The sequence below is a fragment of the Meriones unguiculatus genome, chromosome 4 (genome assembly GCF_030254825.1).
Source record: "Meriones unguiculatus strain TT.TT164.6M chromosome 4, Bangor_MerUng_6.1, whole genome shotgun sequence".
NCBI lineage: Eukaryota > Metazoa > Chordata > Mammalia > Rodentia > Muridae > Meriones > Meriones unguiculatus.
In genome coordinates, this window is record NC_083352.1 from 107,354,818 (window position 1) to 107,424,841 (window position 70,024).

Here is a 70,024-nt window from a genome sequence, read left to right on the forward strand (position 1 = left end):
ACCGTAAACCCAGTCATCTCCAGTGGTGAGGCTGGGATAGAATTGTTACGCCAAAGTTCTCACAACACAGCTACGACTTTCTATGGCCCAGTCACTACTTTTATCAGTGAGCTTGCAGGGTTTTCAGGTACTTCTGCCCAGGTACCCAGAGTTTTCCTCAGAACTAGAAAGCAGACTTAAGAAAAAAATATCCTAGAGCACTGCTGTGGCCAGCCAAGAGTGCAGTGCCCTGTGCACTCTGGCGGGGAGCAATGGCGGCCTCTTGTGGCTTAGACTGAATATCTCAAGTCATTATCATCCATTTTTATTTTTTAGACAAGGTCTCACTAAGTAGCCCTGGCTACCCTGGAACTCACTATTTAGATCAGGCTAGGATATCACAGAAATCTACTTGTCTCTGACTCCTGAGAGCTGGGATTAAAGGCGCATGCCATTATGCCCATGTTTGGTTAGACTTGAGACAGGTGCTCATGTAAACTTAGTATTTAGCCCAAGGCAGACCTTGGGTTTCTGATCCTGCTTCCTTGGGCTTACAGGCCAGTCACCATTCCTAACAGTAAATACTGCTGGTACCAAGAGGGTGCTGCAGGGATGGCAGAGGGGGAGCCTAGAAACCCTTTGTTTTATTGAAGTGAAGAAGGAGGAACAGTGAGGTTGTAGATCTGAGCTTTATTACCAGGATGATGTCACCTCAGGATGGGACTGAGAGCCCTGAAAGGTTGTTCCACATGGCACAAAACCCTTGGACCTCAGAGCTGCAGACCTCATGTGCCAAAATGCATCTGGAAAGAAAATACAGAGGGGCAGGACAGGTGCAAGAGGTGACAAAGGAACCTGACAGCAGTCTGTGTGAGATTCCTGAGGCCCAGGAAGTACTTCAGTATTCTGTGCTTCTTCCGAAATGAGACAGAAGCCATGCCAAGCCCTGCACTTACTAAGCTGGTGGGAAGCACACCGAAATCTCCGTGACAGGACTGCACAGGTCTGTTTCAAACTCTTCCCACCACGATTCTACAGCAAGGTAAAAAAGAGCTTCCACACACATATCCAAGGCAGGAGCCAGGTGGCCACACAATGCCACAGATGGTGCGAACTGCTCACTACTGCAGCCAGTGGCACGACCCAGGGAGGAGGGCAGAGTCCTGAGACAAGAACCCTAGAGTGAGGCCAGCTCAGTCAGTGGTGGACCTCCGGTACCAGAACCGAGCTCGGAAGTCGTCACTGCACGTCATAAAGCCAGGGTTGGTGGGAGAGTGCACAATGCAGCGCACAATGTTGTTGTGGCCCAGGGACAGCAGGTTCCTGCGTTCAGCTGTCCTAGAGTCCCAGCAGCAGAGGCTGATGGTTCTTTCATCCGGCAGCAAAATATAGTCCTCAGTGTGGTTGAACACAGCCTGCGTCCGGTGCACCTGCCGTCCACTCAGACCCGCACCTGCCACACAAACCAACATGTTAGGCTGTGGACCTAGGGGTGACCTCCAACCCTCACAATGGTCTAGCACTATGGCAACGCTGTCACCTCCAGGCCCACCACCCAAGGCAACTTAACCTTGGTGTACCTATGGGCAAACACCAACCTGGTGCCACATCTCCTATGACCTGGTGATAACCTGGTGCTTATCTCCCAAAGCAGTTTGAACTCACAGTGCTGGGCCCTGTCTAGAGTCACTAACGATGTTCTTGCTGCTAGGCATTCAGCTTGTATCCACTGAACAATGCTGTGTAAAAGTCTTTGCCACACCTTTATCTCCTCAGACACACTGGAACAAAACATGTGAGCACTTACCTTTCAAAAGGAAGCTTTACATTTCATGACCATAAATAGAAGACATGTTTTATATTTGCAGTAATGCATAGAAGATTAGAACAGCCAGGGCATTTCACTAATTAATGAGGCTGCATTTTGGTGGACAGCCTCCTAAATACCCATGTGCTTTTAACTGCAGAAACCAGCGGTCACATGTTACTCTCTTTCAGAGTATGCAGTGCAGATCTGTAAGAACACGACTACGGAGGAAAAACACACCCATCATAGTTAGCAGGGTGTGCATTCCTTAGGAGCTGTGACCGTGGGTAGACGGCTTCCTAATAAAAGCCTTCCCTTTCTCACCAGTCCCTATCCACGAGGGTGCCGAGAACTAAAACAAGTGAAACAGAAGCCTCACCACGCAAGCACACGAGATGCTACGAGTGTTTATCTGCAAAGGTGCATGTGGTAACAGGTGCACAGCAGAGCTACTCAATGCTTTGCAGTAGACTCTGGCTTCTAACTTGCACTGACTCCCAGGATTGTTTATAGACATCATTCTGTGTGCATGCACATGGACTTATGTTTCTAAGAGTATGACCAAAAGCACATATTTAAACGTTTGACTTCACAATTACCCTTCTGAAATATTTACCAAATGAAACATCAGTAAAATGGGCTGACTTTTTTTTTTTAAACTTCGATCAATGAAATAAAATAGTCCCGTAAGTTGTAGATGGTTTGATGAGCCAAGAAAGACATGCCCAATTCCATTTCTGGGGTTTACATTAAGGCCGTTCATTTTATAAACAACCATCCACTTTAATTTCTCTTACAAAATACTGAAAATTTGACTTTTTTCCTACAAATTTGTGCTCATCTTTTTCTTGTGTATAGCCTATCTATAGATTAAGATCACTGAGCTACATACTATGTAAAAAAACCTCACGGACTCAACACATCTAATGTCCTCTTCAGCTTTTCCCTTTCTATCATTATTTCAAGAAAACTTTGCTTTCTAAGTGCATCTTACCACCCAGAAAAGAAACCCTGACATGCTGTCTGTCAGGGTGCTGACTTAGGAACTAGGAAATCAGGAATGTGTCTAGGCATTCCTAGGAAAAATAACATTGCAACTCTCTACTGAAATAAGCCATATAAGCTCTTGGTAGCAGTCTGGTGCATGTCTGTGCATCATCCCCTGGGAAGCAAGGGCTGTCACTTGTAAAAGGAGCATTTTCATGTCCACTTGGAATGCTTCTACAAGTAAGAAGGTCCCGGTTTTAAGAGATATTTTCCAAAATGACATATATAAAGTATCACAAAGTTACCAAGGATTATAACAGACATGGTTCTTTAGGCAACTAGCTTGTGCCACACAGAGAGGAACTGTGCTGCACCCTAGTGGCCTGAATCATCAGTTCTTCCATGTCCCTCTCCAAGATGCTAACTCAGCCCCTTACAATACTGGTTCCCTGTAAGCTACAACCTCTGTGAACCACCTGGAAGGTTTCCTACCAAACACCACTCTCAGCTGCTGTGGAATAGAACTGAGCACAGCAGAACACAGGCCTCACAATGCCCAGACCTGAACTGAGTACTGCACCGGGCAAATTCAAACAAACTCACCATAACAGGAGCCCGTAGGCACACCACCAGGAACTAGAGACTAACAGCAAGCACTGGGGAACTGAGCTGGCTTTCTTTCCTCCCATCTGCTGGGTCTATTTATCTACAGACACTGGTGATCTCTTCCAGGGCGATCTGTATTGCCCTAGGGGAGGGGCAAAGCCTTCTCTGAACCCCTTTCCTCCAGTTTCTCACTCTTCAGCAGTCTGACCCCCAAGAAAAACCAGCATCACCTTCTCACGCACCTGTGTACCTCACCAGTGTCCGCCCTGTGGATATTTCCCAGAGTTTAGCTACAGAGTCTTTTCCACTTGAGAGGATGTACTTGGAATTCTTGGAGAAAATGGCAGAGCAGACTTCTGCCCCATCATGAGCTTTCTCAAAGGTTGTGATACAGCGATTGGAGACACCATCCCATAGCTTGATGCAGCCGTCCTTGCTGCCAGTGACATACATGTTGGCACTAGGATTGTAGTTAACAGAGCAGATAGCATCGGTATGCTGGTCTTGAGGATTGCAAGAGACAAAACACTGGAAGGTGTTGATGTCATAAAGGCGAAGCGTAGGATGCTGAGTTCCAACGAGAATAAAGTCTCCAGAAGGATGGAAAGAGATAGAGCGCAACATTTCAGCTTCCTGTGAGGACAGAGGCACAATGTCAGTCCCTGAGCTGTAGGACGCAGAACACTGGTTCTAATACTATTTTCAGGTCAGATATTCCTAAAACCAGACAGGAGCTTCACTCGCAAACATGGGATGAAACCAGATGGACTATTAAAAATGGATCAAAGGAGTTACACTCACACAACCATGAAAGATGAAAATAAGCTTCTGTAATCTGTTCTAGGGCAGCAAATACTAAGGAAATTCCAGCCAATGAATGGCAGAAGATGCAACATGGACTCAACAGTGGACCACAAGTTTCTTTTTACGAAACATTTGACACTTTCAACTGAGCACTTTGGTGGCTATAAGCCAAACTTTTAGGGAAGGTAGGTTTTTTGCTTGTTTTGTTCCTAGTCGTGAGGCTTGAACCTACAGTGTCTTAAAAATGATCCATCCCCAACTCCCTTTTTGAGGGTCTCACTTTATCACTCAAGCTGCCCGGAATGGATTATGCAGCAGGTTGGCCTGCCTTGTACTTGTGTCAGTCCTCCTGCTCAGCCTCCTGAGTGATGAGATTACAGTGTGGTCCACCATGCCCAGCTCATTTGCAGTCCTGCTTGGGCAAAGGACAGCCAGTAACCCCTACACCAATGGCATCTGCTCCAAATGCCACAGAAGGCATGTCCGTCATAGTGTGATCACTTGGAATAGTCATGAAATAAGTGAATCTAAGAGCCATAAAATACTGCATATAAACAGTCAAGTGCTCCCCTGATGTATCTAACCTGAATGTATTTGAAGGCTCTTTTTGCAGAGGGTTTGGAATAATCAAACAATTTTAGAGTATAATCCCTTGAGCCTGAGGCCAGGATCTGTTCTGTTGGGTGAAAAGCAAGACACGTGACTTCATCCACATGGTCGTAAAGAGTTCGAATGACTGGGTGGTTCTCCATGTTCTGTTGCGCGGTCTCATTCATCATGACCTGGACCAACAAGAAAAGGAGAGATAGATGCTCAAGGTACAGAGGCACCTGGTCCAAGCCCACAGTCCCACGGGGAAAACCAGAGCTGATGTTAACACAGCCGTGCTGTGTGGAGCAATGGTAGGCGGGAATGGTACCTCAATTGGCATGGCACTTTTGGCCAACATTCTTTCTGTGTCCAGTATCTTTATGGAAGCGTCAGCAGATCCTGTGGCTATTAATTGCCCGTCTCTGCTGTAGGTGGCCACACGGCATGGGCCTTTGTGGGAAGTGACATAACAGGTTTCATATTCAGAAGCCTCAGGCGACATTGTTTGAACATCTGCATCAAACTCCAGGTCAATGCCTGTGCCAGGGGCAACTGTATCAGAGCGACCAATTGCATACTGAACCGCACTGTCGTCATTTTCCATCCCTAAAGGGGTCAGAATCAAGAACACGAGAAAAGCTGTTAAATGCAAAGACAGGTTCTAGATCTGAACTGAAAATGATGTTGACCAACACCACCCAGTGCTAGACAAATCCAGAACCTGTCCATGCTATGAAAGGTGCATACTGCTGCAGGCACAATGGCTTGTGGAAGGGTATATTTCCACAGCCAAACTCACTCTTTAACAATACCTATAAAATGCAATGAAAACAGCAGCACTGCTGCTTCCCCTATTTTTTAATGGGAGTTCAATTCATTTTTTTCCATTTAGAACGGAGAAATAGCACTTTGCTTATTTTGTGGTGTTGGAGACAAACCAGGGCCTCACACCTGCTGGCAAATAACCCTTCCCTGAGCTATACCTCCAGCCCTGAATCCTAATTTTTAGAGATGTGATCAGTTAGTAGCAGCCTTGATGGGTTTTGCTATACTGCTAACATTAATGAGATTTAATGAAAGAATGCCATGCTTAAGCATACTAAAGTTTACAGACAATATGTCTGTTGGGTGTTATGCGACTCCTGTGATCCCAAAAGTTAGGAGGCTGAGGCAGGAGGTTAGTGAGTGTGAGACTCACATTACGTACACAGAGTTCAAGGTAGTCCTGACAAGGGAGACATCAAGTAAGAAAAAAAAAAGTTGAGCATAATGGTGTGCCACCTTCAATCCCAATACTTGTGGGAGGCGGAGACAGAGGCAGAGGCAGGTGAGCCGAGGCCAGCCTGGTCTATTACATAGTAAGTTCCAGACCAGCCAGTGCCACACAGTGAAACCTCGTTTTTAAAATAAAACAGAGGCTGGAAAGGTGGCTCAATGGTTAATGTCCTTGGGTTCAGTTTCCATCATCCACACAGTGACTCACAACCCTCTGTGATTCCAGTTCTAGGAGACTGGATGATCTTTTCTGGCTTCTGTGGGCACCACGCACTCATGTGCACATATACATACTGGCAGGCAAAACACTCATAATAAAACAAAACAGGCTTGGAGCGACGGCTCGGCAGTTAAGAGCAATGGTTGCTCCTCTAAAGGAGCTGGTTCAATTCTCAGCTTACAAACCATCTAACTCTTGTCCCAGGGAATGTGACAACTTCTTCTGGCCTCCAGGGACACTGCATCCATACAGCACTCATGCAGGCAAAACATTCAAATCCACAAAATAATAGAGTAGTAATAATAAAAATCATCCCTCATAAAGACCCTTAATTTAGAAATAACCACACATACCACATAAACAACAGTAATTGGTACAGGAGGAATCAAAACATGTGAAAAACTTGTGTCCTCTTCCCTCACATACAACTCTTGTTTTTCAAAACAAAAACAGGCCTGAACCATCACTTGGGACTTGCTCAGTCGTTTAAACATTTAAAATAATACTCAAAAGAACAAGTCTTTCAACATTATAAATTCTTAATGATAGCTAGAGCTAAAGCCACAAAGTAAATCTAAACATATGTAAAATTCTTCATTATAGAACAGTTTAATTTATTGATTTCCCCACTCAGGACAGTTTCACAAGTAGCATTATCAAGTCAAGGGAATAAATGTGTTCTGTGTACTGGTATCTTTTTTTTCTGAAAACATCTTCTGTTATGTGCACTTCCATATACTGACCCAGAATAACGTGTGCGTGTGTGTGTGTGAGAGTGTGAGAGAGAGAGAAAGAGAGAAAGAGAGAGAGAGAGAGAGAGAGAGAGTGTGTTGTGATCACTGGCTGAAAGTATGCGTGGAACTCATTCAAATAACAAAGCAAGCTTCAGATAGTATCTGTTAATGAAGCAAATCACTGTGGTAGAGCATGAGGAAGACAGAAGAACTATCTTTAAAGGGGTGAGAGATGACACTTGAGCTGAGACTTTAGGGGAATGCCCAGATGATAGGTACAACTACATCAGAACCAGCTTTATCATCTGGACTTAGCTACCCTTACTGTATTCTGCATACATCGACTTTGAAACTACATGGAAATAATTTTAGTAACTGCCCCCGGCGAGCACCTAAAATGCCATTTGGGATGCATGAATCCACACCCACAGCTTACCTAGTTTGATGAGATGCAGGAGCTGCTCTGAGGGCGCACATACCGACTGGGGCTTGATCTCATTGATGAGGCCGTTGGCGATGCTAATGTAACCGTCATATAGCAGCTGGCTAATGATCAGCTTGTAGAGCTGTTGGCGGTCCTTCAAACCCACTTTGGTTCTATACATTCTGCAGAAGATGATGACAGTTTCCCTGACTGCTGGAAGAGAAAACAGGTGCTGAGTAAAAGGTAGAGGCACTCCCCAGTTACTAGAAGCACAGATCTCTCAGGCCAGGCATAATCATATTCATCAATCTCAGCCTGACTAGCTGCATTATCTTTGGATGGTGCCTTTGTTTTTCTTGGTTCCAGTTCCTCAGCTGTTACCTAAGCCACTGGAGGTTAGTCAAAATGGTGCAAAGAGAGTACATATAGAAACTAATGTCACTGATGGTTAGAGCAGGGCTCCTCATGATTTCTTCTTCTCTGCTAAACTATCCACCTGCGTCTTTTGTTGCTATCCCTTCCATTTCTTCTGTTCACACTGGTGTCTGCAATTGGCAGATGGCGAACGTTTTGTCAGATGCCTGGACCACTTTACACCAGCTGGAATGTAAACCTACTAATGACTGGTGTGTTTATTTTTAAAACCTGTTTTCAGGCAACTTAGCTTATTACTGTTAATTATACAACTTGATGAGGTAGTAAGTGAACACACAAATACATCATAAAAAATGAGGATCAAAAAATGAAAAATAAGCCAAGTTCATTAATAAAAATGTGTCAAAAGCTGAGCATGGTGGCACATGTCTTTAGTCCCTGCACTTGAAGGCAGAGGCAGGCAGATCCCTGTGAATTTGAGACCAGCTTAGTCTATACTGGGCAGCCACCCTGTCACCATCAAAACAAGTAAGAAATGTAAAAATCTGAACACACGGTGTTCTCAGTTTTATTTGGAGGGATCTAATCTCTTCAGTCCGTGAAAATGAAACAAAGCCAAAGATGATGGTTTCTGAATCAACCTGGGTAGATAATTTGATTAAGTTAATCAGTAGGTGTGTGGTTAGATGTTTGGCTGTAGGAATCTGGGGACATCAAGCATGAAGGCAGGGGTGGAGATACAGCCTGGGATTACACTGCTTGCTGCCCGATGACCCAGGCTCAGTTAAAAAAAAAAAAAAAAAAAGACCCGCAAAGCCGCACACAGCACCGCACTGATCACGCTTACCAGGCACTTCCTACTGCCAGATACGAGGTCAAGCATTCGATCACTAAACGAAGCTGTTCGATATGTTCGTGTAAATTAGAAACAAGTGTATACAAATATACCCTTGCATAAGACATTGGGACACAACAGAGGATAAAATGAATTCCAAGAACCTAGGGCACCCACTCAAGCTAAAGTCAGCCCCCAAGCCTGCCAGGGAACAACCGGGGCTGTAGCACGACCTTTAAAGAAAAGAGAGAGAGAGAGAGAGAGAGAGAGGTGGGGGTGAAGTTGAGCCTTCACTTTACTCATTCACAGATTTCTATCATCTCCAGTTCTTCGGAGGGGAGACCGAGGCACGAGGAGCCCGACTTAGGGCTGCTAACACCGGGGGATGCAGGAGGTCCACGGCGAAGCCGCGCGACCCCTTCTGCTCAGGGAGGATGGTAGGGACCCGCTGGGACCGAGGCCCTTTGAGAGCAGGGGTGCAGGCCAGGCCGGCCAACTCTGGGACACGGACTTGGGGCGAACCGCCTCTCGCCATCACCTCCGCTAGCCCCAGTCCTTCACGTGATCCACTATAGACCCCAGCCAAGCACAGCAGCCCATTTCCTTACGACCCTCGAGTCCGTACCCGCTGGTTAGGGTCTTGGTCTCCCGCTCTCTCCAAGAAAAATGGAGGCGCGAATCGTGCCCGATCGATCGCTCTGGGTGCACACTCACTGCGCACGCGCAAAGGTCAGGCAGCCGAGCGCCGAGCAACCTCCCGCTCACTTGCAAGCCTGCCCTTCTCGCCATCTTACTCACTGGCACGTTCAAGACGCTCATTCACCTCCTCCGAGCTGATCACCTCCGCGGTAGCCTTGAACCCAAAGTGCTGTTGTGTGACCGGCAAACGCCCGATGCTGCGGAGCACAGCGGGCGATAGAACGGCCTCAGAGCGGACGGGCGGTTGGTGCACCACTTCCGGGCTCTGACGGCTCAGTGCGCCTGCGCCCAGCTACGGCACGGCGTGAGCGTCTAGTAATTGCGTTCACAGTGAGCCAATCACAGAACGGCGTCTCTCCGACTCTAGCCAATCAGCTTTCGGAGGAGAGGGTTTAACTCCTATTTTAAAAGGAGAAACTTTGAATCGTAACGGCCGAGCTACCGGGATCGCTTGGAGGCTTCGGTCAGAAGCAGGAACCTGCCCGTGGGTAGGAAGGGGACCGGGCGGGTGAGGACGAGCTGGGTGCCGCAGACCGAAGGGGAACGTTGAGTGGCCCTGGGGTAATGGGCTGTCTCGGTGGGTTTGCATTCTGTGTAGACCTGGCTGGCCTGGATCTCACAGAGATCCTACCTCTGCCTCCCAAGTGCTGGGGTTAAAGGAATGCGGGACCATACCTAACCTTATGTTTGTTGAGACATAGTGAGTTCCAGACCAGCCTGGGCTACACTGGGAGACACTGTCTCAAAAAACCCAAACCTAACAAACAAAGCCCTGGCTCCACTGCAAACGTGGGAAATAGAAATCTCCCTGGTGTAGCTAACCATGGGAAAGTTAAAATGCAGGGTCGTTTACTAAAGCTGGCCTCTGGGCTCCGGAGCTCTATTTCCTCACAGGCACCCTTCACTTAATGTTGCTGTCTCCTGCCTAGCCTTCCTGATCTTTGCATTATGGGCCCTTCAGTAACACACTCAGCTGTTTGTCCCTCTGAAAACGGGAACCCGAGCCTGCTGTGGCATGAGCAGTTTTCCTACTTGTAGTAAATCTTTGTGCTGGGTGAGAACAGTGAAAGGCATTTGGTGTAGAGGGGAAGGTGAAGGACTCTGATTGGGGAGGTGCGGGCGGGGGAGAAAAGAGGCCTAGTCAGGAGGGTAGGAAATGAGAGCTAGCGAGGTAATAGATAAACCCGGAAAAGGGGTCAAAAGGGATGATGGTCCAAACCTGCTCCCCAGGAATGCAAGTAATCGTGTTGGGTTCCCACAGTGGGGGAAGCTGGGAGACAGTGGAATTTAAAAGGCCCAATGAGAGGAAGAGAAGAGCAGGTAGTACTGGAGCTTTGTTGTTTCAAGGGAGGTGAGAGATCATGGCTGAGGCAGCTGTGGCACTGGTGGGGCTTTGTAAGGTAGGAGGTATTTCAAGCAGACTGAACGGTGAACATTGTGTACTAAAGCAAAAAGAACCACCGTGTCCAAGAGGGAAGGGACATGATGAAAGAGGATGTGACATGATAAAGGGACCTCAGGTGTGCAGGGTGTGTATCTAGTAAAAGCACCCATCCCCTGTCAGCTTGCTTCATTCACTTGTACCAAGAAAAAGTGTGAAGGGTGCATGCCTGGAAGGCTGTCCAACAGGGAGCAGTGACAGCTGAGCATGACATAGTAGCACTTACAAGCAGGCGGCTCCCTTTAAATGAAAGGTTCTTGTTTCTCTCTTCAGGTGACATGGACAGATGTAAAGAAAACTGCGCTTCCAGGCCCCTTAAGGTAAACAGAATTACCTATAGTCACATTCATGTTTTGTTTGTGTTCACCTGTGCATATGCTACTATGTAGGTAAGAGGGCAACTTGCTGGAGTGAGTTCTCTTTATTGTGTGGGTCCAGGGACTCTAGCCCAGGTCCTCGGGCTTGGCTGCAAGAGCCTGTATTCACTGAGCAAATCTGGACAGCTCACATGGAAATTGTTCTCTTATTGGAATTCTTTCCCCTTGGCTTTGGGTGGAATCTCAAGGTCCCTTCCTGACCTTGCCTGAGGGTGTCGTAGGACGTGGGCCTCTTATTTCTACAGGAGATGGTTTTGCACTTAAAACCTCATACTCTCTGAGCACTTGGTGGATCCTGAGCCTCTCACTTAAGCAGGAGAAAGTCCATCTTCTCTGAGTATGATTAGCATAGGTCTTAAGAGTTGTTTAAGATTGGCACTTACTTATAAGTAATTCAGTGTTAATTCAGTGCAGTAATAATTACTTTTCAAGGCACCTATACTTGTTTCTTTGTCAAAGAACCTCCTTTTTTTTATCTATTGAAAACTCAATTTGTTAATTTCTATGTATTTTAATTTTGGAGATTACATTTTTAAAAAATATTTCAGTTGGTTGGGGCTTGGTAGGCACGCCTTTAATCCCAATATTTAGGAGGCAGCAGTAGGCAGATTGAGATGGAGGTCAGTTTCTTTTATATAGTGAGTCCCAGGCTAGCCACAATTACATAAGTACTCTGAAAAAGTGAAACCCAGGGAAATGAACTGTGTTAATAATAATATGCTTATGGAAACCGTGTAACCTTATATGTTTGTTTGAATGTTTGCCTGCATGGATATCTTTGCACTATGTGTGTGCCTGGCACTTGAGGATGCCAAAGAGGATATCAAATCCCCTGGATCTGGAGTTACAAATGGTTATGAGCCACTATGTGATGCTGGGAACCGAACCCAGATCCTCTTAAAGGGCAGTCAGTGTTCTTGACTGTTCAGTCATCTCTCCAGCTCCTAGTTCCATTTATTACCCACAATAGTTATGAGTTTTATTACAAAGGAAACTTGGTTGAGTTCTCAAGGTACCATCAGTCTTTCCTAAAGGCCATAACGCCTGCCTTGTCTCTATTCCAGACCACAGTTCCCTTCGGCCCAAAACGAGTCTTGGTGACTGAGCAGATACCATCTCAGAACCTGGGATCGGCTAGCAGTGGCCAGGCCCAGCGAGTCCTATGTCCTTCCAACTCTGCCCAGCGTGTCCCTCCACAAGCACAGAAACTTGTCTCGGGTCAGAAGCCAGTGCTGAAGCAGGTGCCTGCTGCCAGCGTTCCTCGACCTGGGCCCCGGCTTGGGAATCCCCAGAAGAGTGAGCAGCCACAGCCCGCAGCATCTGGTAAGCTTTCACTGCATTGGACAGTCATTCTTCTTAGTTGTCACTCAAAGAGCAAATGTGTAGATTGGCATTTGTTCTTGAAGCCTCGGCACCATGTCTGAAGAGAATATGGCATGTCCATGCACAAGTATAGTGGTGTGGCTGGGCTCCCCTAGTGCTGGGAATACAGGTGTCAGTGCTGGCCAGGCCAAGGGGAAAGCTACAGGAGGTTCTTTGGAACAGAAGGAAATGTTGGATATAATGGAGAAGACACTGCTGGGTCCAGGGTACCTGTGAGGGAGTCTGAATTCATATGGTGGCGACTGGAACAGGGTTAGTGTTGATGGTTAGTTAGTAGCTAGTGGGTGCTTACAGAGCTTCTGAGAGAGCCTGACCTGCATCCTCCCAACACTTATATAGAAGGGGCTGAGGCTTAGCAGTTAACTTACCCTAGAACATCTCCAGAAAGAAAGGTATGGACGAATCTGCCACTTTGTTTAGGAAGCAGATGCAAGACAACTAGGTGATAAGACCTGAAAGATGAGTGAGGAAGAGATAGCTGTAATGGTGTAGGAAGGGAGGAAACATAGGCTGGGCCCTCATAAGGAATCAGAATAGTCTGTAAAGTGGCAGACAGACAGTCTGGAGGAAACCCGCTTATATTATCTGCAGACCTGGACACTGGGAGAGACGGATGGCTGAAGCTTCCGTAGTGCCCTGAGCTTCAGCAGAGGGAGAGGGGCGGCCACAAGCTGCTGTGGAGGGCTGAGGAGTGGCTGGAGGGGAAGGAAGCCTATGCTGCCCTCTCAGCAGGCCCACCTTACCCCTCCACCATCTGTTGTGATTTCCGTCCTTTAGAAAGGCACCCAGCTCTTCTGAGCTCCCCGGGACTGTAGTCTCAAGTCAGCAGGATAGAAGAGGCTGAAGTGTATTGGGTGGCTTCTTCTGGACTCCGGTCACATTTTGGGGTCATGGTCCTAGCAGTGTTGGTATTGTAGACGTAAGATAACACATGAATCACGAAGGAGAAACCAGTTTGGACCAGTATTCCCATAACTTGAGTGGAGCTGCTGTGCTCTTTGAGTCTCAGGTGATAAGAACATGTCCCACACTTGTGTAGCTCTTGAACTAGCACCCGTGGTCCCTGTGGTGTGCTGCTGTGGTTTGTCTTCTGAGCTAGCAGCTTCTGCTTTCTTACGTGCCTTTGGCAAGAGTTGCTGGCCTGTGTTTTGTTTCTGCGTTGATAGTTTGTACAGTGCATATGAATGCCTGCACAACCGGTGGAGACAAACGCTTATGGGCGGAGTTGCTGCTGCATTCCTCTGGAAGCTCTTTCTGGGGAAAGGCTCCAGGGAGAGGATGGGCATCCTCAGTCTTGTTGGAGAGAGGGCCTGCTCATACTTATTCTAGAAATGATGAGACTGTGTGGCAGGAGTTGGCTTATGGCTCGTGGTTCAATAGTCTCTCCCAGGAGGAAAATTGAAAAGCCCAGGTTTATCTGTGTGATGTACCTCTAGTATTTTGATGATGGATTGGTTTTTGTTTGTTTGGTTGGGGGGTTAGTTTTGATTTTTTTTGGAGATAGGGTCTTACTGTGTAGCCCTAGTTGTCTTAAAGTTCACTATGTAGACCAAACGGGCCTCGAACTCATAGAGATATGCCTACCTCTGCCTCCCAAGTGCTGAGATTGAAGGTGTATGCCACCATGCCGGGTTATAGGACCATTCTTTGATTCATCTTAATTGATAGATTTTCTTTTTTAAAAGGAAGTTTATATAGTTGCTCTAAAAACAGTGTTTTAACTTATTTCACATAGGAAATAATTCTGAAAAGGAACCGGCATCAAAACAGAAAAATGAAGACTCAAAAAAGTAAGCTTTCTTTCTCTTCTACCAGAATACCCATTTGGTTGCAGGCCACTAACCTTAATGTCATCCCCATTAAAATCAGATTTACCAGGCCCTCAAAAGTAGGTTGTTTTTTTTTTTTTTTTAATTTTCTTAGCAATTTTTTGCCTAGAAAAATCTTTATTAAAACTTTATTATTTAAAAAAAGTAGTAAGTAAAAAAAAAAACAAAAAACCTCACACGCCAAAAGACTGTAACTCTGCACTTCTACACAATTTGAATAGCCATTGAATAGCCTGTTGAATCTATCCTGCTTCCATTAGTGACAGTGGCTATGTGTTTCCCACCAGAATCACTCTCCGCCTCACAGCCCCTTAGCTTCTCTGGGGATGCAGAGAGGAGGTCCTTATGGTCCTGAGAGGGTGTCCTGTCCAGTACTGTTGCTAGCCTGTGGTGGTGAGAGCTCTGAGTCAGTCTGTCTGGAGCGTAGCGCTGCTTTAGGCGGGGAAAGTTGGTCTTTAAAGCCTGGGGCTCATTCTGGTGACTTGGGGTTGGTGCTTGTGGAGGGTACGTCCTGAGTGTAGTCTGAGCGTGGACAGTTTGACCGCTCACTGGCCTGGCAATGGCCGTGGTCAGTGGTTTCTTCATGTTGTAATTGTTCACATTACTTTTTAGGAGGCAGTGGACTTTGGAAGATTTTGACATTGGTCGCCCACTAGGTAAAGGAAAGTTTGGAAATGTCTATTTGGCAAGGGAGAAGCAAAGCAAGTTCATCCTGGCCCTGAAGGTGCTGTTTAAAACGCAGCTGGAGAAAGCAGGGGTGGAGCACCAGCTGCGAAGAGAAGTGGAGATACAGTCCCACCTGCGGTGAGTGGCCCTCCTTCCTGTCAGAGCTGGGGAGCCGGACACTGTGCTCCTGATTAGAGCTGCCTTTTCCCATAGATCCCGGTGGTATGGCCCTCAGAAGCATCATTCCAGGACTTAAAGCAAGTAGTATACTTGGGCTTTTTTTCATCTGGAGGAGAATTAGGGCAAGATACTGGTTGAGTCAGTCAGTTGTTTTGTTTTCCCTTTTTGCTTTCAGTGTTTTCCAAGTTTGACAGAGACGTTAGTCTTGAACTCTGCCTTGTCTGGCTTACCGTCACCTGGCAGGGTAGGGGCTGGGGGCAGTGAGTGGTGCTGGCACCTCCAGCAAGCTCTGTGCAGTGGCTTGGCACCCATCCACTTCCACCCTGTCTGCCTTGGTTGTGTCTCCTGTTTGCACATCTCTCTCCTATATTGAAGCATTTTCCTCAACAGGCAGATTGTTGTTCACCTGACAGTTTTCCACTAAGAAAAAGAAGTCTGAAAGGGGCAGTGTGAACTAAACCCAAGATCTGTTTATACTTTGAAATCCACATGTGGATATGTATACAGTGTCTTTTTCGTGGCTGGGCTCAGCATTCAGATCTTAGGTGACACCCACTGGCTTTATTTCATGAGGGGTCAGCAGTCAGTACATGCTGAGCCGGCTCTCAAGCCAGGCTTCACAATCTTCATTTTTGTTTCAGGCACCCGAACATCCTCAGGCTCTACGGATATTTCCATGATGCCACCAGAGTTTATCTGATTCTAGAGTACGCACCCCTTGGGACAGTCTACAGAGAGCTTCAAAAACAATCCAAGTTTGATGAGCAGAGAACGGCTACTGTAAGTGCTCATTCTTCCCTCTCATCTTCCTAATTTATCTTTCTCTATGGTGGAGTTGGCTTTCCTTCATAGAAACAGAAGAAAACCAAGGCAGCTTATTGCCCCAGGTATATATTGAGTGGTTGGCTTGTGGCTGTTTTTTTGTTGTTTTGTTTTTGTGGAAATGTGTATAATCTAGTTCCCTTGTCCTTTGCCATCCTTTCTCTCTCTCTCTCTCTCTGTATGTATATATATATGTTTATTTTAGTATAGGTCTAGACACAAAAATAACAATGCAGAGCTTCTGTTTGCCTACACTGTATTTCTCTATTACCAACAAGAACTTCAGTTAATATTATACTTTCATCATAACTAAACCAATACTGGTGCATCGAAGTCCACACTTTTCTTCGGAGTGCTTTTGTTTTTCTTGTGACTAGAAAGGTGTTAAATAACTTTTATTCAGCTGAGTTAATTGTTGTCTCCTAGACTTACTACCTCCCTCTGCTAACCTAGGCCTAGTCCTGGAAGCTTCTGGTCTCTGTACAATCTAATCTAGGCCTAGGATGCTTTCAGCCTCTGAGACTAACTGCTGAATAAGCTCACCCTTTCTAGTTCTTTCTGGAATCTGGTTGGCTGGTTCAACTCTGGCTCAAAACTACTCTCCAAGCTGACTGACTCTAACTGGCTTTTCTCAGCTTCTCACTGAATTGGCCTCAAATTAACTTTAGCAATCTGTTCTAATATTCTGGCTCCTTCTCATTCTCCCATTCATTCCGTCTTCACCTGTGTCTAGTTTGTTTTCTCTGTGACCTATCTCTGTAAACTCTCCCAGTAAAAGCTGCCTCTGAATTCCAGAAACTGAACTGCTACAAACTCAATTCCACTGACACTACCTCTCAACTCACTCCGCTGAACTGCCTCAACAGCACTGACTAGAACTCAGAGATCTGCATGTCTCTGTCTCCTGAGTGCTGCAGTTAAAGGCATGTACCACCACACCTGGACCTAAGCATTTCTTTACCTGAAACCTGTTCTATAGCCTTGCACTCAAGAGATCTGCTTGCCTCGGAGGGTCCCCTGCGATTAAAGGCTTGCCTGAATTCCAGCCTAATCACACAGATCTAAGAAGGTCTTTGGATGTGATGTCTTGCCAGAGCAGGCCTGTTCTGAATTAAAATTCCTCTACAAAAGGGGTGTGAGTGCCGAGAAGATCTTGAAGAGCATTTTTTTTGTCACATGTCAACATTGTGCATTTGTAACATGACCGCTTGCTAGGTGGTATAGTGTCCTGTGCCTGGGGTGGTCTTGGTCCTTCTGTTTCCCCCTTCCCATGCTGTACTCTCAGAGCCACTAAGCATGCTCGCCCTGAGGAGAGAGTGGAGAATGGCTTATTTAGAGTTGTGTGCTAGGAGGTTGCTTGCTCCTTCTGTCTTTGGTGATTTTAGATTTATTTTGCCAATATGGATATTTTGCTTGCATGTTTCTCTCTGCACCAGATGCACAGAGGCCAGAAGAGGGAGTCAGATACCCTGGAACTGGAATTTCAGATGGTTGTGAACACCCATGTAGGTGCTGGGCACTGAACCTGGGTCCCCTGGAAGAGCAGCCAGTCTCTCCTGTCTTTAACTTGGAACGCAGAGGACTTGTTTTATGATTAACCAGCACTGCTTTATTTTGTTGTTCCGGCATCAGCTGCTGGGACCTCATCCTGGCTCCCGTGTAAACCACCATTGTGGGGCTTCTGGCTGTCTGTGCTTTCTGGTGCAGAGTACCTGGCTTCATCTTTACTTCTGGGCCTGGTCCTAGAAGCAGCCTTTCTTCATCAAGGATCTTGGCTCCTTCGTTGGAGAATGATACTGGAAACTGAGGTCTTGGCTGTAGGGAGCACTTGTGCTGGCTGCTGCGTCTAGGTCCTCAGCTGCAGAGAACAAGGGAGTGTTGTTTGTTTAGTGGTGTGTATTCATCTGTCCTGATGTAATGAGCGTGTACTGATGCTTGAGCTCATCCGTTACATGTGGGTCACTGAGGACACCCCGTCCCTGGGCTTCACTAAGTACGCTGCACCCCAGCAGTGAGAGAGCTGCATCCATGGCCTCCTTGTTAGTTATGTATTCCAGCATGCGCACGCAGCACGTGCATATGTGTGCGCATGCATGCACGCACACACTAAATTATGCCATGTGCCTGGGTCAGTGAGTGGCAGATGAGCATTCCTCATCTGGCATTTCTTGTTTGGAGGTTCTAGCAGGGGAGCGCAGCTACTCGTATACCCTTGACCGAAGTCCTCTGCGACCAAGCGCGCAGCTTCGGGAGGGAGGGGACATCTGCCTAGCCAGCCAGATCAGCCGAATCAACCCTGGTGATCAATGGGGTGACAGATGTCGCAGCCAGATCGCCCTCACATCCCTCATCTGGCATTTCTGTCAGGGTTTTGGACATCAGTGGTTCAGAAGGGCTGTAGTCGTCTGTCCCTGCTTTGGTTCGTCACTTCCTAGTGGCATGTGATACAGGCTGTTGGCCATTTATATATGCCATTAGATATACGTATCTCTCTTGCTTAGATACTTTTTCCCCCACTGCTGCATGTTAGTTACTTTAGCTCCTTTATTGTGTGAGTCCTGTGGATGTTTCCTCCCAGGCTGAGCCTTTCTCTTCTTTCCCACTCCTTTCTCTAGGCAGTTTGTGGTTTTTTGTTCCTTAAAGCACAGTCTTGCTTCCTTCCTTCCTAAAGATTTATTTATTTATACACGAGTGTTCTCTTTGCATGCATGCCTGTATGACAGAAGAGGGCACTAGATCTTATTCTAAATGGTCATGAGTCACTGTGTGGTTGCTGGGAATTGAACTCAGGAAGAGCAGCCAGTGCTCTTAACCTCTGAGCTATCTCTCCAGCCCCCCTATCATTTTCTTTAATTGGCCATTAATAAGAAATCATCTATTTGACCAACTTTCTTCTCAAAGGTAACTAAGGAAATTGTCTGTCAGTTTCTGAAGTTTCTACTTCAGACCCTATACTCAGACATAAATGTCTTCTACACATTTACACCTCTCTACTTGAGGTTTCAATCCAGGTGTGTGTGTGTATTTAAGCCAAGATTATTTCTTTCTAGATTCCTTATTACTTAGACTAGTACCCTCACTTGTTTTACTTTTCATGTAACTTAAATAACTGTAGAGTGATATAAGGGGTCTGTCTAGCCCCAGTCCCACAGCCTGGGGGTTGAGGGGACGTGGTGCCGGGGAGCGCTGGTCAGCCTCTGCCTCTGGCTCCGATGGCTCTGGCAGTGAGGTCCACTGCCTCTGCCCATTCGTGTCAGTGTCAGCTCAGCTGCTGTGGGAAGAGCAGCTTACTGCATAGTCACCATCAGTTCACTACGGTGCAAAGTCTGGTCTCGACTGTGGGCTACAAAAGAATGAAAAATGTCCTGTTCAATAAATAATGACTATTTTCTGTCTCGTTTTCCTTTTGGGAAAACAAAGCTTCTTGCCAATTACATACGCACTTGGCACACTTTGACACACTATGCCACCCTCAACTCTGTCCTGCGCTGGCTAGAGCTGAGGTGGCTCATCCATGGTAAGCAGTACGTGCCTAGCCCAGGACTGGGCAGGATTAACAGGAGCGAAAAGGGCTGATTTGTTGGAGAGCATCACCTCTTTTTTTCCTTCTTTGCTTATATACTTTTCATGTAGATTAAAACCATGCTTCTCTTGAGTATCCTGTTACGGGATGCAAAACAGACTGCAGGACTGGTACTGAGCAGATTCTGCAGATCCGGAGGCCTTGGGAGCCCAAGGTCTGTGCACCTGGTCAGGGCCCTTTAAATGTTTAAAGATTGCTTTACCTGTGGATCGCTCACTGTCCAGTTCTGTGCAGTTCTTTCATGGTTGCCTGGTAGGACTGTAATTCCAATTGCCCGTGCCTCCCCTGCCTCTCAAGATCACATTATTAGCATCGGGCTAACTGAGCCCCGAGTGAGCCTGTCAGTCTGCAGTTGTTATTTATAGACTTAGCCTTTTTCCATGGTGTTTGTTTCAAAACCTGAAAAACGGCTTAGTCTATGTTGGATTAACTTTCAGTTGCCTAACTCCCTTACATAAACCTACACCCTGGTCCTCCAATGCTTTTTGTCAACAGTACATCACCGAATTGGCAAATGCTCTGTCCTACTGTCATTCAAAGAGAGTCATCCACAGAGACATTAAGCCGGAGAACCTGCTTCTTGGGCCAAACGGAGAGTTGAAGATTGCAGACTTCGGATGGTCTGTACACGCTCCATCTTCCAGGTATGGGAGTTTGGGTTATTACAGCCCTGGGGAGGTGTGTCCGCCTGCATTCCTGCGTGCGTACGTGCGTGCTGCCCTGTTAAGTAACTGTTAGTCTAAGAGGCCCTGGCTGACCTAGGAATTCTTTGGAGCAGTTTAGACCTGATAAAGTTCTTCCTGTGATCCCCGGCCACACTGGGCCTTAGTTTATGGATGTTGAATGTCCCTAGAGGCTAGTGGAAGAGGGTGAATTTAGAGATCTGGCTGATGTATGGACTGATAAACACAGGTGCGCGCTGGAGGAGCTTGGACCCTATGGGGATGGGGAGCAGAGCCAAGCACCAGTTGTTTCTTAACTTTGAAACCACAGTGGTGTGAGTGCAGCTCTGGGGATGCCGGACTCCTGCTACTTGGTCAACGGCAGGAATAGAACTGTCCCTTTCCCTTTACAGCTGAAACAGATATCATCTAATGCAACAATTGAAAGTAGTCAAACTTTCAAACTTCGAAAATTGAATTTGCGTTTGAATGTCTCAGTGTGCATCTGTTGTCAAGATGTTGCCAGCTTTGGGGACGGCTTTTTTTTTTTTTTTTACTTCTTTTGAGACAGGTTTTTTTGTTTTGTTTTTGGTGTGTATGTGTAGCCCTGGTTGTCCTGGAACTTGCTCTGTACACCAGGCTGGCCTCAAATTCAGAGACCTGCCTGCCTCTGTCTCCCGAGTGCAGGGATTAAAGATGTATGCCACCATCGCCTGGCTTGGGGACTACTTTTAAAATATTACCAGTGTTTTTAAAAAGCCTGTTTGAGGCCAGAGGAGAAAGCTGGGCAGGTAAACGTGCTTACAGCTGAGTCTGATGATCAGAATTCCAGACCTGGCACCCGTTTGGTGGAAGGAGAGACTGACTCCAAATTATCCTCTAACCTTGCCCCATGGTGTGCTCTTTCTCACGAGGGCATATGTGTACAAACACACAAATAAACGTAGTTTTAGAAAATTTAAACCCATTTTTTTTTTTTTAAGTAGTGTAGTCTAAGGTCACCTATTTGTCTCCAGGAGCACTGTGGCAGGCTGTTTAACTGACATCAGTGGTAGTGTCAGTCACCTAGACTTGTAGGTGTTGTCATGATTAAGCAGGACTGTTAACCTGTGCAGTCACCACTGGACGCTGGTCACGTTAGGATATGACATCAGGATAGAGGCACAACTTGCAAAGTTCAGGAGAGATCACAGCTGTGAATCCTGACAGCTACTCCAGCAGCCTCAAGTTCAGGCCCCACCACAGCTGACCAGTTATGGGGACCATCCTTTGAGAATCCCACAGAGTGTGTGTGTGGGCACCAGACACGGCTGAGTATGTCCTTGCACCATCTCAGCAATGGTAGCCTCCGTTGTCTGCTCCTGGTTTATTCCAGCTTTGGTTTTCAGAACCCAGATGAACAGAAAATGCCGAGTTGGTGATGGCAGCACAGTGGTCCACAGCTTCATTGTAGAGCCCTGGACACTGGTATTGTTGCTTTGTGGACATTGAAAGTCAGTTGTATGCTCACATTGTGTATCCTCAGTGTGCATCCCCTGTGATAGAGGTGCTCTGCAGAGGCAGCGCCACTGTCACCTCCAAGGTTAGTGCAGTTCTTAATAGCTAACATTTAGCCCACACTCAGATGTTTCTCCAGCTGCCCACAAAACCTTAAAGCTGTTTTAAAATCAGAACTCAAAGTAAAAGCAGCATAAACACACACACACACACACCCTGTGGAAGGTAAGGGAAAGAAATCTAACCAAGCCCTGTGTGCTGGTGCATATTTGAATCCCAGCACTTGAGAGGCTGAGCCAGGAAGACATCAAGTTCAAGGCCAGTCTGGTAAGACTGTCTTAAAAACAGAAGAACTCAGCCAGGTATAGTAGCAAATACCTGTAATCCCAGCAGCAGCAGGAGGAGGAGGCCATGGCCATAGCTGCTTGGAGGCTAGTCTGGGCTCCATAGCAAGACAGCTGGGCTGGAGAGATGGCTCAGCTGTTGAACGTGCTCTGGCAGCTTTTGCAGAGTACCTGGGTTTGGTTCCCAGCACACTCATGGTAGCTGTCTGTGGTTCCAGTTCACAGACACTCTTTTCTGGTCTCCTTGGACACAAAGGATTCATTCGCACAGACAGACAGGCAAAATACCCATACATATAAAATGAAAGTAAAATCTTTAAAACACCCTAAACCAAAAACAGTCAAAGTACTAAAGAACCCAGAGAGGTTCAGTGAAGTATGTGGCTGTCTGTTACATTTTGTAGACTCTTACATTTCTAAGACTTTCCTTTTCTATCCTCTACTTCACTGAAAAAAAAAAAAAAAATCACATTGTAGCCCAGGTTGGCTTTGAATCTCTGTCAGCCCTTTTGCCTCAGTCTACCAGACGTTGTCATTACTTGCGTGAGTCAGTACTCTAAACCTAAAATGGTGGTGTCCCTTTACTACAAGCTCATGTGGAATGCCAGATTGTATTTATGGAAGAACCTTGTATAGAAACTTTGTCATTGTTTTCTGAGATGGAGTCTTGCTTCAAAGCCCAGACTGGCCTCCAAAATTCACTTTAACTTTCCCATCTCAGCCTCGGTGTTACTGGGATGAGAAGTACATTGTTTTCCCTAGATTTTCTAAGTTCTGGAGTTGGACGGTCTGGGGGAAGCGTGGTGGCTAGTGTGTGACCTTCCAAACCTCCCTTCATCCATATCCTAGCTAGCAGTGGGGATTTAGGTGGGCATCAGCCTGGGGAGTGTCCACACCGCATTACCATGTTAGTCAGAGCGTACCAACCCCAGCCTCTGTCGCTTTCAGGAGAACCACGCTGTGTGGTACCCTGGACTACCTGCCCCCGGAGATGATTGAAGGCCGAATGCACGATGAGAAGGTGGACCTCTGGAGCCTGGGCGTCCTCTGCTATGAGTTCCTGGTTGGGATGCCTCCTTTTGAGGCACACACTCACCAGGAGACCTACAGGAGGATCTCACGGGTAAGATGCTTCTCCTGGCTTCCTGCCGAGGGCTGGTGGTTATTCTCGTACCCCTCTGACCCATGCTTGTGCCATTTTGTCATTGATTCTGCAGGTTGAGTTCACATTCCCTGACTTTGTGACGGAGGGAGCCAGGGACCTCATCTCAAGACTGTTAAAACACAACGCAAGCCAGAGGCTAACACTAGCAGAAGTCCTTGAGCACCCCTGGATCACGGCTAATTCCTCCAAATCTCCAAATGGCCAGAAAAGCAAAGAGCCAGCCAGCAAATCATCTTAGGGAATCCGGAGCCGTGTGCACTGTGCAACTGTGAGAAACGCCCCACGGAGACCTCCCAGACCCTCACCACTGCCCTCAGTGCACCTCGCCGAGAGGGTAGTCCGCTGCCCTGCATCCAGGAAGCCACACCTGAGCACATGTGGCGCTGCCCAAGCCCCAAGGACCGTGCTGCTGTTTCCTGATTTAGTAGTCTGGAGAAAAGGTTCTACTGCAGTTGTCCCTGTGGCCTGTGCCCCCAATGTGTCCTCGCTGGGGTCTCATTGTACAAAAGTTACCGCCTTGCCAGACTCCCCAGCCATCACCTGTGTGGTAGCCTTCAAGTGCCTGAGTGTGTGTGTAATTTATTGGGTCACCAGGCCTGGGAAAGTTGTTGGAATGGATATGTACTTTTCTTTTAAATGTTGAAATAAAGATTCGTATAGACTTCCTTTTTCTTAGGTGGCATCCCTTCGGAGCCCTTGTTTTCAGCCTCCTTAGGGCCCTTGTGGGGTTCGGACTGTCAACCACTATAATGTGCTCTACCTGTGTGCCCTTGACTCAGGTGTTTCTGGATGTTTCTTACGTTGAAGTTCTGTCATGTGTACAAACTTGTTAAATATATAAATTCATGTCGTGGGACTTGTTTCTGGATGTTAACAGCTGTTTCTTATGTTGGAATTCTGTCATGTGTGCAAACTTGTTAAATATATAAATATATGTATAGCATCTACCTGAAGTACATGGGTAATCATTTGGTCACCTGTTCAGTGTTGGCTAGAAGTGAGCAGATGTGGTACTTTTCTGGTCTGCTGGATATTTTCTTGTAGAGTTTACAGATGCCAGTGCCATCTGTCAGTCAACCAGAGGGGGATGCTGGATTAGAGAAACAGGTTTTCACTACCAGCTCAGGACACATGACTGGAGATGCAAGTGGCCGGGGTAAAATATGTCAACTGGGCCACCACCACCACCACACTTGAGAACTGAGTTGTACTGCAGAGGCCCTCCTCTTGGAACAAAAAACCACTTCTGGTCCCCAGTCCTGTGCTAAACTGTTGATGTAGCAACATTCCCAGTACTGTCTACCTGAGCTGCAGTCAACTGTGATTTGACTACAGGGATCCAAGCAGAGTATGGGACACTGCCTCCTATAGCTCAGGCTACTAGCACATTACTGCCACGTTTACATGGTGCTCTTCCTGAATGGCAGCAGTGATGGCTTACCAGAAGGTGACAGGCAACACATAATTTTACAGAGATGTTTATTTGTTTCACAGAATCTCACTCAGTCTGTTTAAAAAAACTAGAGGCAAACAATGGCTTACATCTTAAAACAGCTTCCTTGATCCAGTTCCGCTAAAGAGAATTCGTAGGAGCAGATCTGCATGTTGCTGCTAGGTCTATCTATATGGTGCTTCAGTCTCTCGACTCATCCCCCATGTTCTGGCTGCTGGCTACAGGCGTGACAGCGGAGTGGGTTTGGAAGATACATGGCTGTGGGTACAAAGTTTTATTGCTGCTTTCAATGTGATTCTTTGCATGGGCGTTACTTAGGAACCTGAATGGGTGAGTAGTAGGGTTGGGGATCCAGAGCTAGAAGCTAACATGGCTGTTTAGACACAGGCAAGATGGAGAGGCCCCATCCAGTCAACTGTCACTGGCCCAGGGCATCTTGCTCAGCTATGAAAATGTCCTTGGAATTAGTTTCTGTAATACCATCCTGATTTAAAATCAGTAAAGGCTTTCGGCAGTAGGTTGCATTATGAGGAAAATAAGAATGTAATCGCACTTTAAAGATCTCACGAACAGAGAATTTGTCTCAAAAAAACCCTCTTAAATGTTAACAAATGACGTGGGTAACTGTGGGCTAAGAAACTGTCAGCCAGATCTCTGTAAACGGTTCTTTCTTCTGTTTTCTGATTGTCAAAGTAATTTAAAAGGAATTGTGAGCAAGAAAAATGATTGCAATCCTTCCCACCATGCAGCTGAGCAGACTTCACAGTTCAAACACTCGCTCCCAGGGGAGAACTGTATAAACTGACATGGTATGCTGAAGGGAAGGCTTTTACTGTAGATAGGAGAGAACAGCTAGAGGCATCTGTTAAGCCTCCAGAGCAGAGGGAGAGAAAGAAGTAGGCTGAACATGGCCAGGGCTCCCTGTCGCAGAGGGGAGAACAGGATGGGACAGAAGAGAGAAAGCACAGTGAGAGTAGCAAGAGCCAAGAATAGTAATAGCTGGGTTATAAAGATGGTAGCTGAGGGAAGGGAAGCCTGTGAGCCAGGGCCAGTTTAGGGTAGAGATGAGAAGGGTTAGGAATACTCTGTAGTGCATATCAGGTACTTGTGATACCAGAATGCCCTTCAATAGGCTGCCAGGCGCCACGAGTATATGTTAACAGGACATATATTCCCTTCTGCCAGAGGTAAGGGAAATGACTCCTTTTGGTAGAGGGCAACCCGTTTCACAAGTCTCTGAGGAATTCTGGGACTAGAATTATAGTCCAGGTGAACCTATTTCTGGATACTTGGACAGCATTGGGGAATGGAGTTTCCTTTGGATCTGATAGAACAAGTGTTCTCTGCCAGCCTGCCCAGAGGGGAGGCTTGAGTGATAGAGCAGGCCAATTCCTGCCCAAACTGCTCCTGGCTTCCTGGAAGAGGAAGCCTGAGTCTGGCTCTCTACTTGACTTTCTATTCTAACCTCCCTCTACCCTAGTGGTTCTCAACCTTCCTAATGCTGTGACCTTTTAGTACAGTTCTTCGTGTTGTAGTGACACTAACCATAAAATTATTTTTATTTGCTACTGTTTTGAATCATAATGTACATTATTTTTCGAGATAGAGGTTTGTCAAAGGGGTTGAAACCACTGCCACTGAGACCACTACCACCTCTGGGCTGGTGATCCTGGGTTTCTATAATAAAGCAGGATGAGCAAGCCATGGGGAGCAAGCCAGCAAGCCGAACCCCCTCCATGGCCTTAGGCATCAGCTCCTGCCTCCAGGTTCCTGCCCTCACTGCTTTTGATGAACTGTTATATGGTACTGTGAATGAAATAAGCCCTTTCCTCCCCAAACTGATTTTGGTCATGGTGTTTCATCACAGAAATATCACCCTAATTAAGATCTCTCTCTTTTCCCTAGCTTGTATTTTTTTCTTGGTTTCTTTATAGTTAGAACAGGCATTATTTTCTTTTTTTTTTTCAGAATGTGGTACAAATATTTTATGCATATGATTTAATTCAATTAAAAACATTCATTGGCACATGGTGAACATGTCAGCTCTGGAATGCCCTCAAGTTTCAGATAGCTAGTGGCAGTCAGGCTCGGTGGCACACACCTTTAATCCCAGCGCTTGGATAGCTAAATGGATTGTCCAAGAAAGCTAGGGTGCTTTTTAGCTTCTGCGTGAGTGTTCTGAGTTCCTCTGAATATGGGCATCAGGAGCCAAAAGATGACATTACAATTGAGCAGCGATCCTATATTTTACAAACAATACTGCCCTGGATCTATGAAATTTCAGACTAACACCCTCATCACATCCAGACAAAGATGCTCTGGAGTCAATGAAGCACACGAGAAGTTCTTGCCTGCTTTCCCCAAAGCAAATCTTGTGAATGTCAAGGGCTTGATGTCAATGTAGATTGTGATTATGGACTGTTAACTTTTGCTTCATTAGTAGCAGCACTGGCAGCTGTCTGCAGAATGTTGCGTATTAAGCTGCGGGCTGCTGCCAGTGCAAATCTGGGGAGTGGGAGTTTTAAAAGCAAGCAAATTAATCATTGCTTTTTAAGAACCTGAGAAAAGACTAGCCTCTGGGGCTGGCAAACGGGACTCCTGCCCCACTGGTCTAGAAGGGACAATTTGTAGGCAGTCTTGTTTTGTTCTGGGATTGAATTTAGGCCTCCTGTGAGTCAGGTGAGGACTCTACCATTGATTTCCCCTCTTCGCTGTCGACCAAGACAGTCTGACTAAATTGCTAACTAAATTGCTATGCTGACCCTAAACTAGCTCAAGCAGGCCAGAATGTGAGATCCTCCTGCCTCAGCCTCCTGAGTTTAATGGCCTGCAGCACCAGGCCTGGCTGTCAACTCACTTGGATGCCTTGGTAACATTTTAAGTCACGCACACGGTCTTGTGAGGAACAGCATTAAAAAAAAAAAAAAGAAAGTAAACTAAACCATCTGATTTTTGCTGGTAAAAGTAAAAACCAACCCATAATAGCCTCTGCCCCTCCCCCCAGAAACCCACCCTGAAAACAACTAACTTCTAAAGTAGTTTAGAAGCCACGGGCTTCAAGGCTTGGTGACTGGAGGTTTAAAGAGTCCCACTCTGCGGAAGTATCTGACGATGAAGGGCACAGAGACCAAGGTGATGCTGATCCTCACGGGCGCAAACAGCTTGTGGATGGCATAGGCCACCACGAACGTGCTGGTGCCTGCGGCCATCTTGGATTGCACCAGGGACTCTTTAAAACCAAGCTTAAGCAGGATTGCAGACATGTCTACACCACTGCGGGGAGGAGAAAGAGGCAAAGAAAAACATTACAGCCAGGGTTAAAGGGAGAAATCGATTTGTCTAGCTTAACAGTAGTTTGGCTTTTTTATTTAAAAAATGTTATGATTATTGTGTATGTGAGTGTGGGCAAGGCACACACCATGGGTTGTGCGTGGAGCTCAGACCACTTTCAGGAGTTGGTTCTCTCCTTGCACTGCGGGTTCTAGGGCTGGAGCTCAGGTGGCCAGGCTTGTGGGGTAAGCACTTTTCACCTGCTGAGCCATCTCGCCGACCCAGATGAGCCATGTTTGAAAAATGCATTATAGTACAAGGATGAGTGTGTAGGTTTCAGCAAACAAACCAATAACAGGAACAAATCCATCCACAGATTAGCTTACAGCAGGGAGAACAAAATGAAGAATGTTTTGAGACAGGGTCTCGTGTAACCTCAGCCGGCCTCAAAGTCTATGTAGCCAAGGATGGATGACCTGGAACTGTGGGGGCCCCTGCCTCTGCCTTCTGAATGCTGGGATTACAGGTGAGGCTGATGCTGTTTGAGGAACGGAACCCAGGGCTTTGCGAATGATGGCTTCTACCAACTGGGCTGCACCCCAGCACGTCTTCCTTCCTTCTGTTATTTGAGGACAGACCTCACGCTCAAGACCAGGGCTGACCTGGAACGTTTTTGGTCTTGGTCTCCCAAGCACTCCCACATCCAGCCACAAACATAGTGAACGTTTGTCCAAAAGCCGTACCTGGAAACAACTGTGTAAAATATCCCCAAGGACACCAGTGAGATCCCAATGTGCAGCGACACGCCCACAGCCCCGTATTCTTGGAAAACTTTCTTCAGCTGCTGCGATTTGCTTAGCTTTTTCTCTGTGCTGTTGCCACCGCTTCCTGGCTCGGTGATTCTGCTGGGCTCCTGTGCACAGACGAGGGGAGGTTAGGTTGCTGGATGCCACTGGCTTTTACCCTTATCTGGGCTGTGCACCCCTCCCACTAGGTCAGCAGGCCTAGGTCAGCAGAACAATGGCCCTGGCAATGTCCAGGGCATCTCCTACCGGAGAAGGACCTGGCAGCTGGGGTCTGGCCATGGACCTTGGGATGGGAATGTTAACTTGGATTTTTCTGGGTGGGACTAATGGAAACATAACAGGGTGGTGGCGGGTTGCGGGGGGCAGGAGTTGGAGTCCAAGAGGAGAGGTAATAGGAGGTGCAGAGGTCTGATGCTGCTGCACTGCTGCCTTACTGATATGAGGGTGTGGCCAGGGACCGGGCAGGAGGCCTTTAGAAGTTGCACAAAGGATTCTGCCCTGGAGCCTCAGGAAGAAACTAGTCCTGTTGTCACCTTGACCTCAGCCCAGTGAGGCCGAGTTTGGACTCCCAGGATCTAGCCAAGAAGCTAATGTGTCAAGCCCCAGAGGAGCAACACAGGCTTTTTATCAAGGCCGGAGGTGTAATGCTTGATTGGAATAACTTCAGGAGACAGGTCTGGCTAGGTCTGTGGGTGTGCTTCCAAGGGGGTTAAGGCAAGCCCACCCTGAATGTAAGTGGCACCATTCCTGGGACAAGGCTCCGTGCTGTATAAGAAGAAAGGGGGCTGAGCACCAGCGGTTGATCTCTCTCTGCCTTCTGACTGCAGATTCAATGCAGCCTGTGGCCTGAGTACACAGCTCCATGTCTACACTACCCTGAGAGGGGAGTAGGGAGTAGGGTTGGCATAGGATGGAGCTCCAAAAGCCACAGGCCTTCACTGAGACAGGAATCCTGATAGGGAAGGCCAATTCACCTGCGCGCGCCTGTGAGCACAGCCATGCTTGTCACACTATGTACGTGGCGTTAAAGGGCAGCTTGGTGGAGTCGTGTCTCTTCACCCGCCGTCATGTCTGAGTATCAGTTACTTCTTTGTTGTGGTGATAAAACACCACGGCCAAAGGAAACTTGTGAAAGAGTTCCTTTTGGCTCACAGTTCCAGAGGGACAAGAGTCCGTCACGGTGGGGAGGCCTGGCAGGAGGCAGCAGGCATGGTGGTGGGAGCAGGACCCTCACAGGTCATATCAGGAACAAAGAACAAACTGGAAGTTAGGCAGGGCCACAGACTCAGAGGCCGCCCCCTCTGAAGGCTGCACTGCCCCACACTGCGCCACCAACTGGGGGCCAAGTGTCAAAAGCCCGAGCCCGTGGGGACATGCTTATTCAAACCACACAGTGGGTACCAGGAATTGAGCTCAGGGTTGCCAGGCATGCAAGACAAGAAGTGTTTTACCCACCAAGCCATCTCGAGGGTCACGTGGGGGGCGATTGTACCGTGCACTGGATGCTAAGAAGTTTGGGACAGACAAAAGAGACCCCAGCCACTCCTGGATTAGACAAAAAATGATGGTCACCTCTGGCTATTGATCCTGCAGCCGGGCAGATTCCTCCCTGATTACGACTGTGTTGCAGCTAAGCAACTCTGCAAAGGGGAGTGAGTACACCAGAAGCGCCAGGAGATGGGTCAGGGCTCCCCTAGTGAGAAGAAAGCAGCCCTGTGTTCTGAGCGGCAGTCCCCAAGCTCACCAACTGCGTCTGTTTGCCTGCATGTATGTATCTGTGCACCATGTACATGTCTGGCGTCCTCGGAGGCCAGAAGGCCTAAGATCCCCCTGGAACTGTAGATGGTTTGAGCTGTCCTATGGGTACTGGGAACTGAACCCAGGTCCTCTGCAGGAGCAGCTAGTGCTCTTAATCACTGAGTCATCCCTCCAGCCTGCTCTCCTCTCTAAAACAAACAAATGTCTGGTTCTAAGGTTTGCTCCTCCAGCCCAGCAGAAACTGCTGTTGATTTTCTAGCTGAAAGACAGGCTGCCTGCCTTTCTATTCTCTTTTCTGGGCCAGAAGGCCTTTTGCCAAAACTGAGGGTATGAGACAAAGGCCGCCTCAGCAGAGACAGCTGTGGCTGCTCTGGGGCATGGAGACTGGGCCATAACTGAGATTGCTTGGGCCGCAGGTCAATGGGCTTTTGACTGACACTGGCCTGACGTAGGTGTAGGCACTGGGAAGGTCTGCAGACTGTCCTATCAGCTCAGCCACACCTTCTGCAGCTCAGGGGGAAGGGATACTTATCAGAAAGAACCAGAGCTTCTGCAAGCATTTCAGTAGAGGAGTTCAGGGCTCAAGAAGGAGACAATGGCAAGAGCTGGCCAATAAAAGAAGGTGCCAGCAGCTTTTCTCCTGACCTCCGGAACCAGAACAGCCTGGAAAAGTCCCTTCTGTTATGCATGAAGGACCATGCATTTTTCTTCCAAGTCCTTGAGGGGTTTAAATAAGTTAAACCAAAGGGGTTTTTGAGTGTAACCTGCAAGCAACGGGCATTTGCCGATGCTCATTCTCCATGAAGCACTGCGGTTTACTACCCAAACATGCTCTGGACTGCCCTGAGTGTGTGACACCGACACACTGACCCAAAAGTGCATTGGACCATCCTGAGTGTAACACCGACACACTGACCTGCAAGCGCTCTGGCGGACACACAGCTCGGTGGTACAGTGTCTAGCATGCACAAAGCTTTTATTTCCCAGCACAGTAAAAACCAGCTTGGTAGCATAAGCCTATAATCCCGGCCCTTTGGAGTTGGAGGCAGGATGATGGAAGTTCAGGCTTATTGTGCTGAAGGACAGCCTGGTCGGAATACATGAGATCGTGTTTCCAAACAACCAGAGGAAGCCACATTAGAAGAGGGGCAGGAAGGCTGATCACATGCCCATGAACAGAAGAGGATCTGCAAAGCCCAGAAGGGCTGAGTACATCACAAGGACAGCATAGTGGTTAGCACAGTGGTTAGCTCAATTCCAGTTCCAGCACTATGGCTCTGTATCTTCTCTGGGTCAGAGTGTTGCAGAGTATGGGAGAGTGCAACGAACCAAAGAGATAAACCTCAAAGGTGACTGTGACTTTAGGGAGCAGCGGACAACAAACAGTGAAATACCAGGGAGGGGACACACCAAGCCAAGCAAGGAGGGAGTCAGGAGGGGTGCTGGATGTTAGATAAGAAAAACCAGCAAGCCGATTGCATAAGAGTGCACCGTTCTGCCCTGACCCTCCATGTCACAAGTGGCCTCCCCTCACTTGGTCTCTGTGACCCTGAATCATGTGATGTAAAAGGACGGGCTTCTTGTGTGGTCTATCTCCCCCTCTGGCACAGTGAAGTCCATGCTGCAGGGAGAGGTTGGCATGCCACTCAGACACTTATTTAATGTCTAGAGCATTTGGAGACCCCAGCTGGCCTCCGAGTGAAGGCAGCCAGGGTGGAGGTGGAGCGGCATCTTGACTGAGGCCAGGGGCAGGCCCTTCCCCCACGGCTGGCCTCTTAAGGAGTATCTTTTGTTCTAACCCTCTGTCAGGTTTTGATCCTGCTCTGATTCCATCCATCTATCAAAGTAGCAGGAGAAACAGGCTTGGTTCCTGGGCTCCGGGAGCCTTGGATTGGTGTGCGCTCACACTGATCACAGCAGCTGCTGGGGTTGGCATGATGTAGCAGATGCCAGCTAGCACATTATCTCCTATCACATTCACCCTCCGGGAAATGACTAATTAACAGCTCATTTCATAGACATGGAAAAGTGATAGCATTTGATCAAGGTTACACTGACTGAGCAAGCAGAGAGGGGGATCCTGGAAGCCTGAGAGAGCACTCATCCTTGCTGTAAACACCCTCTCAAGGCAGAGTGCGGGCTGCCAACAGGGCTGATGTGGCGGAACAAAGTGGGAGTTTGTTCTAGATCATGAAGGCAGAGGAGATCGGAGCTCCAGAGAAAACACTGTAAGGGGGTGGGGAGAGGCACACCACTGGTAGTCAGGGAAGGCTTTCTGGAGGAGAGGGAAGCTATGCTATGCTTTGAAGAATCACCAGGAAGCAGCCTGGTATAATCTGAGAATCCTGCCCTGTGCCCAGGTTCAGAGATGAGGCCAGTCTGCCAGGCAGGAGAGAAGAGGGGAAGGAAGTCCATGCATATTTGTGAGAGGCACCTGAGGTGAGGGACCAATCCCCTCGGCTACTCACTGAAAAGCTACAAGGGCAGTCAGAGCTCAGAGCTGCCTGATTCATGGCGGTGGTCTTCCAGACTCCTCCAGACCTTGTGCCACGACTTGATGCGATCTCCAAACTCCACTACTTTCTTCAGAGACCTACTTGAGATGCGCTGCTCTCTCAATGGAAGCTAGTTTTCACTCTTAGCACTCAGGGAAAGCAATCACAAGGAAACAGGACGATCAGCCTGCTGCTCTCCCAGCTAGATAAAAAGGGTGGAGCAACGAGGAAAGGGAGGCGTTAGATACAGACACCGGTAGCCCGAGGCCGACGTCGCCTCCTGGGCCCAGTGCCCAGGCCTGAACTGAACTTCAAAAGGGGCCTTGGAAGTTCACATCGAGTTCAGGGCCCTTGCGATCTGCTCGGTAACACTACTGTTCTGGCTTTCGAACTGGGACCCGGCGGGCTACTCCATGACCTTGGGCCGCGAACCATACCACCCCAAGCCTCAGTTTCTCTGGCTGCTAACTGGAAAGAGATGTTTCTCAGACTCTTGGGATCTGAGAACTCGGGTCCCGTTTCGGACAGATGCAATGCAAAAAAACTGTCCTTGGGGCTGGCCCTGGCACGGCGCTTGGGTCACCTGGAGATCAGTGTCAAGAGTGGGTGTGGGGAGGCTTACCTGGCGGCTGAGGCAGTTTTCGCGGGCCGTGCGCAGCAGCCGGGCGTCCGGCCCCGGACGGGACAAGGCCAAGGCCCAGAGCGGTGGAGCACAGGAGGTGGCGGCTCCCGGAAGACAAGGGGTCCGGGTCCACAGCCGGGCGCCCACTCTTCCCGCCGGGCCAAGCAGAGCCAGCAGCCCGGCCATGGCGCACCGCGAGCAGTGCTGCGGTGCTGCCCACTGGGGAACCGGTCCCAATACCGACCAGTGGGCGGGGCCGGGGCCTGTTGCCCTCCCCACTAGGCCACGCCCCACCCTCTCCAGACCCCGCCCCCCGGAGCGGAGCGGAGCGCGGGGTGGGCGGGACTTTACAGCGAAGCGCTGGCTTTTGGGCTCCACCCATCAGCTCCGCCCTTCACAGAAGCAACCTATCTCTGGGTGGGCGGGGCCATCCGGCGACGCTTTCTTTTATTTCCCTCCCTCGACCCCGCCTCCCTGGCTAAGGCCCGCCTTTTGAGACGGAGTGGGCGGGACTGGGGAACCGGCCAAGTCCATCAGCCTGGTTCTCAGGCCAGTTGTTTGTGGAATGCATTTTTTGCAGGGCTTTCCAGGATTCTTGAGTTTCCGGAATGCAGAGTGTGGCTGGCGGTTGTTCCCAGCCTAGGGCTCAATGCATCCTTTATTTTAACTCCCAGTAAGAATGGGTGAAACCTGGAAGACTGATGCTTGTATTATCACTTTAAAGAAGAAAGGAGCTGTAGAAATCAACTCTCACTTGAAGAAGCCCTCTAAGTGAGCTGCTGCATTGTTGGTGTGAACATGAAAACAGCCACTGTGGAGAATAGTTTGGTCCTTTCACAGATAGTTGAAAGTACACAAACCAGGTTGCCCAGCGACTCCACTCCCATAGCGTCCCAAGAGAAGGAAAGACTCACATTTCTCTTCCAGACTGAAATGTGACAAGAGCTCAATCTCTCTCACCTGGTGACTGCACTGCCTGGGCACTTGAGCCCACAGGAAAGCTTTGCTGCCATTAGATGTGGCCCTCTACCCTGGACCTCCAGAACCATGAGCCAAAATTAACCCTTTTGTTTTTATAACCTAAGAAAGGAACAAAACTGTGATCTTGATGTGGTGCTGCATGTCTGCAATTCCAGCACTCAGGAGGCTGAGACAGAAGGGTTAGGAGTTCAAGGCTGGTCTCGACCACTTGAGAACTTGTGGTGCAAACATGCGCAAAAGACACAAATATTCACAACAGGACAATCCAGATATCAGTTTGGGAAAGGAACGTCAGACTATGGCACAGTTCTGGAGTGGAGGTCACTTGTTAGGGGTTAAAGGGACATCTGGGCCTGGGGAGACGGCTCAGCAACCACCCCGGGACCCCGGAAAAGGGGAAAAGACAGAGCCGCTGTCTCCACAGAGCCGTCCTCTGACCTGCATACATGCCCTCACACACACAACAATCATAAAGTTGTTTTTAAAAGGAACAAGTCGACACATCCATCCCAGGGAGAGTCTCAGGAACAGCCGTGCCAAATGAAAACATCCCAGCTACAAGCACAACATGAGGCCGGATTTCATTTTCACAGAATGCCAAAACAGGCAAAATCCTGGACCCCAAAGAGATCAGTGGCTATCTGGGGCCGAGAGTGGGAGGTGGGCTGGGCTTCAAGGAGCAGGGGACGGCTGGGCAGTGAGTGGTCGCTGCAGTACACCAAGCAGAGGCCACTTTTATGCAGTGCAATCACACTCCAGTGAAACCATTTCAAAACAGTCCTCGAGACCGGCACCGTGGCTCAGGCCTTTAACTACAGTATTTGGGGAGCAGAAGCAAGAGGATGGTGAGCTCCAGACCAGTCCCAAACTCGGTCTCATTAACACAAAAACTAAAATGTGTACAGCTAAAATTCTCAAGATGTATTAGCTGTATTTCAGCTCCGCCAGGCTCTTACAGTCATAAAGCATACTGGACATGCGTCCATTCTGTTTACCATCATTTGTAAGAGTATCTGAAGAAGGCAAAACGGTCCTGTGTGGACCTCCTCTTTCCCGCAATGCTCTTATGGCTGGGTCTCCTTCATTCACTCAGGCCTCCTGCTCTGGTTTTGTAGAAACTGAGTTTGTGAGTTTTGCTTTATGGTTCTTGGGTGAGAGAAAAACGTGCTTTAATGTTTCCTTTTAAATTTGACAGAGGATGAGGAGGAATGCTGTGAAATTCGGCCACACCTTAACCATGTGTTCAGAGCACAGTAGATGAAAGTGCCTCTCTTCCCAGCTGTCCCCCATAAATCACCACCGCCCATAGTAACTCAGACCTACTCCCTCTGTGCCATGTGGAGGATGGCATCCTTCCATCGTGCGTGCGTTTGATTGGCAACATGGCTTTTCATCGGTCAGAGAACTTTCCAGTACATAACTGTGTGCATCGGAGTACAGCAAGCAGCTGGGAGTCTGAAAATTTCCAGACTCTTCCTGCATCTGAAACAAACGTAAGCAGAATGTGGTTAGGAGCTGAGGTTAGAGGGGGTTTAGGTGACTTGAGGTAACCATGTCAGGTAACTTCTCATCTGAGCTACTTTTGGAGGGGCCGACACAGGCCACTGTGATTCCTTGTCCGTGGCTTAGAGATAGCTTGAGCTAGCCTCACATTTACAGTCTTTCTTGCGTTGGTTTCCCACATACCGAGATTGTAAGCCAGTGCCACCATGCAGTTTTGATCTGACAACTTCCCTTTTTGCAACTGAACAATATTCTCTGAAGATCTCTCTTCCGCTAACCATCTGGTGGTTTGGTCTCAGTTGTCCCTCTTGACTGGGATGAGATTTGTCCTAGTTGGTCTGATCTGATCACACACTGGTGGGGAGGGTGTCAATTGACAGATGTTAAGGACTAAGTGCCAGGAAATCCCTTGATAAATAAATAGCTAAAAAGGTAGACTGAGACATCTTAGGCTAAGCCCACCTGGGAGCCCATTCTTGAATTTAGTTTTGTCTGCCTTGTGGATGATGTGCCCTCAAATGTTAAAAGGTACAGGCACTCTTCTTCTATGGGATGTCATCAGACAATAGTTCAAAGTTTTATAAGAATGCAGAACACAGTCACCAAGATCACAAATTCTTTAGAGGAGAACCAGGGCTGTGGAGAACAAAAGACTCAGCCCAGTCGCTTGTTATGTTCTCTCTCTCTCTTCTTTCCTTCTGTGCTGGACTCATTAATGCATGTATTCTCCACAGACCCTTATTTTATGCATGAGGAATTGAGGCTTGGGGAGTGCAGCCTTTTGAGTGAGATCTCTCAGCAGGAGCGTCATCTGCAAGGGATTGGGTCCTAGTTCCCTCTGCATCTCTGACTCAGTGCTTTGGGGACTGGCTGTCAGGGACTCCTGCAGAGTTGGGCTGAGACCCTTCCAGGAAGGGTTCCCAGCTGCCTTTCTATCTGGGTCATGTTTCAGCAGACTGATCAGCGAATCACTGCCAACCACTATTAATACCCTGAGACCTTCGCAGGGGAAGTGGCACCAGTGGCTTCTGCTTATTATACATCAATATTGCAGTTGCACTGGCTCCTTCTACCTGCATCCCAGAACCAGCTAGGAAGTATGCAAAAGAAGGAAACCCCTAAAACAAGCCAGGTGTGCTGTGGTACACCTGTAATTCTAATGTGTGGGAAGTTGGGGAGAAGGATCAGAAACTCAAGGTCACTTTCAGCTCCACAGTGAGTTGAGGCCAGCTTGGGCTATGTAGGAACCTGTCTATAAAAAGGAAAAAAAAAAAGCCTCATGCTTTAGTAAATATGCTGGCACCAAGGAGAAGAGTCACTGTGACAGAATCATGGTGGCAAAACCAGTTTCAAGTAGGAAAAGATGCAGTGAGCTAAACAGGAATCCCTGTTTCCCTCGGACCTGGGTGGGGGTACCGACTGGAATGGGGAGGAGAACAAAACATTCTGTCAATAAGAAAGGAAATAAGCAAGAAACTCAGTTTGCATGGAAAATGAAAGGTCCTGCTTCTAAAATTATTAAAAATGCCAAATGATAGGCATTGCCCCAAGGGCAGGGCCTCTCTTAAGGCCAGGGGTCTGTTGTGCTCTGTGTTCAGATTCCATGCTTGGTTAGGCGAAGACATAGAGACTGCATTTCACAGATCAGCATCCTGAGAGCTAACGGGCTTACACTGCTTGACCAACCTCACTGAACTCTCTTTTTCTAAATACAATGTGTACCTCCATGCCAGACAGCAGATTGGGTGCCAACTGTGGGGCTGAGCCTTCCTCTGGGCCACAGTCCCTTACAGGATGTCATAGAGGCCCTTGGCTTCCACTCAAGATGAAGAATCTAACTCAGAGTTGAGGGAACGTCACTCAGATTGCAGGGCTCATAGAACTGCAGTGTAAAGCCTGTGGGCTTTGCTGCCAAGAGCTTCCATGAGCCCTGCTTCACCTCGGTGTTCTGGAGGGTGTATGGTACAGACTGGCTGAGGTTCGGCTCCCAGCTCTGCTCAAATGGGCTGCACCTACCTCCTGCGGCTAAACCTACCACGGTGGGGAGAGTCACAGCTATGCCACCAAGCCTTGTATCCTCCATGGTACCATGAGAGCCTGCAGAATTGACCAGTGCACAGAGGGTGGCTGGTGTCTTCTTAGCCTTAATTTTGAACTTGCCACAGCCTAGAACCATTTGAGTGGAGAGCCTTGATTGAGGAATTGCTTAGATTTGCTTGGTTTATGTGGTTATGTCTATGGTGGATTGTATAGATTTTTAATTGACGAAGGAGGGCCTAGTTCACTGGGGGCAGCAGGTAGCTCTGGGATGTAGAGAAAGCTAGCCAAGCATGAGCTTGAAGGCGAGCCAGAGAGTGAGCTAGCAAGCACCATTCATGGTTTTTGATTTAAGTTCCTCCCTTGGGTTCCTGCCCTGAATTTTGTCAGTAATGGATGGTGGCTTGCAAGCATAAGCAGAATAAACCCGTTTCTCCTAAGTTGATTTTGGACATAGTATTTGCAACAGTATCAGAATGAAAACCAGAACAGCTAGGTGAACCTGAACTGAGGAGACGTTTTGGAGAGACACTCGCTGGGGTGAGGAAGAGATGGGGTACCAAGATCGTAACTCTCACCTTTCAGGTTCTGTCCTCCTCTCCTGGTTTTCCCTTGTTCTTTGAAAACCGCATTAAATAGGTCTGGGGAGATAGTTCTGCTGGTAAAGTGTTTGCCGGACAAACATGAGGAGCTGAGTTCAATCCCCTGAACACACGTGGAAAAGACATGTTGGCACACACTTCTAGTGCTAGGGAGATGACAGATGGCCAGATCCCTGGGGGCTTGCTGGCCAGCTAGCTTGGCTTCATCCGTGAGCTCCAGGCTAGTGAGAGACCCTGTCTCAAAACTCGAGGTAGAAAATGACTAATGAAGCCTGTGGCCGACCTCCCTCCCCTCTCTCTGTGTCTCCGTCTTGATAGGTTTCACGTAGCCCAGGCAGGCCTGAACTTGCTCTTTAGCTGAGGATAACCTTTAAACTTCCTGGCTGTTCTGCTTCTCCCACGTGCTGAGATTACAGGCATGCGCCACGTCCTCACTTTTCATATTGTTTTAGGGATCGCGTCCCCAAGGCTTCCTGTCAGGTAAGCACTCTGCCCGCTGAGCTACAACCCCTGCACACCAGGCTTTTCAGAAGTCACAACCACGCTTGCATGGCAGTGGGAGAGCAATGTGAGCTCTGAACACTTGCTTTCAGAAATAACTGATAGTGACATTTCAATATTTTATCATGTAATCTTCATAATATCTATATATCATGCATATATTAAGAAAAACAATTCTAAAGTGAACACCTAGTAGCTCCCCAAATCTCAAATTACCCTTTGGTACTGCCCCAAAGACCCCAGGGTTCTTCTAGAATATTCTATATATCACAATTTTCTGGGGTGTCCATGCAGGATGTAAGGTTGGAACTTTTGGGCCTGGAGTTAGGGGACTCAGGTTAGGATTTGGTTTCAAGAAAAGACACAAACACACAAAATAAGGAGCACTCATCCACCATGGAGCTGGCTTGAACCTCACCCCAGTGACACCCTGGTGGCATTCTCTCGGTGCAGCCTGTGGTGACCTGTAGCTGAGCTGGGGAACCCAGTGGCTGTTGATTACTCTCATGCTTTCCTTCCTTGGGTTATTTATCCTGTGGGTATCTGTGTGTCCTTATTCATGAGGCTTCGGCTGCTGGGTGACATCCTGAAGAAGTTGTGGTAAGACATGGTGAGATTTCTCCAGCTTTCCCAACAGCTGGTCCCACGTAGATACATCAAGAGCCTTCTTTGACATGAAGAAAAACAAAGAGCTGGGACAATGAGGTGGCTCAGCGGGGAAAGGCACTTGCTACCAAGACTGACAGACTCATAATGGCAGGAGAGAACTGACTCTTGCAAATCGTCTCCTGACCGCCACATGTGTATTATTTTTCTTGTGTATGAGCGTACACATATGTTAGCAAAAATAAAAAGCCACTGAATCAACCCTGAGTACGGATGCAACACCTGCTCTTCCAGGAAAGCCCTTAGGGTAGGGGCAATAGAAGCAGATGCGAACAAGAACCTTCAGACCTCAAGCTTCAGCTTGTCTTTATTGGAATTGAAAACAGAAATATGATTTGTAGCCTGTACGCCTCTCTAATGGTCAGATTATGAGGTGCTGGCTTTTTGCAGATCAGACTCACACCTGCATGACACAGAGGGAAGACATTGGCACCGGGAAAATTGGCTGTGTGTCTCAAGAGTAATGAGGCAGAGGCTGAGTGATAGATAACCAGCCTTCCTTCTTAGGGAGCAGCCTGTTACAGAAAATTATTTCCTCTCATAGCAGGAGGGAGAGGAGCCAGTTTGGCTTGGACTCTGATGTAGTTCTCAGGGTTGGCAGAGGAAGTATTGACCCTCTTCCCACAGGAAGCTACTGGAAAGCAGGTGCCCTGCACAGTTTCTGTGGCCTCCGATATGGTAGGGGCCATGACTCCTGGTGCTCATGTCCCTGTGTAATCTGCCAGTGGCCTTGCCTCTTGGCGCTCATGCCACTGTGAATCACCAACTCCTGGTATTCAGGTCCCTGTGAAATCTATCTAAAAGGTTTGCAGAGAAGGAAGGAGCATCGGTCAGCTTCATCTTACCACGATGAAATACACGAGGCAAGTGATTTATAAAGAGAAGAGGGTTTGTTTAGTCACGGTTTGGGATAGAAGGATAAGGAGACAAAATCTACAAGCACTTACAGGACTGGCCTGGTACAAGGGCAGAAAACATGACAATATGGCTGCCACTCAGTTCTGCTTTGCATTGCTTGCTGTTTGCTCCTCCCAGCAAGCTGTCAAGTCACAGCCCTCTGGTCAGGAGACCAGCACATGAGGGAGCTCTGCTGAAGTACTCCTCCCAGAAATGGAGGAAAATGGGGTCAGCTGTGCTCACGCACGTCTGACATGACCTTTCCCTTAGTAGTCTTGCCAGTGTTTTTGCTGTTGAGACTGGTGTGCTTGAGCATCATTTTCAGTGAGGCGGGGCATTCTGTGGTGTTCTCTTAGTGAGTGTTCTGTTGCTGTGAAGAGACACCATGGCCACGGCAACTCTTACAAAGGTAAGCATTTATTTGGGGCTAGCTTAAAGTTCAGAGGTTTAGTCCTTTGTCATCATGGTGGGGAGTGCGGTGGCACACAGGCCGACATCATGCTGGAGAGGTAGCTGAGAGTTCTGCTAGATCTGCAGGAAGAGAGAGACTATGGGCTTGGAATGGTTTTTTGGTACCTCGCCTTTTTGGAAAGCCCATCCCCAGTGACACATTTCCTCCAACAAGGCTACACCTCCTAATCCTTTCAAATAGTGCTACTCCTCGGTGACTATTCAAGTCTATTTGCTTAAGGGGGACATTTTCACTCAAACCATTACTGGTGCCATGATGGAGACCATTTCTCGGCAATGGATAGATCTATGGTTTCCTTTTCCAGTGTTGTGGTCACCACCTGACTTTGATAATTGAATCCAATGGCCTTTTTCTAGCCTCCATTATTCACGATGTCCTACACCCTCAGATCCTGGCAGCAATCCCGGGATTGCTCTTTGGAATACTCTCATCCATTCATTTATTTGTTCATTCAGTACACATCCAATACCCATGTTCATCGTGAGCTCTGAAGCTTCTGCCTAGCAAAACAAGATCCTAGGGTGGCCACCTGACAAGATCTCTGGAGGCAAACGGATCAAAATTAAATTCTGGAGCTTGTGACTACTAGCCATGAGGCCCCAAGATGTGAAGAAAACTTGGGTGGGTGGGTTGGGGGTACTGGAGAGATGTCTCAGAGGTGAAGAAAGCTTGTTGCTCTTGCAGAAGACCTGTGTTCAGTTCCTAGGTAGCTCGCAAACACTTGCAATTTGAGCCTTAGAAGACCCAACACCCTCTTGGCTTCTCTGGGCATTCTCATTCACGTGCATATACCCCATAATTAAAATCAATTATTTGTAAAAACCCTTGAACACCAGCTCCCCTGTTGCAATGTGGGACACACACACATCTCTGTGATATTTTTGGAAAGCAACTCCACTATGCACGGGTGCTCAAGTTGCAGGCTCAAAAACTGCCTGTGGTTTTTCTTACTGTTCTGACAAAATATGAGGCTAAATAACTCCAAGAGGAAAGATTTATTTTGGCTCACGGTTTAGGGGTATAGCCAGTCCATCATGGTGGGACGCTAGGCAGAAGGAAAGGTCCCAGCTGTTCAAGCAGGAGTTTGCTCACATCTGGCACATCCATCAGGAAGCAGAGATAGAAGAGGAAGCAGGCCAAGGTCCATATCCCAGAGATCCACTTCCTGCATCCAGGCTCCACCTCTTAAAAGTTTCATAACCTTCCCCAAACAGTACAACAAGCTGGGGACCAAGTGTTCTAATACACGAGCCTGTGGGAGACACTTATGTTCAAACCCTAATACCCTGGACGCAGGCCTTCTCCACCCTGTAAGCTGATGTGACAACTGTCCACCTGTTCCAGAGTAACACTGTTCTTTGATTTTGTTTTTCAAGACAGGGTTTCTCTGTGTAACCTTGGCTGTCTTGGACACGATTTGTAGACCAGACTGGCTTCAAACTCACCAAGATCTGCCTGCCTCTGCCTCCTCCAGTGCTAGGATTAAAGGCATGCACCACCACACCCAGCTCAGAGTAACACTGTTGTTGTGTGGCTGGCCCCATGAAAGCGTTTTCCCTGATTAGGACAAGCAGAAGATTGGCTCAACTCGTGGAGGAAAAGGGCTTTTTATAGATTGAGGTTTGGCCATCAGATTGCCTAGCATGCCTGCCCTTCTAACTCACACTTACCCTGTGGGTAAAGCAAGTCTGTCCACATCTCTGAGCTTCAGCTTCCTTGTCTGTAGACTGGGCACAAAGACACTCCCTGCTCCACTGGGCTGCTGTGGAGGTGGGGAGAGAGAGAGAGAAAGAGAGAGAGAGAGAGAGAGAGAGAGAGAGAGAGAGAGAGAGAGACTCAAAAGCACTGGCACAGCATTGGGCAGAATGCCATCACCCTAAGGCCAGTCAGCACATACCAGGTCCACTGTGGCTTTTCTCACTCACCCATTTTGAGAAGAAGCTGGTAGGTGTGGGCTGCTCTAAGCTGGAGGGTGGGTGGCTCAGGACACAGCACCTCAGGTGCTGGAACACTGAGCTGTTTGGGGAGAGACACTGACTGTAAGGCCGTCAGTGGGAGGGAAGTAGCTGACTGTTGGGCATAATCATGGGGCATTCCGAGAATCACAGTGCCTTTCAGTAAGGGCCCATCATTTCTCAGTACTCAGGAGGGATCCAGAAGAACTGGGCCGGGGAGGTCTGAAGGGTGTTTTGTATGAAATGGTCTCTAATGGCAATGTGGGAAATCATTACTAATAACGATGGAGGGAGCTCTCTCTGAATCATGTCTGAGGAGCGTAGGTATGACAGGGGCTAAAGTCAATAACTTCAAAGCCAGTCAGAGCCCGTTCTATTGTAATTGTGGAAAATTTAAAAACGAAACTTTTAAAAACAATTATAACTCTAACTCGTTCACTGCAAAAAATAAAATTCAACCCAAACTTAGTAGAAATCAGGACACTCACTTCTTTGACCTATTTTGAGCTGGCTATTTGGAGACACTGCAGACACAGGGACAGCTCTAAAAAGGTGACCTTCTGCAAAAACAAGGTCCACCTCTAAAAGAAACCCAATAGGACAACAGCAGGGAGAGGCTACCATGAGGAGGCCCAGCTGGGTCTCATGATATGTTTATGTCAGTGGTGATGACCTTTTTCCACCCGAGCCCCCAGGCACCCATCCCTTTCTGTGCTCAAGGCAGAGTGTTGTAGGAGTGTCAGCCATCTGGCTCAGCTCTGAGTCTTCAATTTGTGTGAGTCGGGTGTGTGTTTCTTTGGCTGATTTATTTATTGTCTGTTTATTTCATAGACTCAATCATGAAAATTGTACAAGAGTAGGCAGAGAGCATTTTCCTTATGACTGGGGGTGAGTTTATTTATTCATTCGGTGACTGTATCTTGATACCTTCTCAGTTCATTACAAAAAGGAGGAATTGGGAGTACTGAGGAGATACTGGGCCAAAGCAAGACCCAAACTACACATCTGGAGCTCCTGTCTGATGCCAGAGCACTTGGATAGCTCCACCCTTCTGGCTCCTCTGCCTGTAACCCCCCCCCCCCCTCTCTCTCTCCCTCCCTGGCAGACATCTCACGGGTTTGCTACCCCCGACATCCTGGCATCTCCAGTGGAACCCAGGCTTCATTCACAGTGTAGGCAGTGACCTCTAGGGCTTCCTGGAAGGATGACTGACATGGCCTGTATTCGGCAACTTTCCTTAGCCATGGAGGAAGATTCTACCACCCTTTACTCCTGTGATCCTCATGACTCTAAAGCCAGAAGCCCATGACTGATGCCACCAAGTTTGGCTGCCTGCTTGGGATGAAGCCTAGCCTCCCCGCCCCCCCCCCCCCCCAATTGACTTGTTTTTTAGGAACGGAGAATTTCTCAGGGCTTTTCCTTACACCACTTGCAGGATCAGCTGGTTGGGGTCTTGCAGGAGTGTCACTCCCTTCATCCCGTTTCTCATCAGGTCTCTGTCTCTTTCAGCACAAGCCTTGGCTCCAACCTTAAATTTCCTGCTGTACTTTTTCTTCCTAAACTATACATTTTCTATTTCTTTTTGCCCTGCTTGTTCTTCTTCCTCATAGACATGTAACAGAATGGTAATCAATAACCGTGCAATTCTCTCCCAGAGAAATTAGTCCCCAACTTTCCAATTTAGCAGCAAGCATTCTTTTTCCTTTTCAATTCTAGCTATCTCTCTGTGCATTCACTCCCTCAATACCATCTCTCCTCCTCACTCTGATCCTCCTGTTTCTGTCCCCCAATGCTGCACTTCACCGATAAAACCTATTCTATTCCTCCCCTTTCAAGGAGATCCATATGTCTCCCACCCCAGGCCTCTATACTGGTGGTTCCCAACCTGTGGGTCACAACACTTTTGGAAAACCTGTCTTAAAAAACGTCTGCATTATGGTTCATAACAGTAGCAAAATTATAGTTATGGAGTAGCAACAAAGATAACTTAATGATTGAGGGTCACCACAACATGAGGAACTGTATTAAAGGTCACAGCATTTAGCACTGTTGGGAACTACTGCTCTGTATCTTACTTCTCTAGGTCAATGTACTGTAGCTTGCTTATCATTTATTTAACAGCTAATAACCACATATAAGCAAATACATACCATATTTATCTTTCTGAGTTTGTGTTACCTTACTCAGAATGAGTTTCTTTTTCTAATCATGTCAATTTGCCTGTGAACTTTATGATGTCATTTTTATTTAACTGACGAGTAATACTCACTGTGTAAATTTACCACATTTTCTTTCTCAATTCTACTGAGGGGCATCTAAGCTGTTTCCAGTTTCTGGCTATGATGAATAGAGAGCAGTGAACATGGCTGAGCAAGTGTCCCTGTGGTAGGACAGGGTTCTTTGGGTATAAGCCCAAGATCTTGAGGTGGATAGACTCTCATCTTTCTGAGGAGCAGCCGCACTGATTTCCACAGTTGCTGTACAAGTTTGTTCTTCTACTGGTAACGGAAGAGTGTTCCCTTAGCTCCAAATTAAGGGCACAAAACCAGGCACATTCTTTGCCAAAGAATATATCACAAGAATGGTCTCTAGTCCAGCTGTTAACACTGGTGCCCTCGGAAACTTTGTGAGCTGGGCCTCCATAGTCCACATTGCTCTCAGCACTATTGCCTTCCAAGTTCATCCTAGGATGACCGGTTAAGTCACAACATTCAATTATACAGCATCCAGCTGATTTTCTAGTCTAAAATACCAAAGTGTCCCCATTTTATTAAAAAAAAAACAACAGCATGGCAGGCCCATCACAGCTTTTGGTAGCACACCTGGTACCAACCTCTGCTTAGTTACTTTTCTATTTATGACTGTGAAGATACACCGTGAACACGGCAACGTATAGAAGAAAGAGTTTATTTAACGCTTGCAATTTCAGATGGATAGTTCAAATCCATGTCCTTCACGGCAGTGAGCACGACAGAAGGTAGGCAAACCTGGAAGTAGAGTAGTACCTGAGAGAGCTTACATCTCAATCCTCAGGCCTGATAGAAGTGGGGGGTGGGGTGGAGGGAGAGAGCTAGCTGGGGAGTGCTGTGGACTTTTGAAAAGCTCATGCCCAGTAATATACCTCCTTAAAGAAGGCCACGCCTCCTAATCTTTCTCAAACATTTCCACCAGCTGGGGACCAAGAACGGAAACACAGGAACCTATGGGGGCCATTCTCATTCAAATACTATACGGAATAATAGTTGTAGGTTTTCTTTTTGGGAACACAACAGGGAAAGTGCACAAATGAGCTCTAAGAGACCATAACAACATGTGTGGAACCTGCAAAAGCTCAAGCTAGACTGAAATCCCAGCATGAAGGAGTGGACGTGGACGCAAAGTCCCAGCCCTAGCCAAGAAGTTATTTGCAAAAGATAGCTGCTGGGAGACAGAAAGCCAGTTTTCCTCAATGCAGTGACACCGGCTATAGCAACCATACTCAAGGGCAAGCCTCATACTCGGGAGGAGTTGGGTAACATAAATTGGATGTTAGACTCTAGGTTTTTCAGCTTTTTTGGCTTTTGTTCTCCCCCCCCCCCCCAGAAAGGAAGAGCTGGAATGCGGTGGCGCAAGCCTGTAAGGCTAGCACTCTGGGAGGCAGGCAGATCTCTATGAGGCCTCCAAAGTGAGTCCAGGACAGCCAAGGCTACACCAGAAAAACCCTGTCTCAATAAACAAACAAACAAACCCAAAACCAACCAACTAAAAAAACAAAGAGAGAAAGAGAGGAAGAGAGAGAGAGAGAGAGAGAGAGAGAGAGAGAGACAGAGACAGAGAGAGAGAGAGAGAGAGACAGAGAGAGAATGAAGTTGGATAGGTAGGGCATAAGAAAGGATTTCGCATTTACTTGACCACTGACAGTAATTAAAAAGGTCTCATTTTGGATCTGTCATCTAAGGGATATTGAGGCCAAGTTTGGTTGCAGAGGTGTGTAAAGCTTAGAGGCCCTTAAAGCGGGTACTAGGTGTAGAAATCTGAAATTCTCCAGAAGACTTCCCAGAGGAGAATCTGAGGGACAGGCAAATGGACTATTCCCATGGGGAGAATGGAGTCAGTGACCCTTCAAGGCATCCCAAGAGCAAGGTTTGGCTCAATCAAGGAGATTGGTGCAATCTGTTCCAGCAACTCATCAGGGCTGGTCAGAGAGCAAAGGCACAGCTGCCCTGACAGACACGGTTTACCCGGTACCAGGATTTTCGGCAGCAGAAGAAACCATGCTGAGGAGAGGATCTCACCTTAGTGGAATGTCCTAATACTTTGTCAGAGGAGGAGCAACTGTAGACGTGAAGACCATGGCTGGGGATACCTCCACTCCACAGTGAAACAGAGAGGTGCCGGTAGTCTCTTGTATAAAAGGGAAGTGTTTATGCCAACCGGAAGGAAAGACTCACCAATCAGCCAGGGCTGAGTGCAGGAATGTAGCGATCGGGTAGTTGGGGGAGGAATCTTCTCTCTATCTGGAAGATTGGATGTATATACATCTGGCACAACGAGAAACAACTTTTAAGTCTATACTTAAAAAATATACCAAAGGAAATTTAAAGTCTTGAGCTTGGAACCATGAAAGTGGATTGTATAATGGAATGTTTTTATTAGAGTCAGAGTAATAAATCAGAGCTCCAGTGATAAATGTCAAAGCTCTGAACAGTTAATACAATATTAGCCTAGACGCAGGAGAAATATGAAGCATTTTTATCTATTTAGAGATACCTTAAATTACCTTAGACCTTCCAAACTTCATAACTTGCATTTACCAACCTTAAGACACCTTCTTAGACCCTCAAATGCTTTCTTAGAAACAGCTTCTTAGACCCTCAAACATTCTTAACTTTTATTTACCAACCTTAAAACACCTTCTCAGACTCTCAAACACTTTTTAGAAGCTTTCCTTCATATAACTTGCATTTACCAAACTTAAAAATGCTTTCTTAGACCCTTAAACATTTTCTTAGATCTTCATAACTTAAACTTCTGTATCCTTAGACCCTGTGTCCAATTGTGTACCATGAGACATAGGTGAGACTGCTGGGAAGAGTGACCGTTAAAGTAAGATCTTTTAGCTAAAGGAATAGTAAAGAGTTACATCTGAGACTTATTTTTTTAATTTGACGGTAAGGTTGACTGCGTCTAGACCTGACCGGTAGCAGCTCTAGGAGTGAGGCTGAAGGCCTGGTCTCCAGCATGTGAAGAGGGCCGAGAAGGCCTCTGAAGTATCCTATGACAGAAGTTGGCAATGTAACCATGGGATCCGAGTGTGAGGTTAAAGCAGACTGGCAGGGTTACCCTGGGCTCAGCAAGGGTGGGGGAGGTCGCTGAATCTAGGAATCATCTGTCCCCCTCCAGGCTAAGGAGCTTGAAGTCTGGAAGGGTTTGAGGCCTTGTGCTGGTTGAGCCTCCATGGCTGGGCACAGAGGACAAGCCCACATGGGAGCATTTTGATTTCCACAGACCAGTCTGCCGGAAGGCAGGGCATGGCTTGTTGAGGCCACTGTGGGACCAGTGTTCTTCCTGACTGCATTTGAAACAGGTCCCTTGTGGAGTTGGCTTAGGCTGGATCCCTTCTGGGTGGGGCATTGCAGACCTCTTGTTTCCTCTGCTGGAATGCTGACAGCCCAAGAGCAGCAGGCAAGGCCTGGAGCATAGTTTTCTGCTGTAGCTGAGCCTGTCAGGAAAGCTCCTCTCAGGCTTTACAGACTTTAAAAATCATTTTTACCAACTCCTGTATGGGGGTTCAGGGACCATCCTCAGCTGTTCAGTTGAGATGGCAGTGAGACCATGTCTGCATCTGTAGGACTATAATAAATATATTTTTGGACACATTAAAGGACTTGATTATTTACAACATGGTGACTATTAATTTGCATATGTTAATCATCAATTAAAGACTAGATTTTAGGTTCTATCCCTGTTAAATTGGGGCCTTAAAAGTCATAGGCGTTGTCCATAAAGAGAGTATAACAGTTTTCTCTATGACTTAGTTTATAAAAAGTCCACAGCTTATAAAAGTATAAGGCTACAATTTAGGTAACAAGACTAAACATATTTATAAGGCAGTGATTTTTAAACTTTTCGAGAGTGAAGATAGAACATAATGGCCAAGTTTTAACATTATAAACAAATGAATGTCTCCAAAATTAAGATATTATATAGTGTAAGGGCACCTAGACAAAAACTTTTATCTAGTAACCCTGAGTTATGAGTTTTAAAACCGACAACATTGTAGAACAGTATAAAACAACTGTAAAATTACATTTGAATTTGTTATACCAAATCCATTGGCCAGAAAGCCTAGTGTTGATGCAGATCAACAGGGAGCTGGTGGGGGGAGAAACAGCATTTATTCATGCATCCAAGAACTTTGTAAAAAACATAGGTAGTTAAGACATTTTAAATTAGTTTGTTAATCTGAATAGACCTTTCTAACCTTGACATTTAACATCATATAAAAATTATTTTGAACCAGGGTTGAATCATATATACAGCATGTTGTAAAATAAAACTTTAAATTTATGAAAAAAATCCAAACCAATTTAAAATGAGGCTTGTTGCTTTGTTAGCCTAAAAGGAGATAACGCAATAAACAGAGAGTGAATTATGACTAAGAGTCTTATAAATGTCGCTTTAAAATATGTTCATCTTATGGTGCAGTCACATGGTCTAAATGAGAGTTTGAACTTAGGTTTTAAACCTCATGCCCAATGGTAAATTATAAATCTTTAGATAAGTTTACAGTGTAATCTTAAATTTTTTTTTAGAGTAAGAAAAGAAATGAGAGAGGATATTTTATTTTTAAGAGTTGGAAAGTATAGTTTCAGAAATAATTAAATTCAATAGCATGGGAGAACATAGAGAAACAGACAGAGAAAGGAGAAATAGGAAATCACAGGAAAGGTAGGAAAGGGAGCAGCGACCCCGAAGACACTGCGGGATAGGCAGTGGGATAGAAACGAGGTAGTGAAAGCAGCGGCAAAACCCAAAATTAACATGGCAGTTCTCCATCTGTTGTGCACAGCCTTTGTGGTGTGGCGGGACCAGAGGTGCTGCCTGCGGGAAATTTAAAAACGATGGATCGTGAAAGGCCGGAGCAGAGTATAGTGGCTGTTGGTAGAAAGTGCAGGTCCTAGACCAAGCCAATAAGCTGCTGGGGGTGGGGGGTGTTTAGGGGGAGTAGCCCAGCAGCCCAGCGGCCCAGCGGCCCAGCAGCCTTGTCCCAGTGCACAGAGCACATGGCAGTATCAATGGTGGGCAGCTCAAATCTGAGCTGCCACGTGGCAGAGACAGGCAGGCAGGCAGGCAGGCAGGGGACAGGTGCTGGTATCTTGAAAGTGAGAGCAGATGAGAAAAAGTGCAGATCCCCGCAGCAGGAGTCAAGAGGAAGCTCTGTGCGCAGGCAGGAAAGAGAATGGGGTCCCAGAGTGAAGACGCTGGGATTGCCCACCGGCACCGACGTTATATATTTAAAAAATGATGCCACACGTACCCAGATCTGATAGGGAAGTTTTATTCAATGGAGGTGGAGGGAGAGAGAGAGAGAGAGAGAGAGAGAGAGAGAGAGAGAGATGGTGGTGGCTCCCAGGAAAGAAAGTGAGGCAGAGAGTGCAAGAGAAGACAGGGAGAGATGTAAGAGGTAGGGGTCCTTTTATCCTAATCCCCTGGCAACCTTCGAGTGGGCTAGTGCATATGATACATATATACGGCATAAGATGGGACCCAAGACTTTGTGCACACTTTCTGCCTTAGCCATGGCCTTCAGTCTGCCTGAAACTTCATTAACCAGAGAAGACTGAATCCAGTCTGCAAGAAGGGGGCCTCAGAGTCAAACATCCAGAGGAATTCGGTCCCAGGCTTTTGACCCCTTTGCACCTCCCCACCCTAAACCATTCATCCATCATCCTTCTAAAATCACCGGCTCCTCCATTCCCTTTCACCATGAAGAGATATTTAAACCTTTGCCATCTGTCCTTCTGATTTTGAGTCCCATCTCTTGTTTAGTTGCTGTGCTTCTGCACAATAATAAAGCTGTGTGCTATCTCTCCCGCTAGCCTGCCTATTGTCTATTGCTTGTAGTAAAACCATCGGAAAACGGGACATTCCAAAAGGCTCTAATTAACACTGAACAAGATATTTAATGAGCTTCCCCCCTCCCCCTGCCAGTGAATGGGTCTGAAAGACCCCTGCTTCCATGGAATGTCAGTGCTTACAATTATACTCAGAGCCTGTCAGGCACTTAATCCCACTGTAAGGAGCGCTGCTACTGATTATGGCCCTTTTTTTTCCCCAGCATTGCTTAGAGGAATTTCAGGCTCAACAACCCCCGGAATTTGGCTTCATTTAAATTTTGCAGGTGAAAGAACCGAGGCCTCAGGAAGGTGGTGGAGAATGGGGTTGCTACCCCACGTGGCTGTCAAGCTCCTGGAAGCCCTTTCTGTTCCTGTACGTTTCAGGCAGGCTTGTTGGAGGAGAGCTGCTCTCTCCTCCGCTGAGAGGCATCTGGTGTGAGGTTGCAGGAGATTGCAGAGGCCGCGCACCCTGCAAGAGGGAGAGGAGCATGACTCCCTGGCTAACAGGTCCTGGGGGTCTTGGGCAGTGACCACGAGAGCTGCTTTCAGCATAGGGTACCCTTGTAGCAGACGTCGTGCCCAGAAGGTGGCGCTGCAGGCTCTCCCACGTCCGTGATCACAGAGGCAGAGATAACAAAAGCCTTTGGAATAGTTTTGCCAGAGCTGTAATTTGCAAATGTAAGTACTTAAGACTGGCTTCCTAGATTTACTGAGTCTTTCCACCTTTCAACACAACGCCTCTGTGAGTCGTAAATTGCTTCTTGTTCCCACAAGCCGCCATTCCTCCATCACGCTGGGGGACACAGGGCTAAATGCAAAGAAATGAACCATTGTTGTTTTCTTTCCTTATTGGACATTGTCAGCATATTCAAAATGAACCCGTGGTTGTACAAAAATGAACAAATCAATGAACATACCTTCAAGAAGAAATATGGAAACACATGCACAGAGCTGCAGCTGAGGGCATGGGCCCAGGAGACCCCGAGTGAGTGGCAGGTCTCAGAACTAAGATGTCAGAGTGTGAATCGCTTTCCAGAGCTGCGCCTGTTCACACCCCGGGCTATAGGTTATCAGCTAAGGCCCCTTAGCCGGTCAGTCCTTCCTGATTTGCATACCTGAGGTGGTCCATCCTTAGAGAAGCTGCAGAAAGGAATGTGTCAAAATGGACACCCAGGGCTGGAGTCTGTTTCTCAGTCCTCTGGCTCTGGCATGTGACTTTTGTTCAACAGAATTAAGTGGAAGTCTTGACCCGTGTGTCGTGATCTCAGCCCTTAAAAAGAGGGTCTTCAGTGCTCCTGCTGTTGTTCCTAGAACTGTGGCTACCTCATGCACAACACAGGTTAGCTTGCTGGAGGCTGACACCCAACCAAGTGGCCCCTGGGCAGCTGATATCTGCTGAGCGGAAGCCACCTCAGGCTGTGGATCATGAAGTGGTGGTTTGGCCACAGAATCTGCTAATTTACTTGGGGTGTGTGAAATCCCTTGTGTATTTCTCTCTCTCTCTCTCTCTCTCTCTCTCTCTGTGTGTGTGTGTGTATGTGTGTGTGTATGTTCAAATGAGTATCTGTGGAAGCCAGAGGTAAACCTTAGGTGTTATTCTGCAGGAGAGGCTCACCATGTCATTCATTCATTCCTTCATTCATTCATTTTGAGAGACCCACCCTGGGCCAGGAGTTTGCCAGGAAGGCCAAGCTCCTTGCCAAGGAATCCCAGGCATTCACTTGTCTCTGCCTCATTAACACTGCAACAATAAACTCATCCCTATGTGTCCAGCTCTCTCCCCTGTCCCCTGCATCTGTGTCTGCCCCTCTTGTCCCCCTGCATCTGTGCACGGCTCTGTCCCCCGACCTGCACTGGTGTTGGGGATCTGATCCTCCTTCCTGCTCACAAGACAAGAGCTTTCTTGACTAAGCCCTCTCTGCAGCCCATGAGTATATTTAAGTGTTGACAATGAATTTAAAGACTCTGCAGATATTTTTAAATTATTCCATTTATTCAAGCAATTTGGAATAGCTGCTTTTTCTTGAGCACCAAGGCACCACACTTGGGATTAAGAGATGGAGAATTTCTCAAGGGGAACTTAGCTAGAGATTTGCACTCCTCAAACAGTGCCAAGTGATGTGCAAAATTCAAGAAGGTAGGTCACAGACGGAAAATTGAAAAGGACAGGCATTACATCTGTAAAGTGTAAAAGCAGTGCAAGCTTTTGAATTTTCTTGTGTCAGCATGGCATTTTTGAACATACTTCACTTTGTTCTTATGGTCCCTTCTCCAACTCCATCTCCTGCCCTCTTGCCCCACTCTTGCTGGGTTCTCTCCTCCCCAGAGTGTCCCCTTCTGTTTTTACATCCCATGTATTCTACTAGCCTCCCTTAAAAAAGGTCTCCTTTCCCCTCTCTTAAGACATCTCTCTGTCTCCTTTCTCTCCATCTTCTTTCTAGTTTCATGGTGCACGCATCCTAACTCAGCAGGCACTTCACCATCTGAGCCATCCTCCCAGCCTTTACACTAGTTTTGGAGACGTTAAGAAGCTCTTAAATACAATCTTGGTAATAGACATCAACCATTAAGAAATGGATGTAATTCTCTTGGAGTTGCCAAAGTAGAAGAGAAGACAAAAAGTTTGAAGACGGGAGTGGCCTCTGCTTCTTGCAGATGACCCTCATGTTATTTGCTGGACCATGAGAAAAATGTGGCGCTTTGTACTGTCACCCAGAGTGGAGCACAGCTTGCCATCCACCAGCTTCAGACTTGGAGAAGGCCCTCCTTTGTGCTCATAAAAGCTTTCAATGTCATTCTCCTTCCCACAAGCTAGCTCGTTTGTGCGAGTAAATGCATTCAATGCCGTTCCCATTTCGTGTGCTGCAATTGCCTGCGCAAATGATTTGGCAGGGCAGGGGCTGGGATGAGAACAGCACCAGGATTTAGAGCATTTTCTCATTGGGTGTGGACAGAGGACCACCTTCCCAGCATCACCTGGGACAGGGGAACACCTTCCCAGAATCACCTGGACAAGAGCAGGAGAAGGGCTTCTTTTAATCTCACGTTCCTAGGTCCAAGCTGAAGCCCCAGGTTCAGAGCTTCACAAACAATGTAACTTATTAGGCAACTGTTCCGAGTGTGTGAGGGTGGGGCAGGCAATGTGGCTCCGAGGTGAGCCTTGGAAGGCTTCTCCCTTGTTAGTAGTAGAATCTTAAAGGTCTCAGTGAGATGCTGAGCTGTGACCTGGAAAGTGTGGAGAACTGGCTTTGATTTGGTGGCCAGAATTGCATATGTGTTCGTGTGTGTGTGTGCTCATGTATGTGCATGTGTATGTCAGTATGCATGTACATGTATGTGCCTGTATATGTGTATTTGCACAGATGCTCTAGCACTGAGTTACACTCTCAGCTCTCAGGAGAGAGTTGTGAAGATAATGAAAACGGTCTTAGCACAGGTAGGAAGGGCCGTCTCCAACCGAGACGGACAGATCTCTATGTGACATAGGATGCTGCCATTTGGAATGAACTTGATGTTTTGAAACGCGGCTGGCTCTCCAGTAAGCTGTAACGATTATCGATTTCTGTGTAATCAGTGTCCCTGCCACTTAGTAACTTACAGTAGTACTGACATTTTATTATCAGTCACATTCTTTCTGGTCAGAAGTTCAGACGAAATATATTCATTTGCTTATCTTTATGTATATTTCGTATCTCTCTTCGTGTGTGTATGTCATATGAGCATGGCTTTGACAGAGGTTAAAAGAGGGTGTGGATTTCCCTGGAACTAGAGTTAAAGAAGTCTGGGAACCACCTGAAATGGGTGCTGGGAACAAAACTGGGGTCCTTTGGAAGAGCGACAAGTATTCTTTTCTTTTTCTTCATGAATATGTTTGTACACTTTTAATTGAGAGTTGAATAAGAGCACTCAAATTCAAGACAAATGAAACAGCTTTTGTATAAAAAGAGGAAACTGAAATCAGCTCAGTATGTTTTTTTAAGCATTTTTTTTCCAATATAAAATTTTTATTGGTTATTTGGGGATTTCATATATTGCACCCCCGATCACACTCACTTCCCAGTTCTCCCAGCTCCACCTCCCCACCCTTGTGACTGTTTCTCCCCTCCCCACAAAAGATGAAGAAAGAAAAAAACGAGACAAAACCCCACAAGTCTGATGTGTTGCTCATATAGGCAACTGGAGCATGGTCAAACTCCCCGTGGCCAGCCCTTAAAAAAACCCGAGTCCTTCCCCACCCCCGCCCCTGCAGAAGCCGTCAGTTGAGGACATTTCCAGAGATGGAGGATGAGGACCTACCCTAAGGATGGACTGTACTCTTCTATGGCCTACGATCCTGGACTGAATGGGGGCGGGGTGGGGAGGGAGCCAGTTCAGCGCCCAACATCCATCTCTTTATAACCACAAACACGACCAGCTGCCTCACACTGCCACCACTGTGCTTCCCACCATGATGGAGGGCTTTCATTTTAAAATCATGGGCCAATTAAATCTTCCTTCTCTTCAGTTGCTTCTGTCAGGTATTTTGTCAGAACAGCGAGAAAGCTCAAGGATGCTCGCTCAGGAGGCTGCATCCGTGCACGGGCCCTTGGAGCACACCGAGAAGCTGGATTGCCTCCTTGAAGCAGGGTTGCCTCCTCCCCCATTTTGGACCCAGAATTGTGGTGTCCTCCAAGGCCCCTTGTCTGGGGATGCGCTGGTCCCTGTAACTCTGTCACAGGGGAGGGGAAGAGAGCAGCAAAACAGTCCAAGAATAAAACACTGTGCTCTGAGAACAGCTGAGAAAGAAAGCAAATCATTTCTGACAGAGGTTACTATTGCCTGTCCCATAATGTAAAAGTGCCTGTAATGGGAAGCAAAAGAGAAGATGGACATTCAACCATGGAATAGCCAACCACGTTGGGAAGGAAGTTCAGCCGTGAGCTGTCCAGCCACGGTGAGAATGCTCAGGTGAGAAATCCAGCTGACAGCCTCAACTCCCTCTGTGGGTTTCTACTGAATATGGTGAGCACCTGACTTGATTTTTTAAAAATCTATCTGTTTATGTACCAATCCCTATCAATCATCTATCATCTATGTGTGTATGTATGATCTATACATACATCTGTGTCTATAGTCTGTCAATGTATCCATATCAATAAAAATCTATCACTTATGTATGTATTTATCATCTATGTATTTGTATATCATCTATCTATTTACCTATCATCTACCTATATCACTTGCTATTTATGTTTTTTTACTTTTTGCTTGCTATATACACTTAGTAAGCTCATTCATTCAAGACCAACAGCATGGCTACCACAGGTCATTTTCCAGATCATACAGAGCACATGGTAATCCCAAAAGTGCACAGCAGAGGCCAAGACGCTCTTTATAACATCACCTTGAAAGCCATGCACCACTGGCCTGTTAAACACTGCTGTTCAATGCTGGGGCCACACAAAGGCATGGATTCCAGGAGGTAAGGATTATTGGGGACCTCTTTAGAGGCTGGCTAACACATGACTGACTGGTGTTCATTTCCCCACAAAAGCACTGCTAACCAATAACAATACATACTTTCCCAGGCACTAAAAGCAACGCCAACCCCCACCACCTTCACATAGTCTTACAATAACACAGAAGCCATGAAAGCGTGAAAGACTTAGACTGTGAGTTAAGAAGGGATTATAAAAACTGTTCAGCACAAAAGCTGAAGGACTTTTGACATGTTGTGAAGTGGATGGGATGGAAACAGGCATTAAAAGGCATTTTCCAAAAGCAGAGGTCAATTGATGTTGTGGGAAAAGGAGTGGCTGAGCTGACAGTGGGCAAACCTGTGGTACAGGCACTGTAGCTGTCAGGATGTAAGGATCCTGAGTTAGAGGCCAGCTTGGGCAGCATAACCAAAAGAAACCAAATAAACAAACAGGACAAAATAACTACAGCAGCAAGAAAAACGCCGTGAAGTTCTAGAATAGTCCCAGAAGTACGGAGCCATTATTACAAGGAACTGAATCAGATGGCAACTCTACCAAAAATCATGCATTGTTCCCTTCCCTCTATGTTCCAGTTTAGGTGTGGACGTGCTGGGTTCTGGATCCTATGGAAATATTTCCTGAATGCTGAGGCCCAGGTCAGAGGGCACATGACTCAGAGGGGCCCAGAAGGAAAGCTACAGAGTGTCAGCTCTGGACACAGGAAGTAAGACAACCCCTTCTGTCTTGTGCCATAGAAGTGCTCAGCTCTATCACGAAGCTCATGCTATCACAGCACCTACCCCTTTTGACTTTTAACCCACCCAGCCATGTTGGGAAGGAAGTCCAGCCATGGTGAGAATGCTCAGGTGAGAACTCCAGCTGACAGCTTCAACTTCCTTAGTGGGTTTCTGCTGGATATGGTAGGCACCTGGCTTGGTGTTTCTATCTGTCTGTCTATGTATCTATCTCTATCAATCAATAATCTATCATCTGTCTCCATAAAACCCAAAAGTTAAAATGGGTACTGGTTATAGACCTAGTATCTTTCCAGGCTTTTTATTTTCACATTTAATTATACAGATGTATGCATACTTTAAAATTAAGTGACTAATTTCCTCTTTTGATTTTATTTCAGAACAATGGCTTCTTAGAGGTCCCCATGGTACCTATGGTGGGAGAGGGTATAGATGAATCCAAATACCATCAAAATATGTGACATTACCTGCCAGCTGTGCAAAACACGGTCCCATCTTTAGAAGATGCTGAAAACTGGCTTTTATCATCCATCTCCTACTCCCTTCATCTTCCTAACAAGAAGGATGGCACCAGGGACTGTCTTAGGTTTGGGGGACATTGCTGTGATGGAGCTTCCTACACGGAGAAGTAAAGTTTATAAAAAAGATGGGTGACACCTTGACCAACCTCTTCAGAGCAGGGGTTCCAATGCCAGGCTAGGTGGATATCTCTCAGACAGTGAATCAAGCAAAAACGGAAATACACAGGGTGGCTGATCGTGATATAAGCTATGGAAAGGAAAGAGAAGGCAAGAGGGACTTCAAGTGGCAAGGATGAATATCCTGGCCAAAAGCACTGTGAGGGAAGAAAGGCTTTATCTGGCTTACAATTCCAGGTCACAGGGTCCATCTTTGAGGGGAAGTAGAGGCAGGAACTCAAGTGTAGTCTGATCACATCCACAATCAAGAGCAGAGGGGAGTGTGTAAATCCCCATTTCATTCCTATCTTTCTCTCAGCTGGCTGTCCCTCTCTTGAACAATTCAGGACCTCAAACCAGGGAATGGAGCTGCCCATATTTGGTGGAGGCTATGACGCACCATTCTGAGTTTCCGTGCTGGTTTCAGCACTACAGCCACGGACAGCTCTGTGCGTGCACTGGGTGTCTGTTTTCATGCCGTATTTCTGAGTCGAAATCAAGAGTCATCAACTAGGATGACTGTCATAAAAAAGAACAGTGACTAGTGTTGGCCAGGGTATGGAGGAGCAGGACCCTCATCGTGATGGCTAGTTTTAAATTTCAACTTCGTGCAGCTTAGAGTCCATCTGATCTCCATGGAGAAAAAGGGTTGAGTTATTGAGAATTGACAGAGGAGGCATGCTTCATTCACATCAGCCAGATCAAACATCCATTTCTGGACTGGGGAGATGGCTCAGTTGGTAAAGACTGTGCAAGCACGAGGACCTAAGTTTGAAGCCCAGAACCCAAATAAAGCCAGACACTTAGCATTATGTCTGTAACCCCAGCTCCTACAGCGAGGTGGGAGGTGGCAACGGGAGCATATCTGCAAGCTTAAGGGCCAGCGAGTCTGGTCTAAGCAGCGGCAAACAATAGGCTATGTCAAACGAGGGAGAAAGCAAGGTCCAAAATCTTAGGCTGTTCTCTGACTTCTGCATGCTGTGGTGCGCACAAGCATGCACACACACACACACACACACACACACACACACACTCACTCACATACACACAAACACACAGGAAGACCCAGGTCAGTCCTTTTCCTGCTACCCTAAATGGCACCCAGACTCCCATGCTAAACATTTTCTGTACAGATTCGGGAGCTGAAGCTTGCATACAGCCCTCGTGTGAACCATCAGGGACAGAAGCCTGAGGCCAGCCCGCAGATGAAACCTCACGCGGCTCGAGGGTGCCTGCTGCAGCAGAGCACAGCTCTGGGATCATGCAGGCCTGGGTTAAAGTTCTGCCCTCCTTTTCGCTTTCCACTATTTCCGAGCCTCGGTTTCTTCCCTGGGAATGGTGCTAGTCGTCTTGAGGGCTCGAGTGGACTGGAGACAATGATTAAAGCACAGCTTGAACAACTCTGGTACTAGGCTGATAGTGATCAGGCCTCATATGAGATACAAAGTCACAGTGACCTGTGGGCCTGATGTGTTCAACCTTGGGCTGGGACTGCTTTGGAATTTGGTATAAGGCAAGAGCTAGCAGAAGTGAACCCCACCTTCTGCACTTCCTAAGAAGTTTGTAATGAAAGAGAGTAGCCTAGCCTGTACTACTGTGAGGTCTGCGGAATCTGGTGCAGGGTAAATAGATTCTTTGCAGAACAACATTGCAAACCCTCTTAACACTGAAGTGGTACAACACAGTTCATTTTGTCTCCCAGGCAACCAACAAACTAGGTTCCATCCCAGGTTGAAAACAATCTAATGTTCTTCAGGGAAGGCTTGAACTTGATGCACTTAGGCCAAGGGTCACATTTCTCAGCTCCAGCTGCAAATCCAGTGTGGACTGATTCAGGAGAAGGGCTCTGAAGTCAGGGTTCAAACACCATTATAGAGTATCTGATGCTCTACTTCATTTCCAGGCTGGGCACGAGGCCACCGTGAACCTGAGCTCTGGATGTACCTCTCAGGCATGCCAGCGGGAGACCTTGAGTTTGTCTGTCTTCGGTGCTTTGCCAGTTGAAGCTGGGCCTCTGGCTGTGACTCTGAGATTGGCTCCTTCTCTGTGTTTTCTGAGGGCTCCTCACGTGGTGTAGGGAGGCTAAGCGTTGCTGCTCTTTGACTCTGGATGTTTTTCACTCACTTGATATCCTCCGAGACTCCCATAACTCTCTGTTCTGGTCCCCAGCTCCTGAGGCGCACAGGACCCTGTTATGTCGATTCTCAGGTCTCTCCCCCAGGTCCCTTGAATTCTCATCTAATGCCACCAATCTCACTTCATTCCTGTTACCACAATGAAACACTCAGACGAAAGTGCCTTAGGGGGAGAAGGGATAATTTTAGCTCCCACCCATCGTAGCCAAGATCTGAAGGCAGCAGGGACTTGAAGCAGCTGGTCACTCTCAGAGTCAGAGTCAGGGACAGCGTGACTCCCTTCCTGGCTGCCAGTGCCCAGCTGCTCCGTCTCTATCAGTTTAGCCCATGAGAAGGCACTGCCCGCCTTCAGGGTGGGCTTCCCACTTCAGTTAAACCAACTGAGAAAATTTCTCATGGGCTTGTGGGCAGGCCAACCTGATCTAGACAATTTCTCACGGAGACTCCTTCCCCCCTTTCCAGGTGATTTTAGAGTGTATCAAGTTGTTAACCAAACTAACCATCGCATCACCAGTGAGCTCGAGGCTCACTGTCATGTGTGGCAGTCTGGGCCATCATGCTTGTTGCACTATGAGAGGCTAGGGGACCTCAATGGCATGGCAACCGGCCCTCCCATGAAGCCCCCCACCAGAGACGGTCTCCATATTTCACCCACTCCCGACACTGGTGTGAATGTATCTCTGGAGAACAAATTGGGCTCCTCGTTCTGTTCACCTTAATGCTTCCATGTTACACACGGAGCCAACAAAGAGCCTGCTTCCAGGCCATCTACTTCTACGATGACGTAGGGGTTTTGAATTTAAAGTTTGTTATGGTTCAAATGTGGTGAAATTTGAACTTGGACGCTTAGTCCCCAGCTGGCGGTGCTGTTTGGGAGGATGCAGAACCTTTAAGGGGTGGAGGCTAGCTGGAGGAAGTGGGAGGGATGCTGGGAGTTGAGGGTTACAGGCTGCCTGTTTCCTAGCCTGAGTTTGCTTTACTTCCTGGTTGGTGCCAGTCAACAAGCCACTGCCTTCTGCCACTCCAGACTAAGCCAATCTAGCTGCCATGCCCCCTGATCATGACGGATGGCACCCTATCAAGCCAGAGCCGGAATAAACCCTTCTTCTTAAAGTAACTTGTCACAACAGTGAGAAAAGCAGGTAATGCAGAGTTCCTCTACTCTGGCAGCATGGAGAGAGCTGACCTCTGCCCCTTGCCTTCCTCCCCAGCTTTGGGGAGGATATCATACATCTTCTTATTCATGTGTGCTAACCGTGATGAAAGGAAAAAGTTGCTTGGAAGCAGGTGTGGCAGGAAATTCTGTGTGGGGCACGTGGACTACCAACTGGGGAAACCAGCATGGAGCTAGAGTGAGGTTGAGACGTGCCCAAACTCCCAAAATCTCAGTCCTGATACTGGCCGGAGTAAGGATTTCTCCCTCCCTCTTCTGTGCCTGGATGCCCTGGTGCACATGGTCTTGACTCTTACCTCGGCGATTCTCAAGGTCGTCACATAGGCTAGCACCTGGGAGTCCTCTCCATGCAAATAAAGGATCCCCTATCATCTCAGCCCCAGCTAGTGATATTCACCCACTCTGAGCATCCCTTCCCATTCCCCAAGCTTCATATAGCCCTTGTTCACCCCAAATAAAATGCACAAGCTGTTTTACTGAATGACACAACCTAAGAGCGGTTGTGTCACTGCAAGAGCTTAGAGCCAAAAGGCTGTGACACTTGAAGGGATGTTTTGGAGAAGGCTTTATATCTCTGGGCACTCACCAGGGCACTGGGACCCTTGGACCCTTCCTGCCAAGCTTCATTCCTTTGGGTCTGGTACCCAGATGCTCTGACAGTTCTGTACCCAAGGAACAGGAAGGACATCTAAGAGGGTGGGGGTAAAAACACAACAGTTAGCTTCGGATATACCAGGATCAGGTGGAAGTCCACAGAGAGTTGACTCAAGCCCAAAGTCCAGTTATCCTGAGCACGATGGTCTTGGCCATCAGGTGAGATGATGTGTTAGAATAGCCCTGGGCTGGGTGTTGGCTAGAGTGGGTTCTCAGAGCTCCCATTTCTCTGCGAAGGCCTCTATTCACAGCTTCCTTTTATTGAATTTCTCTTTGACATTTTATCAGAAGAAAACGTCCAATGCATTGCAAACATTAAAAAAAAAATTATCCCCAAGGGTATCCTAAGCGCTGCATGCTTCCTGGCCTTAAATAATAGGTCATGTTCAAGCGGGAGGCTCCGGGAACCGCAACCTGAACTGTACTTTCACATTCTTGAACAGGACCTTCTCATGCGTGCGTGAGTGCGTGTGGTTCTCTTTCCTTGGATGCTCTTCCCAGCAGCAGAGAGAGGGACCCCATAGAGGGAGCCTGACATTTCCCATTGCAACGTCCTCCCTTCTTGTCCCGCTTGAGAGGGGTGGAAGGGCAAGGTGGGACATGCTGTGTTGGACTCCAGACTCTAGCTTGTTAGGTGGGGGTGGGGGGAGGACTCAGGTCTACTAAAAAGGCAATTTAGAGAGAAAATTCAAAGTCGTCTCGTCGAGAATGAAGTCCTGGGCGTAAAGCAGCTTCACAGGGACACCCGGAAAACTCTGTGAAGTGTACACGCTCTCTTCAGGGCTCCAACACACAGACACACACACACAGGGTGGGGGGAGGAAGAGAGAGACCATCATGTTCCTCTCTTAATTATTTTTTAAAAACTCATTTATGTGTATGGATGTTATGTCTGAATGTATGTCTAAGCACCACTTGTGTGCCTGGTGCCTCTGTTGAGGCCTGAATAGGGCATCAGATGCCCTGGAACTGGAGTTACAGATGGTTGTGAGCCACTATATTATGGGTGCTGGGAATCCAGCTCAGGTCCTCTGGAAGAGCAGACAGTGCTCCTAATCACTGAGCATCCCTCCAGCCTGGTCCCCATGTTTCTTCAATCTAGCATGGTTTGATTGAGGAAGGGTCTCACTCTGTAGTTCAAACTGGCTTGGAATTCATTATGTGGTCCAACTTGGTTCAAACTCTCAACAGTTTTCCCGCCTCAACCTTCCAAGCACTGGGGTTACAGCTGTCAGTCACCAGGCCTGGCTCGATGGAGCCCTGTTAGTGATGGAGAAAGTGTGCCCTCAGTGGCTCATAGTTTTCTCCGTGTTCCACGTGTTTTCATTTCAAATGTTAGAAACCCCAGTTGCTGGAGGCTGGCGTTGTTTCGCACTCTTTGTCAGTGGGATCTCACCTCAGACGGAACGCATGTGTCCTCTTGGAAAATTACACATGGTAGTTTCCTTACCTTGGATTTCAGGCCTCCCCCCCCAGCCCCATGGGTGTCTGAATTGCCTTGTGGAGACGTGCTGGGTCCTCTTTCCTTCTCCCCTTTATTTCTTCGGAAACAGAGTTTATCAACAGGATGGCAAGCAGAGTCTGTTATTTCCTTGTTCCAGCTCAAAATCCTTGCAACCCTGAGAATGTGTCATTAAGGGTTAGACTCTGTCACACCATGGTGACAATTCGCCATCAACCTGACTGGGTTAAGATTCACCTAGTTGACATTTTGGGATGGTGATCACGCAGCGCTGGAATCACACTGCCCACTGAAATGTTCTTTCTCTGAAAAGAACATTTTTCTCCCAAAGCCAGTTTAGTTGAATTTTCAGTCCCTAAAATGCACAGGCTGCCTCTTGGCTGAGACACCCAGGTTCACATTTCTTTTCCTTTGCCCTGTGCTTCCACATAGGTTCTTGTTCCTTCCGAGATGTGCTTGGTACCATGTGTCCAATTCGGAAAGCATGGGGTGTTCTGGTCAGAGGGAAGGGAAATCGGCAGTCAGGGCCTCATCTCAATTTGCCTTAATGAGCCATTGCTGCAGCAAATTGGAAACTCAGAGTTAGTATTTCTTCCCTGAAAGTAGACGCGAATGTGAAATGTGAATGGGTTCTGGTCGTGACATTTTCCATTTCCCTAAGAATTTTGATCTTTGAAATTTGTGTTTTTGTGTTTGTTCTGGGCTGTTCATACAAGGTTGTTCCGGGATTGAAGGGAACTTCGATTCTGATAGGATGTTAATGAATAATGTGGAGTGGTCAAAAATCAAGGCAGAATCCTGGTTAACAGAGAGGGGGCTTCTGAAGGCCTTGGGCCCCCATGTGCCTGCCTCTGGGCTCTGTCTGAGCCGAGTGTGAATGTATGTGTCAAGCCATTGATTTGTGGCTTGAACTTGAACTGCTTGAGCCAGGAAGCACTTCATGATTATGGGTTTCTGTTTTTAATAAAGAGAAAAATTAATAGTTCCAATTCTGGGAATAACACAGTGGTGTTATTAAAATATTTGCTGGTTTTATTGAAGGAGAATTAAACTGGTAAATCCCTTATGAGGGTAATTTGGAAAATCTATTAAATGTAAAAGGTATTTGGCCTTGGAGCCTGCAACTTCACTTCCGGGAGCTGTTGCTGGGGACAGAACAGTATTGTTCAAGGTTATGCGTTACAGTATGTTCTCCATGGCATAATTTAAAGATCTCTAAGTATTCACTAATAAGAGCCAAACATCTAAGTGCAGATGAAAGGGGCATCAGGAAGTACAAGCCAGCTCATTAAGCTATGACCTCCAGGAGAGCGTGGTGAGGGAGAAAAGCTAGGGGGTGGAATGAAGAGTTTGGTACAATGCTTTCTGCACACACACACACACACACACACACACACACACACACACACACACTCACTCACTCCACAGTCTCTGGATGTCTAGAGAAGGCTCTCGTAGGAGTGGATAAATCTGGTCAGGAAGCCTGAGAGGTAGCACACCCAACTCCCTTTTGTTCTCTTCTTTCTCAGCCTTCCTCCTCTTTTTTGCTGTTTTGAGACAGGGTGTTACTCAGTAGCCCAGGCTAATCCGGAGCTCACTCTGTAAGTTCAGGCTGGCCTTGAGCACAGAGTGATCTTTCTGTTTCAGCCTCCCATATATGGGGATCGTGCTGCCTCAGGTTTTAAATTTTTAAAAAATATTATATTAATTTTATCTTACGAGGATTGGAATGTGCCTGAGTGTATGTTCCCCACATGCCAGCAGGTGCCCTTGGAGGTCAGAAGAGGGCATCTGGTCCTCTGGAACTGGGCTCTGGCAGTTGTGAGCCACTGGGTGCTGGGAGTGAACCTGGGTCTCCTAGGAGAGCAGCAAGTGCTCTTAACTCCTCAGCCATCTCTGCAGCCTGGGTTATTCCAATTGCCTTAGCTCTGGTTTTGGCAGTTTAGCTCAGAAACTGGTGCTAAGCAGGTTTGTATTCGTGGAGGGGTCCTTGACACATGCTGCTGACTAGCCCAGTGGCTGAGGCTTGGGTCCTGGAGGGACTGCCAAACAATGAATGGCAACAGGTCGAGCCCTAGAAGTTTTCACCGTGAAGTAGTTTAAAAGCATAAGTCAGCTGTCCTATTGATCCAGGAATGGGGGGGAGGGGGAAGGCTATTCCATCCTTCTTATCAAAGACAAGACTCCTGGAATCACCCCCTACTCCTCTTCCTCTGGTTCCTTCATATCCCACATCCTCAAATCCTGCTGATTTGACCTTTAGGATATATGACAATTGATATGTCTACCCCACTGGCCATTCTTTGCATGTGTGGGAGACTCCCCTGCCTGGGGACCACTTGTGCTGTCTTTTTCTATTATCTCCACATGATCTTCCTCTTCAGCTTTGTGGGACTGCCATTTCTTTGCCCTCTTGCTTTCCAACAACATGCATCTCCTCCTCCCTCCACCACCAGGTTTTACTGCTTGTGCTTTGGAAATTTGCCTACTTCTTATTGTTACCGTCTGTCTTCCCCAAGAAGAAATCAGGGCTAACGAAGGGTGCTTCCTTCCTTTAATGCAATGGAGCTGTAGTTACAGATGGTGATGGGCTGCCAGGCATGGGTGCTAGGAACTTACCCACAGTCCTCTGCAAGAGTGACCCAGACTCTTAACCTTTGAGCCATCTTTTCAGTCCCACACACGCTTTTATTATTCCCATTTTATACATGAGAGAGAACATAGGTACAGAGTGAGTAAAGAATTTTCTCAAGGTAGTTTAGTTAACAACTGTCAGATCTACTGTACGAAGGAGGGTCTTTCATTTCCATTGCAGGCTGGAGTACCAGATCCAGGAGGTCCAGCCTAAAGCAGCAAAGTCAAGAAAGATGCCCAAGTGAAGGGTGCATTTTGGAAGTTGTCCAAGCTGTGTCACCAGGGTTGTCACAGGCAGACCGAACTTATTGTCTGTATATATCTGCTACAAAGTCACCATGAGATGTGAAAATTTCCTGATAGGAATGTTGTGTGTGCTTTTCATGTGTGCTTACCTGTGCCAGCATGTTTGTGGAGGCTACAGGTGGACGATATACATCCAGACATCTTCCTTAATCACTTTTTTTTTGAGACAGGTTCTTTCACTAAGCCTGGGTCTAGCTGTTCCAGCTAGGCTGGTTGGCTATCCAGCCCTCTAGGTCCACCTATCCCTGCCTTCTCAGCGCTGACTGGGCTGTAGAAGCATACCACCAAGCTTCGCTTTTCTGTGGGTTCTTCAAACCAAACTCAGATCCTCATGCTTGTGTGGCAGCGCTTAATCAATCGAGCCATCTCCTGTGCTGGATAGAGACAAATTTTAGATGAGTATTTTGGTTTCCCAAACTCAACATTTGCTGTGTGTGTGTGTGTTTGAGAGAAAGAGAGAGAAAGATAGATAGAGATAGATAGATAGATAGATAGATAGATAGAGAGAGCTGGTCAAGTTTTCCATGAAAACCCTTAATGTTGTAATAACACTCAGACCATTACATTTCTTATACAGTAAATAAGCCTAAATTTTCTTCTTACATCAGTCCGTGACACAGAAACTGGGACAAATAATGACCAGTTTTTGCAGCAAAATCTTTCAGCAAATTCTTCACCATAAGTAAGCAATCAGGCAGTCAAAATAGTAAGTGGATAAATAAGTGAAAATCCCCAAGGCTCCCATGAGGTGGTCCTCCGAAGGGATTAAATGCTACAGGCTTTGAAGACATCAGAGTGTGTAGCTTGTACTTGAGAGGTAATTGGCATACAGGGATTAATACAGACTCTAGCAATGAGCTGGCTGAAAGTTTTGGGGTTTGGAGTCTGCGGTGGCTAATCTTGGTTCCCAACTTGACACACCTGGGGAGAGGGGCTCTCCACTGAGGAATTGCGTCCATCAGATTGGCCTGTGGGCATACATGTCTGGGGGGCATTTTCTTGATTGTTAATTGATGTATTCGGCCCAGCCCACTGTGGGTGGTGCCATCCCTAGGCAGGTGGTCTTGGAGTGTATGAGAATGTTGGCCCAGAGGAAGGAAGCCAGTAAGCAGCATACCTCCAAGGTCCCTGCTTCAGTTCCTGCCCTGACTTCCATCTACGATGGACTGGAACAGGTAAGCTGAAATAAACCCTTTCCTCTCCAAGTTGCCTTTGGTTAGAATGTTGTATTATAGTAACAGAAAGCAAACTTTCTGTTTCTAGGAGAGTTATTTTGATTGCTTGCTTGTGGTGGAAAGTTTGCTAAATGAGGCTTTCAGAGGTGGATCTTTTCACCACAACCCCTCTAAAAGAAGATCTCCATGTTTCTGAGGTCTGTGCTCTTGCTATATTATCCATGGTAGGGGGAAAGCCAGCTCTAGCAAGAAGGAAATGATTTAAACTGCTTTAGTATTTGTCCCAGTTCTATAGCTGTGATGTAATACCATGACCAAAATCAGCTTGACGGGGAGATGATTCCTTTGGTTTATACCTTCATATCTCTGTTAATCACTGAAGAAAGTCAGGACAGGAACTCAAGCAGGGTAGGAACCTGGAGGCGGGAGCTGATGCAGGGACCATGGAGGAGAGCTGCTTACTGCTTGCTCTTCATAGCTTGCTCAGACTGGTTTCTTATAGCAAAACCCGAGGTCCACCAGCCCAGGGGTGGTCCCACCAGTGATTGGCTGGGCCCTCCCCATTAATTAATAATAAGAAAATTCCTGACAGGGTTGCTTGCCCAACCTTATGGAGGCATTTTTTCAACTGAGGTTCCCTCCTCTCAGATGACTTTAGCTTCTGTCAGTTTGACATAAAACCAGCCAGGCAAAGACTGAGATGGATTAGCTGTTAATGGGATGGACAGACAGTCAGACAGCAGACCCCAACATGGCAGTAGCTCTGAGGGGAGCTTAAGGACCATGTGGCAGGATGCAGGAGGGCTCCCTTCCTATGGGTTTCAGAGTAAGTTGGGGAGGTTCTATGCCATACGGCCAATTAGTAGCCCATGGTATAAACTTTATAGTCAGGCTGTTTCTGAATCAGATATGAGGATGGAGAAAGTAAGAATCTAGAAAAAACAAATTACTGTAGTTTGGGGAAGTTATCACAGTACAACCAATGGTTGCAGAACAGTGTTGCCCTGGGCAATGCTGATCATTCTCTAGCGCTTATGCACAGCACAGACTGTAATGTGTGTAAGTATATACACATTCACACACAGACATATGCATCTCAGAAAGGCAAAGGTATTATTGTCAGCCTAGTTCTGCAGTTGTGATGCCCTGGTTCTCTCTGGATGTCTGGCAACTTCTCTGTGGGTTGTGCTGTGTGGGTTGTCTCCATCTGTCTGTTGTTCTGTGTGGTTTTTTTTTTTTTTTTTTTTTTTGCTTGCCCAGTGAGAGTCACTGGGTGATTGCACTCAAGTCATGTCAGAGGATGGCTGAGACAGCTCCTAATCCAAGAAACAAGAAACAACATTTGTCGAGTGTCCTCTTGTCCAGCTTCAGGTCTATCCAGTTTCTGGAACTGGCTGCTTCCACTTGCCCTTCTGGTCTTTGTTGGGTCTGAGCCATTTCCCCATTCCTCTCTCTTCCCCTTAGTCATGTCCGAACCTTTGTGAGTTGATCATTGTTCAGTCCTCTTCAGTCAGCTCTGTTGTTCGTCTCATGGCTGCATGCTGAGAGGAGCACAGAGGCTGAAATCACCAACATTCAGAAAATTCAGATCAGGGAGAGCAGAGGCTTCAGAATCTCACACTAAACTGGAGCAAGAAAATGATTGTGCTCTCCTGGAAGATTTTTGAAATTAAATAAAATACCCTCTATTCAAGGGGCTAAAGTTTAGCTTCTTTACCTCGTGTGTGTGTGTGTGTGTGTGTGTGTGTGTGTGTGTGAGTGTATGCCTGTGTGCATGTGTGTGCACCTGCATGCATGGGCATATGTCTATGTGTGCATACATGCATATGTGTGTACCAGTGTGTGTGTGTGTGAGGCAGGCTAGAGATTGACTTCAAGGGTCCTCCTCTCGCATTCTCCACCTCATTTTGAGTCAGGGTTTCTCACTGAACCAGGGCTCATCAATTAACTAGACTGGCTGCCAGTGAGCCCAGCAGCCAGTGAGATCTAGCTGTCTCTGCCTCATAGCACTGGGGTCACAGGTCGCATGCAGCTTTTTGTGTGAATTGTGGGTGTCCAAAGTCAAGTGCTTGTGTAGGAACAGTTTACCCATGAACCATTCCCCTGGCTCCATCTTTGTCTTAATATAGTTGTACCAACCTTGAGAAAGGAGGGAAAAGGATAATGTCCCAAGTCCTGTCCGTGAGGTTGC

At 47.2% G+C, this 70,024-nt stretch overlaps 3 protein-coding genes across 7 annotated transcripts; 1 reads left to right on the top strand and 2 right to left on the bottom strand.

Annotated features, from left to right (window-relative positions):
• Positions 1 to 649: 649 nt before the first annotated feature.
• Positions 650 to 9,581, bottom strand: Cstf1 (cleavage stimulation factor subunit 1). 4 transcript variants are annotated; one of them, XM_060382771.1, is made up of 6 exons: positions 9,461 to 9,581; positions 7,440 to 7,637; positions 5,103 to 5,380; positions 4,768 to 4,965; positions 3,622 to 4,012; positions 650 to 1,432 (listed from the first exon to the last, which is right to left on the bottom strand). In XM_060382771.1, exons 2-6 carry the CDS (start codon positions 7,606 to 7,608, stop codon positions 1,173 to 1,175), a joined length of 1,296 nt encoding a protein of 431 aa, XP_060238754.1. In that variant the 5' UTR covers positions 7,609 to 7,637; positions 9,461 to 9,581; the 3' UTR covers positions 650 to 1,172. The 4 variants fall into 4 exon arrangements, with proteins under 4 accessions (XP_060238754.1, XP_021505756.1, XP_021505754.1 ...); XM_021650081.2 differs by having other exon boundaries at positions 9,436 to 9,574; XM_021650079.2 differs by lacking the exon at positions 9,461 to 9,581 and adding an exon at positions 9,263 to 9,405.
• A 40-nt stretch (positions 9,582 to 9,621) lies between these two features.
• Positions 9,622 to 24,238, top strand: Aurka (aurora kinase A). Of its 2 annotated transcripts, none has more exons than XM_021650084.2 (9): positions 9,622 to 9,824; positions 11,051 to 11,097; positions 12,219 to 12,477; positions 14,273 to 14,327; positions 14,979 to 15,170; positions 15,854 to 15,992; positions 20,113 to 20,261; positions 23,069 to 23,243; positions 23,338 to 24,238. In XM_021650084.2, the coding sequence occupies exons 2-9, from the start codon at positions 11,056 to 11,058 to the stop codon at positions 23,521 to 23,523; spliced, it is 1,197 nt and encodes a 398-aa protein (XP_021505759.1). In that variant the 5' UTR covers positions 9,622 to 9,824; positions 11,051 to 11,055; the 3' UTR covers positions 23,524 to 24,238. The 2 variants fall into 2 exon arrangements, with proteins under 2 accessions (XP_021505759.1, XP_060238755.1); XM_060382772.1 differs by having other exon boundaries at positions 9,622 to 9,799.
• Positions 24,239 to 24,747: 509 nt separating this feature from the next.
• On the bottom strand, positions 24,748 to 33,965 carry Fam210b (family with sequence similarity 210 member B). The gene is made up of 3 exons (XM_021650088.2): positions 33,690 to 33,965; positions 28,752 to 28,921; positions 24,748 to 28,011 (listed from the first exon to the last, which is right to left on the bottom strand). The coding sequence occupies exons 1-3, from the start codon at positions 33,873 to 33,875 to the stop codon at positions 27,795 to 27,797; spliced, it is 573 nt and encodes a 190-aa protein (XP_021505763.1). The 5' UTR covers positions 33,876 to 33,965; the 3' UTR covers positions 24,748 to 27,794.
• Between the last annotated feature and the right edge of the window lie 36,059 nt (positions 33,966 to 70,024).

Coding starts and splice junctions, on each gene's coding strand:
- Cstf1 (XM_060382771.1), bottom strand. CDS start 7,608: ATGTATAGAACCAAAGTGGGTTTGAAGGACCGCCAACAGCTCTACAAG. Junction 5,381..7,439: donor CCTGCATCTCATCAAACTAG/GTAAGCTGTGGG, acceptor TGACCCCTTTAG/GGATGGAAAATGACGACAGT. Junction 4,966..5,102: donor AAAGTGCCATGCCAATTGAG/GTACCATTCCCG, acceptor TTGTTGGTCCAG/GTCATGATGAATGAGACCGC.
- Aurka (XM_021650084.2), top strand. CDS start 11,056: ATGGACAGATGTAAAGAAAACTGCGCTTCCAGGCCCCTTAAG. Junction 15,993..20,112: donor ATGAGCAGAGAACGGCTACT/GTAAGTGCTCAT, acceptor TTTTGTCAACAG/TACATCACCGAATTGGCAAA. Junction 20,262..23,068: donor GTACACGCTCCATCTTCCAG/GTATGGGAGTTT, acceptor TGTCGCTTTCAG/GAGAACCACGCTGTGTGGTA.
- Fam210b (XM_021650088.2), bottom strand. CDS start 33,875: ATGGCCGGGCTGCTGGCTCTGCTTGGCCCGGCGGGAAGAGTGGGCGCC. Junction 28,922..33,689: donor AAAACTGCCTCAGCCGCCAG/GTAAGCCTCCCC, acceptor GTCTGTGCACAG/GAGCCCAGCAGAATCACCGA. Junction 28,012..28,751: donor TTTTACACAGTTGTTTCCAG/GTACGGCTTTTG, acceptor TCCTCCCCGCAG/TGGTGTAGACATGTCTGCAA.